The 72,089-nt window shown below is 37.9% G+C and overlaps 5 protein-coding genes across 7 annotated transcripts; 4 read left to right on the top strand and 1 right to left on the bottom strand.

The window, feature by feature from the left end:
- Nucleotides 1-18,887: 18,887 nt before the first annotated feature.
- LOC142519368 (uncharacterized) lies at nt 18,888-21,522 on the top strand. The gene has a single exon (XM_075622364.1). The coding sequence runs from the start codon at nt 18,970-18,972 to the stop codon at nt 21,013-21,015; it is 2,046 nt and encodes a 681-aa protein (XP_075478479.1). The 5' UTR covers nt 18,888-18,969; the 3' UTR covers nt 21,016-21,522.
- A 14,665-nt stretch (nt 21,523-36,187) lies between these two features.
- Nucleotides 36,188-37,315, top strand: LOC142519895 (uncharacterized). The gene has a single exon (XM_075622907.1). The coding sequence runs from the start codon at nt 36,188-36,190 to the stop codon at nt 37,313-37,315; it is 1,128 nt and encodes a 375-aa protein (XP_075479022.1).
- Nucleotides 37,316-38,268: 953 nt separating this feature from the next.
- On the top strand, nt 38,269-41,037 carry LOC142519781 (replication factor C subunit 3-like). Its single transcript, XM_075622809.1, has 9 exons — nt 38,269-38,310; nt 38,433-38,604; nt 38,688-38,866; nt 38,963-39,099; nt 39,214-39,315; nt 39,401-39,470; nt 39,540-39,617; nt 39,726-39,834; nt 40,931-41,037. Exons 1-9 carry the CDS (start codon nt 38,269-38,271, stop codon nt 41,035-41,037), a joined length of 996 nt encoding a protein of 331 aa, XP_075478924.1.
- A 3,949-nt stretch (nt 41,038-44,986) lies between these two features.
- On the bottom strand, nt 44,987-67,237 carry LOC142518103 (protein transport protein SEC23 C-like). Of its 2 annotated transcripts, none has more exons than XM_075620784.1 (13): nt 66,594-67,237; nt 65,935-66,213; nt 65,529-65,702; nt 64,477-64,638; nt 62,140-62,282; nt 61,816-61,891; nt 61,563-61,738; nt 61,399-61,480; nt 60,530-60,607; nt 58,381-58,623; nt 57,999-58,262; nt 46,915-47,019; nt 44,987-45,371 (listed from the first exon to the last, which is right to left on the bottom strand). In XM_075620784.1, exons 1-13 carry the CDS (start codon nt 67,056-67,058, stop codon nt 45,228-45,230), a joined length of 2,391 nt encoding a protein of 796 aa, XP_075476899.1. In that variant the 5' UTR covers nt 67,059-67,237; the 3' UTR covers nt 44,987-45,227. The 2 variants fall into 2 exon arrangements, with proteins under 2 accessions (XP_075476899.1, XP_075476900.1); XM_075620785.1 differs by having other exon boundaries at nt 58,462-58,623; nt 66,594-67,236.
- LOC142518104 (uncharacterized) lies at nt 51,929-54,475 on the top strand. Of its 2 annotated transcripts, XR_012813473.1 has the most exons (4): nt 51,929-52,889; nt 52,982-53,805; nt 53,886-54,004; nt 54,094-54,475. XR_012813473.1 is itself a non-coding variant. In XM_075620786.1 (2 exons), exons 1-2 carry the CDS (start codon nt 51,932-51,934, stop codon nt 53,281-53,283), a joined length of 1,260 nt encoding a protein of 419 aa, XP_075476901.1. In that variant the 5' UTR covers nt 51,929-51,931; the 3' UTR covers nt 53,284-53,866. The 2 variants fall into 2 exon arrangements, 1 of the variants encoding a protein (XP_075476901.1); XM_075620786.1 differs by lacking the exons at nt 53,886-54,004; nt 54,094-54,475 and having other exon boundaries at nt 52,982-53,866.
- Nucleotides 67,238-72,089: the final 4,852 nt, after the last annotated feature.

Below are 72,089 nucleotides of genomic sequence, written 5' to 3'. Positions count from 1 at the left end.
GTTCTTTTAATCTGGCCAATTAAATAGAATATTTGTTGGTTAATCTAAAACCGGAAGGCGATAGATTAATATTTGCTTCACACATCAATCAACACATGGTTAAATTGACTAGAAATAGTATTCGATTTCAGTGTGCGACTTTAGGTTGAAAAACTGGAATTTCACAGCAATCTAATGCGGTTGAATCTAATTAAATTCAGTTAGAAATAATTGGACTGTTAGATTTAATTAGGTTTATTAATTCGAGGAATCGTTTAATAAATAATTTTGGGAATTCCGTCGTGAATTAAATAATTAATTTATTGAATATGAATTTGACACGTAGATTATAAATTGTCTCGGTACCGTTGTGCGCCTTAGTCGTTTTTAAATAATTTGAATTTTCGTCTAAATTAATAGTTTGGATTAGTTTTGCTTTAGTTAATTTATTTAAATCGTGTTATTTAGTTTTAATTAATTTATCTCCCATCATTTGAATTTTATTAGCCTGAATTAGGAAAAATAATTCATATTCTAGTAATTAAACATCGATCTCTGTGGGTACGATACCTGGACTCATCTCCAAATACTATTACTTGACCTAATCCGCTTGCTAGATTTATTCCCAACCGAAATCGTCGGTCAATATGTTATTCCTGTCTAGAAGAAAAAATGATCAAATCCTCTTTCCTCGAAAAGTAGAGCGCACACATGATCAATTGGATTTGATCTCTATAGATGTGTGTGGCCGACCTGCTAAGTGTTAGCATGAGATTTGAGCAATCTTATTTCATTACCTTTAATGATGACTTCTCAAGGTACGTGTATTTAATAAAATAAAATTGTGAAGGTGTTGAAAAGTTCATAGAATTCATATCTGAAGTAGAGAAATAATTAGGAAATATCATTAAAACAACTCTGATCGAGATGGATAACACGTAAGTACTGAATTTCAAGATTACCTTAAGAAGTATGAGATTCTCTCACCGTGGGCCTCACCTGCCACATCGTAGTTGAATGGTGTGTCAGAACGTCTTAATTATACAACGATGGATGTTGTTCAATCTATGATGAGATTCATTGAATTGTCGCCATCTTTTTGGGATTTGCGCTTGAGAAGACAATGTTTTTGAACCAAGTCCATAGAAATGGCAGTGGATAAAACCCAATATGAAATATGTATGGAAAAGCCTCTCAAATATTCTTTCTTAAGAATATGGGGATGTCCTGCTTATGTGAAGTAGGTAGTGGGAGACTAATTGGATAATAGAGTCAATTTGTGCTTCTTTATGAGATATTCAAATAATTCTGTTGGATATTATTTCTATTATCCCAATGAAAAAAATGTGTTTATTTCAAGAAATGTCACATTCTTGGAGAAGGAGTTTCTATTCAATAGAAAAAATGGTATGATAGAACTCGAGGAGATACGAGAAACACTCACTTCTGAAATAGTAGAACCTACAACCTAACAACATTTGAAAAGATACTAGATCCTAGGAGATCGGAAAGGGTCTCAAGAGCACATAAAAGGATGAGAATTTTTCTTGAAAAGGACCAAGATAAGCTCATTCTTTGATGTGATTCAAGAAATTTCAAAGAAGCATAATAAGATGCCGATTCATCCAAATGGATTGAAGCCATGCAGTCGGAGATGAACTCCATGTATTCAAATCAAGTATGATCCTTAGTAGATCCACTTGAGAAAATTGTTCTTATAGAAGCAAATGGATTTACAAAATAAAAATGGGGCTGATGGGAAGGTAATAACCTTCAAAGCAAGATTGATAGTAAAAAGATACATTCAAAGGTAAGGTATTTACTATGAAGAAACCTTTTCGTCAATCTCGATGTTCAAGTCCATTAAGATACTGCTAGCCATAATATCATGGTATGATTATGGAAAATAGATGTGAACACACCATTTCTTAATGATGAGATTAAGGAAGAGATTTATATGTCTCAATCTGGAGGATTTACGTCAGAAGTGATAATAAAGTATGTAAACTTCAAATATTCATCTATGGACTCAAACAGACATCGAAGAGTTGGAACATCAAATTTGACAACATTATCAATGATTTTGACTTTGATAAAAATCCTTTAGAACTTTATATATACAAGAAAGTTAGCAGAAGTGCAATGACCAAAGAGTGTGTTAGGGTTCACCCAACCCAACTATATCAATACCATACTGAGGAGATTCTCTATGGAGAAATCTAAGATATGATATCTTCCAATGTGTTATGGTGTGAATCTATATTTATGTGTCCTAAGACTTATGAGGAGATATAAACCATGACTAACATTCCATATGCATCTGTCATTGGTAGTATTATGTACGATATGATATCTACTCGACCTGATATTTCTTTTTCACTGAGTGTTGCAATAGATATCAGTGAAAGCCATTAGTGAAGGATATTTTTAAGTACTTAAGCAGAACTAAGATTTGCTCATGGTTTAAGGGAGTGAAAAATTAAAATTGGAAGGCTACAGTTATTCTAGCTTCCAATCTGGTGTGAATGATTCAAAATCAATCTCTGGATTTGTTTTCAAGCTTAATGGTGGTGATGTCTTTTGGAAGAGCTTCAAGAAAAACACCACCGCGGATTCAACCACTGAGGTCGAATACATAGTTGCATCAGTTACAACAAATGAGACTGTTTGGATGAGAAATTTCGTTCAAAATTTGAGTGTCATTCCTCAAGGAGTTGATCCAAACTCAGTCTACTGTGACAATACATATTAATAGAGAGTGTCACCACTGTAGTTGCTGATCTACTGACGAAGACCCTGCTAGGACCATTGTTTGAGAAGTATCGTGAAGCAATAAGTTTGAAATATATGGGTAGTTGGCTATAGGGCTAGTGAGAGATTGTTAGAGTAGATGGCCAGTGAACCAACTTATGCCTTGAGCTTTATTGACTTTTATGTAAAAACAATATTTATTTTAATAATTTTATGGTTTTATCCAATTATGACATTACTTTATATGTATACTCATACAAGCTGCATAAATAAAGTACTTGAATATAAAATAGGTACAATGAGATCTACCTCCCGACGTAAGATAATGAAACTTGTTAGGAAGCGTACTATATATTCTAAACTAGTTCCTTTTCGATTAAATTGACTAAAATAAGGATAAAGGTCGTTCGAGCTTAAGACTAGTATTTGTGACGTAAACGACATGTTTCATTGGTAAGAGTATAGAGATGCCCATTCATACATATATGTGATCATTTGATGATGCATTGAACAATACTCCCTCGAACTTTCCAAATGGTTATCACTTATTAAGTGGATTAGTCTACGGTTAAGGTTGTACAATATTTGTCCTTTGACCCAAAACAATATGGAGACTCTACGTACAAGCAGACATTTTAATCTGTTTACCAACTCCATTGAGGGTCATCATATGACAAGGTTGGGTATAGTTTCAATATACGAGTCAATGTATTGTAGTCGGGGATCCACCGCTCACCTATGGATGAAGATATCCTATAGATATTATGGGTTAATAGTGCAAAAACTCTTTGGACAGAGTAAGAAATGTGCATTTTGGAAAGATGTTTCCTCAATTGCACATATCATGTCGCTATTATTACTCAAAGATATATCACATCGTTATGAAATTTATTTGCAACTCTCGATATACCAATGGTTGTCTATTCGATCAGTACATATGAGTTGAAAGGACCGTATTATACGCTAATCTTATCTTAAAGTTCTTGTAGTCACTATCAATGATATCTAGGAGATCATGAAGCGATGCTATTAGACGCTCTTACCATGATCCGATGACTGTAATCAGATTGAGTTCTGATGTTCTTGATCAAGGGTTTGATTAAAAGAATGTGTCTAATTAAGGTATGCTCGAATAAGAACAATTGTTGTTCTGAATCACATGAATTTGTGAACTCACGGCTAGTTGTATCCCTAAACCATTGAGGGTCACACAAGTATTAGATTATGTGTTCTCGTTGAGATATTCTAATTCAAGAAGTTAAGTTTGGCAATTGTAGTTTGATGGAAATCAAATAAATTGTTTATAAAGTATTTTATAAATGGATTCCATTACAGGAAGTTGTGGAAGTTAGCTTAACTGTTAATTAAGTGAGCGTCAACAATCTACGCTCAAAGAGTCGTGCCGATGGACTAAGGTTCAAAACTTTATTTGCTACCTTAAAACAAAATACGGTCGTTGATGGTGATTTTCTCATGAGATTATCTATTGGCACGCCGCTTTTTGAGATCATCGGCCTTGCTGATATAGGTGGAAGTCTTTCGTGGACAGAATGCAAGCCATGTGCCACATGTTATCCGCAAAAGCAACCTCTCTTCGATCCAAAAAACTCTTCAACATACAAAGAACTACCTAGCAATACGAGGTTATGTGTATCCCTTGGAGAGAGGACTTCCCTTTTTGGAGATAAGCCATGTTGGTACAATTTGTCATACTCGGATAATTCCTATTCGTACGGAGTCGTCTCATCAGACACGTTCACCGTAAATTCTGGCTCAAGTTTATCAGTGTCGAAACAAAATATCTTTTTTTGATGTGGTTCTGACAATCAAGGCCATTTTAACGAGGAATCGTATGGGGTTATCGGGTTAGGGGGTGGATGGGGTTCCCTTATCACACAAATGAAAGATGTGATAGGTGGAAAGTTCTCTTATTGCTTAGTTCCTCACACAAAAAAACAACTCTAGGCCAAGCAAAATGCAATTTGGCAGCAAAGCTTCTGTTTCTGGTTCCGGGACAATTTCTACGGGCTTACACATATTCAGGGATACTTTGTATGCTGCGAGATTCAAGAGCTTAATTGTTGATAACAAGAAGCTAGCCATGACCAACAATTATTCGAAGGTTCTCCATTTCTTCAATGATAGGATCCTGATCCAATCCGGAATCATCCTAACTCATCTTCCAAGAAAGTACTACAATTCTTTGGAATTAGCAATTAGAATTGGAATGAGACTTCAATATTATCCAGGTGCTGATTCGAAAGGAAAGTTGAAGGTTTGTTATGTTGGTACCACGTACGGAATTTGAGATAATAAACCCAAAAATAAAGAATAAACCGGACACCGAGATTTACATGGAAAACCCCTAAAAATTATTAGGGTAAAAACCACGGGCAAGATGAAAAGAATTCAACTATAATATTTTGTGGGGTACAACTCACTCACTGTGTTTCCAAAGAGAGCATACACTCTCTTAATACAGGAGAACAAACACCTCACAAATATTATAGAACTAAGCACTCAAATGCTTATAAAATGAGAGAAAACTTGAAGAAGGGATGATTTCAGAATGAAAGAGGGAGCTCTATTTATAGAGCCCCTTGTCCGTGTGAAAACGCGTTAAAAATGCGTTCTTTGAATTTCCTACGTAATTTTCTTCACCAACCGTATTAAATGATTGCCGACCATCACGTTTAAAATTCAGCCAATATTCTTTCTTTGACTTTTCTCTACCGAAATTTCTCCCACTTGGAGATTTGATTGAGAATCAAACACATCTCCACACATCCTTTCAATCTTGCCATTCCCTGCTGCTTACGTTTCTGCTAGACCACTTGAGAATCTACACCACTCAAACTTATCAGTGTTCACTGGCTTGGTCAGATAATCAGCTATGTTATCCTTTGTATAGATCTTCTGCATATCCACACTTCCTTCTTCTATTAATTTCCGCACAAAGTGAAATTGTACTTCAATGTGTTTCGTCCTTGAATGAAAGGCTGGATTCCTTGCGATGTGCAAGGCATTCTGACTGTCACAAAACAAATGAACATTCTCTTGTTTGTGCCTAATCTCCTCCAATAACCTTTTAATCCATATTGCCTCCTTGCAAGCTTGAGTAGCTGCCATGTATTCTGCCTCTGTTGTAGATAATGCCACAACTGTCTGCAGTTTTGAAACCCAGCTTATTGCTCCCCCTGCAAGTGTAAACACATAACCAATAGTAAATTTCCTCTTATCAGGATCACCTGCATAATCTGAACCGACATAGCCCCTGAGTGTAAAATCTGATCCTCCATAACATAATGCAACATACGAGGTACCCTTAATGTATCTAAGGATCCTCTTGACAGTGCTCCAATGCTCTCGTCCAGGATTCGCCATATACCGACTAACTGCTCCCACTGCTTGAGCAATGTCCGGTCTTGTACATATCATGACGAACATCAAACTTCCCACTGCTGATGCATATGGTACTCGAGACATCTCCTTCCTCTCTGCTTCACTGCTAGGACATATCTAGGAGAATAACTTGAAGTTAACAGGAAGAGGGGTCGAAATTGGCTTACTATCTTGCATGTTGAAGCATTGCAAGACTTTCTTCAAATAATTTTTCTGGGAAAGCCAAATCTTTCTGTTACTTCTGTCTCGGTAAACTTGCATCCCTAGAATCTTGTTTGCTAGTCCCAAGTCCTTCATATCAAATTCCCTAGCCAACTGTGCCTTCAATCCTTGGACCTGATATTTGTCGGGGCCTGCTACCAACATGTCGTCCACATACAATAACAAAATGATATAATCATCACCAGTCCTCTTGAAATACGTACAAGGGTCTGCACTCAATCTGTTGTATCCAAGGCTCATGATATAGGAATCAAATCTCTTGTACCAACACCTCGGCGCCTGTTTGAGACCATACAAAGATTTGTTCAACCTGCAAACCAAGTTCTCTTTGTCTTTTTTCGCAAAACCTTCTGGCTGGAGCATATAGATTTCTTCTTCAAGATCTCCATGAAGAAATGCTGTTTTCACATCTAGATGTTCTAGATGTAGGTTGTGGGGCCTTTAGCTCCTAATCGTTTTCACAACACAATCTGATTAGGGTTAAATAATTTATTTCAGCGGAAAACGAGTTTAAATTTTCTTTACAATGAGCTCAAAATATTTCTTCTATAATTTGAATACTAAAAATAGTATTTTATCTCATATCATAAAACTCGCCCACACATGATCAAAACCAATCATATACAAATAACTCATATCCTCGGGACATGCCCCGGTATATAAATACATATATATATATATATAATGGGAACAAAACATAAAACCTCAGCCCAAACTGTGACTCCCTCCAGAAGTACCCTCTCCGGCCTCCTGATATCCTGGAGTACCTGCCATTGTCCACATACAAAGACAACAACAGCCCCCCTTGGGGGTGAGCAAAGCTCCGTATGGAACAACCATCATATATACCACAAGTATCTAAACAATGATATATGGTATGCAATGCATGTATGTCGTGGAGATATCAGGTCAAATGCCCATCCACTGAGCACATGTCAGAATCAAACGAATCGCTATCAAATCAATGCTCGAGCTGGCACACCGGCCTCAATCAGGGATACTCGTATGATAGCGTCGACAAAGCGCCATCAAATCCCTAATCTCAATCAATCGTCGGGGCCACAAATGTCTATGTTTTAAGGGTCATGTAATACCAAACATAGCATTGTGTTCACAAACCCCAGAATCCAATCAAATCATATCAGGGTATCCAAGGATCATAGCTCAACGTGCATGTCATGTATCGATGTATGCATCAAACGATGTGTGTTAACAAAACATTTATTTTATACATCGATATTCAAATCACAATGTCATGTATGCCACATAAACTCAACAAATAAGGCATATAGACATGTATTCTCATTCCAATCAATCAAACCAATCCAACATATATCATATAATACAGATACATGTCGTATGTTACCCGGTCGCAACATACCTCAATTCTTCGTTCCAGTTGATGTAGCTTGAAGATATCAGTATAATAATCTATCTATATCAATAACATATTCATTTCAATCAACAACATGATTCAAAATCAATAATATAAGTTCCAAATATCTTTTGAAAATTTGAAAATTTATATCAAATCCAATTCATAACATAATTCAATTCCGACATCAAAACTTAGTTTCTTGTCGGTTATTCTACCACATATAGAAATCTCGACTTCAAATACATGCTATTTCAACACTTTCATATTTAGAGCTGCTGAAACTAGAAGAAATTTAGCTCAAAAGGAAGCTATCGACGCGAAGATTCCGAATCTATAATTTGTTTCGCGTTTGGACAACGTTTCAAAGTCGATTCGGACGAAAGAAATCGATTTTCCTTTCTTTCCCTCGAAGTTAGTTGAAAAGGAATGAATAAGAAATGAATCAAAAGACTCATTCTTATCTCCACCGCACTCGCGCTCGGGCGGTAGAATTCTCGCGCCCGAGCGCGAGACATTCTGTCCCCGAGTTTACTTACACCGCGCTCGGGCGGTCACAAACTACCGCTCGGGCGCAGAATGTTCTGTCCAAGCACGTTCTTATTCTATATTGGCGCTCGGGCGGTCATTTTCTACGGCTCGGACGCCACACGTTTTGTCCAAATAATTTGGTTTTGTATTATATTGGCGTCCGGCTTCTCCACTCGAGTTTTTACAACTACAATTCTGTTAATTAATCAATATCTAGTACGATATTTCATTATTAACACTTATTTTCTCATTTTCCATTGTCATGAAATACCTCATATACATAATCACATGACAATTTCATTAATTATCGATAATCAACATAGGATTTACGATAATACGATACACGGTCCCTACATTTCTCCCCCACTTAAAAGATTTCGTCCTCGAAATCTCAAACATCTCTATATACATAACATTGGCAAACATATATATGTCACCAGTTATAGTACATATCAAAACTAAAATCAGTAAACAGATCAGTATACATTGAATACAATGGAACATGTGGAATAGTATCAAACAAATGCGGATATGAATCTCGCATCTTGCTTTCCAATTCCCACGTTGATTCCTCCACACCATGTCGTGTCCATTGTACTCGAACTAAAGAAATCGATTTATTTCGCAATCTCTTCTCCTTTCGATCCATAATGCGAACAGGTTGTTCAACATAGGAAAGAGAATGATCAAGTTCAACCTCATCAGGTGCAAGTACATGTGATGGATCTGGTTCATATTTTCTCAGCATAGAAACATGAAATACATCGTGAATGACAGATAAAGATGGTGGCAATGCCAATCGATAAGCAAGATCCCCAACTCGATCAAGAATCCAGTATGGACCAATATATCGAGGAGATAATTTACCTCGCATGCCAAATCGAACAGTGCCTCTAAAGGGAGATATTTTCAAAAAAACTTTATCACCTTTCTGGAATTCTAAGGGTCGTCTTTGTTTATTCGCATAACTCGTTTGACAATCCTGAGCAGCTTTCATTCGCTATCGAATCAACTGAACCTTATCATTCATTTCCTGTATCATTTCAGGTCCAGTCAATTGTCTCTCACCAATTTCATCCCAGAATAACGGTGATCTACGACATCTCCCATATAGAGCTTCAAACAGTGCCATACCAATAGTTGTTTGAAAACTATTATTATAAGAAAATTCAACCAATGGTAAGGCATCTTGCCATCCTATTCTGAAATCCATCACAATCGCATGCAACATATCTTCCAATGTTTGAATTGTACGCTCAGTCTGGCCCGGTTTGAGGATGATAAGCAGTACTCATAGGAAAACGCGTACCCATCGCTTCCTGGAAACTACCCCAGAATTTAGAAGTAAACCTGGGATCACGATCAGATACAATTGAGACTGGCACACCGTGCAGTCTCACAATATTCTCGATGTATAAACGGGCCATTCTCTTATAAGGATAAGTCTGCTCATACGGAATAAAATGTACAGATTTCGAAAGCCGATCAATAATAACCCAAATAGCATCACCGCCTTTGGGCGAACGAGGTAAATGAGTCACAAAATCCATAGGAATATGTTCCCAATTCCATTTCGGGATTTCGAGACTATGAAGCAATCCTCCAGGTTTCATTCTCTCGGCTTTCACTTGCTGGCAGACAAAATATTTCGAAATAAACTCAGCAATGTCCTTCTTCATACGTTTCCACCAGAATTGAGGTCTCAATGTCAAATACATTTTTCGACCTCCAGGGTGAATACTGTATTTGCTACAATGTGCTTCTCGAAGAAGGGCAGATTTCAAATCAGAATCATTAGGGACTACCAGCCGACCATTAAGTCGTAAAGAACCATCAGAAGAAATCTGGAATCCAGAATGATGTCCTGCAGATACAAGTTCTTTCGACTTTTGGATCTGAGCATCGCTTCGTTGGGCCTTTCGTGTTTTCAATATCAAGTTCGGCTCAATTTGCAATGCTGAGACAGTGACAAAATTCCAATTCGAGTGAAAAGACCAGCCAGAAGTACATATATCCTCATGTACCTTGGCGACACAAACAGAAGCTAGAACAGAATCATAAACTTTCTGACTAAGGGCATCCGCAGTAACATTCACCGATCCAGGGTGATATTGAATCTCACAATCAAAATCCTTCAGGAGATCCATCCACCTGCGTTGCCTCATATTCAAAACAGATTGAGAAAAGAGATATTTCAGACTCTTATGATCTGAATAGATAAAAAACTTTTCTCCGTACAAATAATGGCGCCAACTCTTCAAAGCAATTACAATGGCGGCCAATTCAAGATCATGAACATGATAACGAGTTTCATGAGATTTCAATTGACGAGACGCATAAGCAATCACTTTGCCGTGTTGCATCAGAACACAGCCCAAACCTTTACCAGACGCATCTGTACACACTACAAATCCTCTGGTACCTGAGGGAATAGTAAGCACAGGTGTTGTGGTCAATCTCGTCTTCAATTCAAGAAAACTAGCTTCACATTCATCTGACCAAATGAATCGCTGATTCTTCTGTGTCAGTTGAGTAATAGGTTTAGCTATTTTCAAAAATCCTTCAATAAAACGACGATAATATCCAGCTAAACCCATGAAGCTACGGATCTCAGGAACATTCGTAGGTCTTGGCCAATCCAATACAGCTTCGACCTTAGCAGGATCAACAGATATGCCATGTCTCGAAATGACGTGGCCCAAAAATATCACTTTGTCCATCCAGAATTCACATTTGGACAATTTAGCATATAAATGACTAGTACGAAGAGTTTGAAGTATCAGTCTCAGATGTTCAGCATGCTCCTTTTTTGATTTCGAATATACAAAAATATCATCAATAAAGACGATAACGAATCGGTCAAGATAATCTCGAAAGACACGATTCATTAGATCCATAAAGACAGCAGGAGCATTCGTGAGACCAAAAGGCATAACCAAAAACTCATAGTGGCCAAACCTCATACGAAAAGCAGTTTTAGGCACATCTTCGTCTCTAACTCGTACTTGATGATATCCAAAACGAATATCAATCTTAGAGTAAACAGAAGTACCCTGAAGCTGATCAAATAAATCATCAATACGAGGAAGTGAGTACTTTTTTTTAACAGTAGCCCGATTCAGTTGTCTATAGTCGATACACATTCGCATAGTACCATCTTTCTTTCGAACAAATAAAACTGGAGCTCCCCAAGTTGATACACTCGGTCGAATATATCCCTTATCGAGAAGATCCTGTAATTATTCTTTCAATTCCAATGGTGCCATGCGATAGGGAGCTTTAGATATGGGAGCAGTCGCCGGCACAAGATCAATACTAAACTCAACTTCTCGGTGAGGAGAAAAATCAGGAATCTCATCGGGAAATACATCTGGAAACACTTTTGCAACAGGAATCTCAGATAAAGAAGGCTCCTTCTTAAAGACATCAATAGCGTAGATAAGATAACCCTCATCTCCGCTAGTCAAAAATCGAGACATTTCCAAAGATGATACCAATGGAATTTTGGCTTGAGAACCCTTGCCATAAAAATTCCACTTGGGTCCATCAACAGGACGAAATCGAACCACTCCATGAAAACAATCCACAGTAGCTCGATTTGTCGTCAAGATATCCATGCCAACAATACAATCAAAGTCGTGCATTGGAAGGACAATCAAATTCAAGAACATCACATTATCCTCGTATATCAGTACACAATTATGCACAACTTGCTCAGACAAAATAATCTTTCCTGCTGGCATGGCTATCGATAATGTATCATACAATGGGGTACACTCGATACCGTGAGATGCAACAAATGCATGAGATATGAATGAGTGAGATGCTCATGTATCAAATAAAACACTTGCAGGATAATCGCAAAGCATGCAAATACCTGCAATCACACCACCAGGAGCTTCTTTCGCCTGATCCTCAGTCATAGCATACACTCGAACTTGAGGAGGGACTTGGGCACTCAGACCACTAGGTCCTCGATATCGTGGAACATTTGACTGCTGAAAAGAAGGAATAGGAACAACATGTCTCATCATATTGGGGCCACCTCTAAATCCTGGCTGGGGTTGAGAAGAAGTCGTACCCCTGTTCGAACATACTCGAGAGAAATGGCCTTCCTGCCCACACTGATAACAAGTACCAAACATACCTCGACACTGCTCGATAGTATGTTTGCCTCCACAATGACTACAATAAGGAGCAATCACAGAACTCCCTCTATGGGATCCACTGAAACTCGAATAAGATGAAGAAACAGTAGAACCAGTCTTCTAAAACTTCTTAACTCTCGGACGCAAGGTAGGCTGCTGAGCTGACACTGGAGGTGAAGGAGTATACTGTGGACCTCCTCGCCTTAGTCCCGCTTCGACTGCCTTTGCTCGTTCAACTGCCTCTGCGTAGCTCGTAGGCAATCCTGAAATGACAAAAGTATATATAGCAGGATGCAATCCATTCACAAACCTGTTATATTTTGCTTTTGCATTCGCAGCTACGTGAGGTGCATACTTCAACAAAGTCGAAAACTTCGAAGCATATTCTGCAACAGTCATCGTTCCCTGTTGTAGACTATTAAATTCATTCTCTTGGGCAGTATAATAAGAAGGAGAGGAATACTGCTCCAAAAACAGTCCCTTGAAGACATCTCATGTGACTTCAATCCAGGCTTCTTTCAATCCAATCTCAGCGGCTTCCCACCAAGATTTTGCTCGGTCTTTCAACTGATAGAGAGCAAGTTTCAGTCTACGAGCCTTGGAATATTCAAAAATATTAAACAAATGCTCGATATCCTTTAACCAAGTCTCTGCTCTTTCTGCACTCTCAGTGCCAAAGAATCTCGGTGGTTTCAGATCCTGGAATCGAGCCATCACTATATCCATGGACAATCCTTCAAATTGCCCAACTATCCTCTCAGTACTTCTACTCGCAGTACTTCCACACACAAAGACAACAACAGCCCCCCTTGGGGGTGAGCAAAGCTCCGTATGGAACAACCATCATATATACCACAAGTATCTAAACAATGATATATGGTATGCAATTCATGTATGTCGTGGAGGTATCAAGTCAAATTCCTATCCACTGAGCACATGTCAGAATCAAACGAATCGCTATCAAATCAATGCTCGAGCTGGCACACCGGCCTCAATCAGGGATACTAGTATGATAGCGTCGACAAAGCGCCATCAAATCCCTAATCTCAATCAATCGTCGGGGCCACAACTGTCTATGTTTTAAGGGTCATGTAGTACCAAACATAGCATTGTGTTCACAAATCCCAGAATCCACTCAAATCATATCAGGGTATCCAAGGATCATAGCTCAACGTGCATGTCATGTATCGATGTATGCATCAAACGATGTGTGTTAACAAAACATTTATTTTATACATCGATATTCAAATCACAATGTCATGTATACCACATAAACTCAACAAATAAGGCATATAGACATGTATTCTCATTCCAATCAATCAAACCAATCCAACATATATCATATAATACAGATACATGTCGTATGTTACCCGGTCGCAACATACCTCAATTCTTCGTTCCAGTTGATGTAGCTTGAAGATATTAGTATAATAATCTATCTACATCAATAACATATTCATTTCAATCAACAACATGATTCAAAATCAATAATATAAGTTCCAAATATCTTTTGAAACTTTGAAAATTTATATCAAATCCAATTCATAACATAATTCAATTCCGACATCAAAACTTAGTTTCTTGTCGGTTATTCTACCACATATAGGAATCTAGACTTCAAATACATGTTATTTCAACACTTTCATATTTAGATCTGCTGAAACTAGAAAAAATTTACCTCAAAAGGAAGCTCTCGACGCGAAGATTCCGAAGCTATAATTTGTTTCACGTTTGGACAATGTTTCGAAGTCGATTCGGACGAAAGAAATCGATTTTCCTTTCTTTCCCTCGAAGTTTGCTGAAAAGGAATGAATAAGAAATGAATCAAAAGACTCATTCTTATCTCCACCGCACTTGCGCTCGGGCGGTAGAATTCTCGCGCCCGAGGCGAGACATTCTGTCCCCGAGTTTACTTACACCGCGCTCGGGCGGTCACAAACTACCGCTCGGGCGCGAAATGTTCTGTCCAAGCACGTTCTTATTCTATATTGGCGCTCGGGCGGTCATTTTCTACCGCTCGGGCGCCACACGTTCTGTCCAAATAATTTGGTTTTGTATTATATTGGCGTCCGGCTTCTCCACTCGAGTTTTTACAACTACAATTCTGTTAATTAATCAATATCTAGTACGATATTTCATTATTAACACTTATTTTCTCATTTTCCATTGTCATGAAATACTTCATATACATAATCACATGACAATTTCATAAATTATCGATAACCAACATAGGATTTACGATAATACGATACACGGTCCTTACATAGGTCATACATCGCACACAATGCCAACACCACTCTGACTGTTGTAAGCCAAATCATAGGAGAAAATATCTCATTGAAGTCAATGTCTTCTTTCTGAGCATATCCTTTTACCACCAACCTAGCACGATACCGCTCCACTTGGTTATTGCCATCACACTTGATCTTATAGACCCATCTGTTTCCAATGGCTTTCCTTCCTTATGGTAGTGTAACAAGATCCCAAGTTTTATTCATGTCTAATGCCTCTAATTCTTCTTGCATTGTTATCATCTACAAGGATACATCCGAGCTTTGAGTAGCCTCGTGGAAACTCGATGGCTCACCATCTTCTGATAATAGACAATATGCAATATTGCTTTCAGTGACATAATCTGAAAGCAATATTGCATATTGTCTATTATCAGAAGATGGTGAGCCATCGAGTTTCCACGAGGCTACTCAAAGTGGTCTTCTGTCTCGAGTTGACTGCCTCACATTAGAAACCTCATACTCAACATGTTCTTGTTTTTCGTGCTCTCGTACTGCTTCACAAGAATTTTGACCTTCGTCTGTCTTATTTTCCACCTGAAATATAGTAGTTTCTGAATTCGACGTGCCTTTTTCTCCCTTTACTTTATCTTCCTAGAAAATAACATCCCTGCTGATGACAAGCTTGTGAACAGTAGGATCCCACAAGCGAAACCCCTTTACTCCATCAGCATAACCCAAGAAGATACATTTTCTGGATTTCGAATCCAACTTCGATCTTTCTTGCTCATTGTACAGAACGTACACAGGACTTCCAAATGTATGCAAATGAGAATAATCTGTCGGCTTTCCAGTCCATATCTCCATCGGAGTCTTCAGATCAATTGCCATGAAGGAGAACGATTGATAATATAACAAGCGATTTTGACTGCCTCTGCCCAAAATGACTTTTCTAGACCTGCAGTCATCAACATAGCTCTTGTTCTGTCCAACAAGGTCCTGTCCATCCGCTCCGCCATTCCATTCTGTTGAGGTGTGTAAGCCATCGTGAACTGTCTCTTGATGCCCTCATGTTGACAATATGCATCAAATTCATCACTGGTATATTCTCCTCCATTGTCAGTCCTCAAACACTTGATTTTCTTTTCAGAATCAAGTTCAACCCGCGCTTTGAAATCTTTGAATATCTGGAAAACATCTGATTTTTTCTTGATTGGATACACCGAACATCTCCTAGAGAAATCATCAATGAACGAGACAAAGTATCTCGCTCCTCCCAGGGATACAACCGGTGCTTGCCAAACATCCGAATGAATCAGCTCCAATATGCTTTGGCTCATGGCAGTAGAAGTGCCAAACTTTAATCTGTGTTGTTTACTGATAACACAATGTTCACAAAAGGGTAATGACACTTTTATAAGTCCCGGCAGCAGCTTCCGTTCTGAGAGAATTTTCAACCCTCGTTCTGACATATGCCCGAGCTTTCTATGCCATAACACCATTAATTCTTCTCCTGAACCAATTGATGCAATAGCTAGTTCTGCCTCTTTGTGTGTTTCTCCCAAAAGTACATACAGATTTGCAGCAACCTTTTCCGCCTTCATAACCACAAGCGCGCCCTTCACAATTTTAATGATCCCGTTCTCGATACGAGTTTTGCACCCGATGTCATCCAATTGCCCCAAGGACAAAACATTTTTCGTCAGTCCCTTCACATGTCGTACCTTCTGTATGGTGCGAATGGTGCCATCAAACATTTTAATTTTGATAGTACCGACCCCAGCGATTTCCAAGGCATGATCATTTTCCATAAATACAGATCCTCTTGAGATTGGTTCATAATGATCAAACCATTCTCTTCGAGACGTCATGTGCCACGTCGCTCCTGAATCCATAATCCATGTATCACAAAATTTGTGTCTGCCTTCTGCAACTGTTGCTGCTTCGCTGAATAATATTTCACCACTGCCTGAAGTACTAGCCACATTTCCTTGAGAACTTTTATCGATACTCGTACACTCTTTCTTGAAGTGCCCTTTACCGCCACATTTAAAGCAGTAAATATTTTTCTTCTTACTTCTTGACTTTGATCTACCTCGCCTTTGGCTCCCACTGGAGTCACAGTTCATGAATCTTCCTCTTATCATCGGTAACGCCTCTGCCTGCTTTGATGTTACCAACCTATCTTCCTTATTCTTGCGCCGGCTTTCTTCTCCGAGAACCGCAGTTAAGACATCGTCGAATCTTAGAAAGCCCATAAGAATATTGTTGGTAATGTTGATGATAAGTTGATCATATGAATCTGGTAGACTTTGAAGTAGAAGCTCCGCACGTTCATTTTCCCATATTTTATGCCCCATGGAAGTGAGTAGGGCAAATAGAGTATTTAGTGTGTTGATATGGTCGGTAATCGATGAAGATTCCGTCATCCGAAGAGTATAAAGCCTTCTCTTTAGGAAAATAATGTTGTGTAGTAACTTGACCTCGTACATCTTTGTCAGAGTATCCCAGATAACTTTGGCTGTTTTTATCTCAGAGATACTTGACAAAACTTCGTCTGCTATAGCCAAGTGTAAATTGGCAACAGCATTATCATTCATCTAATTCCACTTTCCATCATCCGTAATCTCCACCGGTCTATCTCCAATAGCCGCCAAGCAATTTTTCTTTCTTAAAACTGCTTGTATCTTTATTTTCCACATCATAAAATTGCTTCCATTGAACTTTGCTATCTCGTACCTTCTCGCCATTATGTCTACAACAATTTTAGTATACCGGACAAAATAATCCCGCCTTAAATAAAAAATCTCAAAAAATCTTTTCTGATGTGGAAGATCAGTCTAGGCTGCAACCACAGAGCATACTCAGAAGTTTAAGAAATTTTAAACCAATGCTCTGATATCACTTGTTGGTCCCACGTGCGGAATTTGAGATAATAAATCCGAAAATAAAGAATAAACTGGACACCGAGATTTACGTGGAAAACCCCTAAAAATTATTAGGGTAAAAACCATGGGCAAGATGAAAAGAATTTCACTATAATATTTTGTGGTGTACAACTCACTCACTGTGTTTCCAAAGAGAACACACTCTCTTAATACAGGAGAACAAACACCTCACAAATATTATAGAATTAAGCACTCAAATGCTTATAAGACGAGAGAAAACTCGAAGAATGGATGATTTCAGAATAAAAGAGGGAGCTCTATTTATAGATCCCCTTGTCCGTGTGAAAACGCGTTAAAAACGCGTTCTTTAAATTTCCTACGTAATTTCCGTCACCAACCCTATTAAATGATTGCCGACCATCACGTTTAAAATTCAGCCAATATTCTTTCTTCGACTTTTCTCTACCGACATGTTACAGGTCAAAAAACGATGATTTCAAAGCTCCTACGGTTACACTGCATTTTGTTGGTGCAGATTTGAAGTTGAATTCGGCCAACACTTTTTGTTAAGGTTGCCGAGGATGTCCACTGCTTAGGAATTTTGCCACATGATGGTGTAGCAATCTTAGGTAATTTGGCGCAGATAAATTTCTTGGTGGTCTTTGATTTGAATAAAAAGGCCATCTCTTTTCAATCAACCGATTGCAGCAAAATGTAGATGGCTTAATCTGAATTCATAGTTTATGGTGGTTCATTTGTTGTGAGAGCAAAGATAATTTCGCTTAGTCCAAAGCTGGCAAATTAACCAGTTATACATACATATATTTCAATTAATTCATAGTCCAAACTTCAACCATGGAGAACTTAAATATTTAACTTGACATTGGACTTGGTATACTTAACATATGTTTTTTTATATAGATATAATTTATCTCGCCCCGTCTTATGTTATTATGCAAAGTATCCATCCCATATCAGCTCAAAACGTAAGGCTAATTTTTCATATAAGACCGCGATTAATTTTTCAAAATATTAACCGACCGCATATGGCAATTCGGTTTGAATTTTTTTAAAAAAACCGCAAAACTGCACCGTGATCACCCCTAACTGTCATTGTTGTCTGATTAACTTTTGAGATATTATCCTAAGTGTAATGTTGAGCTAATCATGTCCTAGTTATTTGAATCCATGACATAAGATCTTCTACAATCTTCTCCCATATTAGATAGAAATTGCTAGGATATAAACTCGTTATCACCATATGTATATTGTTTACCACTTAAATAGAGAATGTCAACATAAAAACATTTAACTAATAGAAACATCCAAAATTTGTTCACAAAAGTTACTATAAATTCAAATACAAAATCATATTAAGTTAATTGCTTAGAAATAAAAGAAAAACCTTAAAATATTTTCTAGTGTAATTTTGTTTTATTTATATGTTTTTAATGATGATTTTTATTATTAGAACTTTTTTTTTTTTTAAAAAAAAAGTTATTCTTTCTAACATTTATGGTGAGCCTATGATTGCAAACTACAGATTCAGGCTATCCACTGGCAAAATCTTAGGTAATGCGTGGGCTGTGTTTCGTTGTTTAAGCGTCGAAGGCAGCCCAGTATTCCGCTGGAACTCAGAAATCACGGGTTGTTTCAAGAAACGTGATGTTATTAGCGCGCGCAAGTTGTTTGATAGAATGCCCCGTAAGAATGTCGTCACGTGGAACTGCATGATTTCGGGGTACATTAAAAACGGGATGCTTAATGAAGCTCGTGAGGTTTTTGATTCGATGCCGGATAAGAATGTAGTTTCTTCGACTTCCATGTTGAATGGGTATGCTAAAAACGGAAGGTTGGAAGAGGCCAGAAGATTGTTTGATGCAGTCGAAAGAAAGAATGCCGTTTGCTGGAATTGTATGATTTCTGGGTATGTGAGCAACGGCAGAATGGATGAGGCTAGAATGCTCTTTGGCGCAATGCAGTTGAAGAATGATGTTTCTTGTTCTATAATGGTAGAAGGGTACTTTAGATATGAGTTTGTGAGTGAAGCTGAGCGTTTGTTTGCAGAAGCTTCAAGTAAAAGTGTGTTGCTTTGCAATGCTATGCTGGCTGGGTATACTGAAACAGGGAACATTGACAAGTCATATAAATTGTTTATGAAAATGGCCAAACGTGATGTTGCATCTTGGACTTGTATGATAAAAGGATTCATGAGAGTGGGGGAGGTGGAAAGAGCTAGGAGATTGTTTGAGGAAATGCCTGAAAAGGACGTTGTGTCTTGGACTGTAATGATTCAGGGTTATTTGGATCACAAAAGAATTCACTTGGCTCAAGAGTTATTTGACAAAATGCCATATCGGGATATTGTAGCATGGAACTTGATGCTTACTGGTTATGTCCAAAATGCAAAAGTTGAAGATGCCCTTGATTTCTTCATGAGAATGCCTGAGCGAAATGTAGTTTCCTGGAATCTGATGCTACGAGGATATCTTCAGCAAGATGATATGACTGGTGCACACAAATTTTTTCACGGGATACCTCAGAAAGATGGGACCTCATGGAACACTCTTATATCTGGGTATCAAAGTGAGAAGGCATTAATTTTATACATACAGATGTTGTACACAGGATTCAAACCTGATCAGGGTACTTTATCCAGTGTCATATCCGTTTGTGGCTTTCTTGCAATACAAGGATGGGGAAAAGCAATGCATGTTTTTGTTTTCAAGATTGGATATGAAAATGATTGCATTGTAATGAGTTCATTAATATCAATGTATTCTCGATGCGGCTTCATAGGTGATGCCACTCTTGTCTTCCAAACAATGCAAAGACGAGATACAGTAGCATGGAATGCCATCATCATGGCAATAGCACATCATTATTCTGCAATGAACGCCCTTGATATTTTCCCCTGTATGATTCATGCTGGATTTCATCCTGATCATGCCACATTCTTAATCCTCTTGACTACGTGTGCCCATTCTGGACTTGTCAACGAAGGTTGGAACTATTTAAAATCAATGGAGGGATGGAATCTGTCTCCCAAGCCGGAACACTATGCATCCATGGTTGATCTCCTTGGAAGATCGGGTTTACTTGCTGAAGCATTTGATTTAGTAGATCAATTACCTATTGATCTTCCTGCGTATGCTTGGGAGACATTGCTTTGTGCCTGTAGAATCCATGAAAATTATGAATTTAGTGATTTGATTGCTAACGAAATTTTGAACTGTCAACCTCATGATGTCGGAATATGTGTCCTTCAGTCAAATATATATTCTGCACGAGGATTATGGAAGGATGCCGCACTAGTTAGAGCCAAAGTGAAAGTCAATAAATTGAAAAAAGAGCTGGGATGTAGCTGGATCGATATAAATGGCAGCGTGTCTTGCTTCTCATGTAATGATAAGTCTCACGTTCAAACCAAGGACATCTACAAAGAATTGAAGGGTCTTACTGTACTTATCGACGAGGTTGGGGCGTAGACGAATTGAGTCTTTATTTTCAACATCGCTTCATAAGTAAAAGTTGTCCACAAAACGCGACTACGAAAAACAGAAACATAGCAGCAAGCAGGATGGAATTCCCGCATGCTTTCGTGCAACATCAGATTAGTTTCGAAAATAGCTTGCTTGAATACGGACGGAGAAGCTAAATCCATCGCAGACCTGTTGAAACACAAGACATATAAGATCATAAGTGTGAAGGCTCTAATCCAATGGATTGAAGAACTCATAATCACGGAAAACAAATCTGCAGGAATGTCCAAACCCGGAATGCGAGATTCTACTCTTGGAGCACCTTCAGCTCATGGTTGACAGAATGAAAGCTTGTGTAGAGACTTGAAATACTCTGATAATATAAATGATCGACCTGGCAACGTTTTATTTCAGCTGCCTATTTTTTATTTCCTTTTTCTTAGACTTCTCTACAACTTTTCTTTAGGTTTCCCTGTCGGCTATCATAGAAACAAATCAGTGCTGTCATAGAAACAAATCAGTGCTTATTCAATTTCTGCAATGTAAACAATTTAATCCAACTGATTCGATAATTTCATAAATAATTAAAAATTACTAGCAACTACTGTAACATGATGACACGATCGATTAGGGGGGGTAATCGTTGAGCTACAATAGCTCGGTTCTTGAAATATTGAACACCGATGAATTAAATCGAGTTTGGTGTTCAAACCAAGCGGAAGATACTCGAAATAATCCTTCATAGAAACCGATTAAATATTTTGTAAACCATTTAAAATATATGCAAGTTGAATGAGTAAAAATAGTTTGGTTGAAGCATTTTATCAAACACTTGGTATGCAATATTTTGGTATTTGAAAAACATATAAAATGATTCAACAATGCATCTTTAAAACTATGAAAATGATAAGTAAATGCAATAAACAAAAAGAGACAAATTTGTTTATGGATGTTCGGAGACTTCAAATGCTCCTACGTCACCCCTTCTTCCCCTTGGGAAGGATTCACTAGAATACTTTGATTTATACAACACCTTGTACAAACCCATTCAGCTAGGACTTACACCACTGCCTAAACTGAACTCCTAGCACTCAAGATTGTAGACAGCACCTCACAATCAGCATAATGTTTAACGTATCTTATGCAAAGACTACATACACAAGTTTATTGTCTTTGTGCAAGACTCACTCAACTAATATTTGAAGTTCAACTCTCTTGTATATGTGTGAGTGATTGTGTGTGAGGAATTTATCCTTTACAGTGTGCATCTCAAATGTATCCTCACACAAGGGCTTATGCTCTCAACTAGCAGGTTTCTTCATGCTAACTGCTCATGCTTTGAATCCACTTCAAAAGCTCTTGTTTGATCTTCAAGATGTTGTATTTATAAGCCCCAACAATGATATATACGTTAGACACAAAAATATGACCGTTTAGAAAGTTTCTGTACTGTTTCTACAATTGCAACGGTCAAATTCGCCTTGCTGGACATTTTCCCGACTAGTCAACTCTAGTCAACTCAACTGGTCGTTCAGTTCAACTGGTCAGCGGCTGGTTCAGTTCAGTTCAGTTGGTCAGCTGCTGATTCGGTTCAGTTCAGCTGGTTCAGTTCAACTGGTTCGGTTCAGTTCAATTGGTCTGGTTCAACTGGTCCTTAGCTGGTCTGGTTCAGTTCAGTTGGTTCAGTTCAACTGGTCTTCAGCTGGTCTGATTCAGTTCAACTGGTTTAGTTCAGTTTCAGCTGGTGTGCTGAAATCAGCCTAGTTCAGTAACTTCATCGTTATTTATCAGCATCTTAAGCTTCGATTCAGACTTTGACTTCTGAAGATAATTTGTAGATCATCGTCTTATTTTTCCAACGCATACTGAATCGTTTCATTTCGATAACCGAGCTGAGAGATATGACCAAAATACCGCAACTGCTCAAACCCAACTGATTGTTGTTTTCGTGTGATCAGTTGGGTAATTCACCGATTAGTTATACCATGATAACATCCGATTTTTCCCAACTGACGTGATATGTAACTTGTTCCAAATTGAGTTTTCTGATCATTCAAGTTGGCGGATTGTCATTTGGATCGTCCAGCTGAGAGATATCTTCAAAACACCGAAGCTCGCCAGAAATTCAGTTTGTGCAAAATTCATTTCCAGTTTGCTTCTTGTGTTAATAACTTCACACTTGAGTAAATATGTTAGAAACACAATAACAAGTTTTGTTCACACAAAATCAAGATTACGAACTTGAAAAGTTCCAACACATGATTATATGAATATTATATATTTGTGTTCTTTTGTTCTTAGAGTTCTTGGTTTAATTATAATATTTTATAAATTAAATTAAATATAATATGAGATTTATTAAAATTATTTTTTATAATTATAAAATATGAAAAATTCAAGCACTCTATTGCATTAAATAAAGGTACAAATCAATAATAATTCAAGAATTTTAAAAACAGATAGTAATTGTTATAAAAATTAAAATACATGAGACAATTTTGGAATTTTAAAAAATGTTTCACTAAAAAATAGTTATTGATGCCCTGGAATGCCCCGGGTCAGGGATAGGCCCTGGGACTTCCCGGGCCATGGAGCATATCCATGGTTGGTGCCCGGACCAGGATGGGATGCTCTCAGGCCAATAGCATGACAAAATGGATTAATGTCCCGAGCCATTGGACCACCCGGGACATGATTTCTCCAAGATGTGGAATACCCGAGCTCTTCTGTAATTAACCTGAGAGGCATTCTGCTCGGTCACCTCGATATGAGTGAAGTATTTAATGCCGCCGATAAACAGTGTGTATAGCCGACCTATCTCCGACACTAATGCAAGTGGTCAATGAATCAAGTAGTCTGGATGTGACAAGTGTGTGATTTGACATGTCAGAACAATAGGGTATAATCAGTCATCCTGTTATAATTAATGTTCACACACAAAAAACGAGGTCATCATTGCATCCTCTACTATAAATACCAGGTTCTTTACTTGCATTTACTCGGAATTCAGAAATTGAATTAAATACTCTCATTTATTGTTCCACACAAATTTCACAGCCATCACTTGGCTACATTGGTTTTATTGCTTGAGTACCCTACTGACTTAAGCATCGGAGTGGTCACGTCGGACACCCCTCCGGCGCCCATTCACGTGGTCACTTTCTGTTTGCAGATCTCACAAATCGGACCGAGGAGTTGCGAGATTCAAGCCAGGCGTCCAACTCATATTTCCTTTGATATTTTGATAGTTTACACGGCAGAGTTCCCGACCCGACTCGTCCATTTCGCCCGGGTTGCATCATTGGTGCCGTCTGTGGGAAATTCTGAGTTCTAAGTCGTTGATATGACCCCTACTAGAAGAGCAAACCAAGACACTTCTCGAGTCCAGGAGAAGAACAATACTCGCCTTTCTGGTGCAGGTGGCCCTCCCCCTAATGGTCCTCAACCCACCATTCATTTAACTCCTGAGGAGTTAAAAAAGATTATAACTGATGCTGTTAAGATGGCTACGGCAAAGAAGGCCCACCACTCGTCATTCCAATCATCCTGAGCAGCAACGTGAGCAGCCGCAAGAGGAGGAGAGAAGGGAGGAGGAAAGGGAATCAAGCGCGGATTCTAAGTCCCCTACCATTGCGGAAGAATTAGGGGAATTGAGGAAGAAAGTCAAGATATTGGAGGGACAAGTTGGTTCTAAGGGCAATGCTCCAGTTGTAAAAGGTTGCCCGTTCTCAGATATCATTGTCCGGGAACCACTACCCGGGCATTTCAAGTCAGCCAAAATCAAGGACTATGATGGGAGTTCCGATCCCGATGAGCACCTCGCTCGTTTCGAAAACATGGCCATGTTGCATTGCTATGGAGACCAAATTAAATGTAAAATTTTCATCACCACCTTAGTGGACTCCGCACAAAGATGGTTTGAAGGGTTGACGCAACAAAGCATCAATTGCTTTGAAGATTTCCAAAAGGTATTCTTGCATCAATTTAGCAGCGGCAAGAAGTACAAGAAGACTGATTTCAGTTTATTTGAGGTAAAGCAGAGGCAAGATGAAACCCTAAGGGCGTATCTCAAAAGATTTAACCGAGTGGCCCTAGATGTGCCGACCTGTGCACCCGAGACGAAGACTACAGCGTTCATGCAAGGGCTGTGGGAAGGGGATTTTTTCCGATCCTTAACTAAGAAATTGCCCGGGAACTTCGAAGATCTCTTATCCCGAGCAGAAAAATACATTAATATGGAAGAAGCGTAAAATCAGAAAAGAGAGGCCTTGAAGAGATCAAGAGGAGACCGGGCTGTCAAACCCGAAGAAAGAGCTCCCAAGAAAAATGGCCCGGGACATTTCTCTCATGTACCTTTGAGAATTGCCCGGGACCGAGAGGTTCAAGAATGCAGCTCGGATGTAGCCCCGCTTCTCAGTCCTGTGGCAAGAGCGTCAAGGCCAGAGAAGAAAGGGTACTGCACCCTCCATAAAGATTGTTCCCATAACACCAATGAATGCCGGATCCTAAGGAATAAATCCATTATGCACCCTATGCTAGCATCCCATCCTCCTCGAGATAAGTCTAGACAGCCACCTTGGTTGTCTAGACGTCCCGGACCGAATGTTCCTCCAAAGTCAACAAACATCCCGAGCGGAAGTAGAAGGGGAGAAGTAAGTTCTCGGGAAGAAAGGGGCCGACCAGTAGAGAAGAAGGACCCTTCCCCAAGCCGAGGAGTAATAAAAATGATCTCAGGAGGGTCAACAGATGGTGATTCCAATCGAGCCCGGAAAGCAAGGAGTAGGAGGGAGTGTTTGGAGGTCGATGGAGGGAGGAAAGACGAGCCAGTCATAAGCTTTGGACCAGAGGACCTCAGAGGAGTTAGTCTACCTCACAATGACGCTCTTGTCATTCAGGCCCGAGTGGCTAACTATGATGTGTTGAGAGTATTTGTTGACAATGGCAGCTCGGTCATTGTCATTTTTAAGGAGGCGCTGGTCCAAATGGATTTACAAGAATATCAATTAGAGGCAGTTGAGACTGCCTTGTTTGGTTTCTCTGGACATGCTGTGTACCCTGAGGGGGAAATCACTCTACCCCTAACCCTGGGCACAGGAGACCTGAGGAAGACAATGATGACTATTTTTACAGTGGTGGATGCCCCATCCTCGTACAATATCATATTGGGAAGGCCGGCCATGAATGAGATGAGAGCCATGGCCTCCACTTATCACCATAAAATCAAGTTCCCGGTGCGAGGACAGGTTGGAGAAGTTAAGGGAGATCAGCCTTCTTCTCGGAGGTGTTATGGGGAGACAGTCCGGGTAGATCAAAAGAAGGAAAAGAGGGAAGGGAAGGAGAAAAAATGTCAAGAAGGGGCCAAGGAGAGAGAAGTGCACTTTGTCGCTGAGGAAGAACAATAAGTGGTGGAAATCGAGCCAGGAAAGCACATCCGGGTGGCCCGAGACATCAGCACATCCACCCGGATAAGTCTCTTACAATGTTTGAAAACTAACATCAGTGTTTTTGCCTGGTCTCAACAGGAATTGGCCGGGATCTCGCCCCAACTGGCCGAACATCAATTAAATATCCTCCCAGGATCCCGGCCCGTGAAGCTAAAGAAGAGGCATTTTGGCCCTGAAAAAGATAAAGTAATTGAAGAGCAAGTAGGAGAGTTGTTAAGGGTCGGGCATATCAGCGAAGTCCAATTCCCTACCTAGCTATCAAATATGGTTCTCGTCCCAAAATCTACTGGGAAATGGAGAATGTGTGTGGATTTCAGGGACTTGAATAAAGCATGCCCAAAAGATTGTTATCCACTCCCCCGAATTGATCAGCTGGTAGATTCCACTTCTGGATGCGAGTTATTAAGCTTTCTGGATGCATATCAGGGGTATCACCAAATCCCCTTAGCTCTGAAAGACCAGGATAAAGCCAGCTTTATTACCTCCGGGGGCACCTTTTGCTATGTCGTTATGCGTTTTGGATTAAAAAATACGGGGGCTACGTACCAACGCTTGATGAATCTTGTCTTCCAAAAGCAAATAGGTCGGAATATTGAGGTGTATGTGGACGACATTCTAATCAAAACCCGGGAAGTCTCCCACTTCATTGATGATTTAGCTGAAACTTTCACCACTTCAAAATAATATGGAATAAAGCTAAACCCGGGCAAGTGTGTGTTCGGGGTCAGGAGTGGTAAATTTTTGGGTTTCTTGGTAACTGACAGGGGAATTGAAGTTAACCCTGAGAAAATCAGAGCAATAATGGACATGCCTTCTCCTCAGTTTGTCCGAGATGTGCAGAAATTAACCGGGAGGATTGCTGCTCTGTCGCGCTTCATTTCCCGATCTGCCCATCAGAGTTATCCATTCTTCCAAGTCCTAAGGAAAGCGCAGAAATTTGGCTGGGACAACAAATGTGAACAAGCTTTTCAGGACTTGAAGAAGCACCTGGCCGATTTGCCTATTTTAGCCAAGCCCGAGCCCGGGGAAAAATTATGGGTCTATCTCTCCGCCACTGAATTTGCTGTTAGTTCTGTGCTCATCAAGGAAGAAAGAGCCGATCAGAAACCAATATATTATGTCAGTCATGCCCTTCAAGGGGCAGAATTAAAATACAGTGAATTGGAGAAGGTAGCATTAGCCCTGGTCATGACTGCTCGAAAGTTGAGGCCATATTTTCTCTCACATCCCATTGTGGTCCTCACCAATTCTCCCCTTGGAAGGATCATGACTCATGCCGAAGTCTCCGGAAGAATGGTCAAATGGACTGTGGAACTCGGGGAGTATGACATTGAATACAAACCCCGAGCTGCTATAAAAGCCCAGGCATTAACGGATTTCTTAACAGAAATGATTCAACCAGTCGAAAAAGAGGTATGGAGGGTGTTTGTTGATGGCGCATCAAACCTATCAGGGTGTGGAGTGGGGGTTGTCCTAATCGCCCCATCAGAAGAGAAAATCAAGTTGGCTCTGAGGATTGATTCTAGGGTCACAAATAACGAAGCAGAGTACGAAGCTGTTTTGGCAGGGTTACAGGCTGCCCGGGAAGTTGGTGCTTCCCGAGTCATTGTTTATTCCGACTCTCAGTTGGTCACACAGCAGGTCAAGGGAACATATGAGGCCAAGAACGAAAAAATACTTAAATATTTAGGGCTCATCACGGCCCGGGCAACGTATCTGACCGACTGGAGTATCGAACAAAATCCCCGGGAGGAGAATGCAGAGGCCGATACCTTAGCCAAATTGGCTGCTTCCATGACCGATATAGCTACTCGGGAGATTCTCTGCTTTACCCGGTTGGTGCTTTCTATTTGATGAAGAAATACCCCCGGTCCAGAAAAGTTCATGGATGACTCTTATCGTGGAATACATAGTACATGAAAAGCTCCCAGAGGACCGAGCCCAGGCTGCGAAAATCAAAAAACAAGCGCCCAAGTTCGTCTTTTTGAATAATGTTTTGTACATGCGATCCTATCAGGGCCCATTACTCAAGTGCTTGACAGAAGACGAGATAGAGTATGTCCTCCGGGAAATACACGAAGGATGCTGTGGTGAACACCTCGGTGGAACAACTCTGTCTCAGAAAACTATATTGGCCGGGTTCTGGTGGCCTCAGATGAATCAAGATGCTGCCCGACTTGTCCAAAAATGTCAGGGTTGCCAACACCATTCTAATTTTCACCACCGCCCAGCTGCAAGTATGCAACCAATCTCCGCATCATGCCCTTTTGACCAGTGGGGTTTGGATATTGTGGGTCATTTTCCCATAGCCCGAGCACAGAAAAAGTTCCTTCTGGTGGCTGTTGATTATTTCTCCAAGTGGGTAGAGGCCGAGCCATTAGCCAACATCACCGAGGATGAAGTCATGAAATTTCTTTGGAAGAACATTGTTTGCAGATATGGCATCCCGAGTAAACTAATTTCAGATAATGGAAGGCAATTCCAGGGAAAGAAGATCACCTCCTGGTGTCAAGAAATGAAGATTATTCAATCCTTCACCTCAGTAGCATACCCTCAGGCTAATGGCCAGACTGAAGTGACTAACAGGATCATTGTGCAAGCATTGAAAGCCCGGTTCCATGGGAAAGGAAAAGATTGGGTGGAAGAATTACCGAGTGTCTTATGGGCATACCGAACTACGCCTCGATCATCCACTCGGGAAACACCCTACAGCCTTGTCTATGGTTCAGAAGCAGTCCTGCCGGTGGAAATTGGTCAATCTTCTACTCGGGTAGAATCTTACCCGAGCAACAATGATCAATCTCGGGCCATTGAACTTGATCTGGTTGAAGAAAGGAGAGACAGAGCTGCCATTCGAATGGAAGCTTATCGCAGCCGGGTAATGAAATCTTATAATAAGCATGTTCAGGCACGAGACTTTCAGATAGGGGACTTGGTCATGAAAAAGGTCAAACCGGTGGGTGATGTAGGGAAATTAGAAGCCCGGTGGGAAGGACCCTTCAAAATAATTCGAAGAATCAGCTCAGGTGCAGCTTACTATTTTGAAGATTCTCAGGGACACTCTCTCAAGAGGCCATGGAATGGTTTTCATTTAAAGAAATATTATGTTTAAAAGCACGTGTATCTATTATTTCTTCATCAAATAAAGAAATGGTTCAGGGAAATGTCTACAAAGTCCACGGACCCGTACCCTGGCCCAGGGACCCGCACCCTGGTTATCTACTAAATCCAGGGACCCGTAACACCCTGGTTATCTACTAAGTCCAGGGACCCGTACCCCGGTCCATAGACCCGTACCCTGGTCCAGGGACCCGCACCCTGGTTATCTACTAAGTTCAGGGACCCGCACCCTGGTTATCTACTAAGTCCAGGGACCCGTACCCTGGCCCAGGGATCCGCACCCTGGTTATCTACTAAGTCTAGGGACCCGTACCCTGGCCCAAGGACCCGAACCCTGGCTATCTACCAAGCCCGGGAGACACGAGGCCCCGGCACTTTATTAATATGCCCGGGAGACACGAGGCCCCGACACTATCTATAAGCCCGAGAGATATGATGCCCCGGCACCTTATTTTATGCTCATAAGGCGTTAAGTCTTAGCATTTCAATTTCACTTTTCAGTTATATGCTATTCAATTTATATTGATTTATTCATGGAAAAGACAGTACGATAATTAAAATTTTATTGCAAGAACAGTCGGCGGACTGTTATATTATCCATTATCGAAGATACAGAGTCTTGCCACTCAGATATTCAATTAGTCAATTCATGAATCCAAAGATTGATGAAGGACTCGGAAGTTGCGATCTTGTTCAGCTGATGCCATTCCTTCCACGGAATCGCATGCAGCAGAACTTGGTCGGTGGATAGATCTGTAACCCGGTCTACTTCGAACTCTTGCTTATACTTCCTCGCTCTTGCTCTTTGTGCGCGACTAGGAGCCAAACCATTCTGGTATGTGTTATTGAGATCTTGAATCTTATACCAGGTAGACATGACCTTTACCCAGATATACTCTTCAATGGTTCTCTTCAGATCCTCCAGATGAGGACGCATTTCGCTTGTTACCTGCACGTGCGTACTACTGCAGGCAGTGGAATCACTTGAACTCGACATATTGAATTGATGACCATCTTTCATCTCTACCATCTTATTTATAAGTAGAGGGCATTTAATATTGAAGAATTTGGAAGGTCTTAAACCAATCAAAACGTTTTCCCATTTATTCCGGAGGAGAGTTAATCACAACCGTTGAATGAATACATGAACGATCAGGATGAGTCTTGGAAATAGAGCTGAGCAGACGAAAAGACGGGCACGAATATCAATGTCTTATAATTATCAGATCATCGGAATATGAAACGATTTTCGGCGGTATCAATATTAAGAGCCCGGCATTTTATTTTGAGCCCGAGAATATGAGGTCCCGGCACCTTATTCTAAAACCGAGATATGTGAGGTCCCGGCATTTCGGTTTGTCAATTATCCGTTATTTATCTTCGACTAAGGTCGCTCAATTTTGTCGGTTACTCTATACATGATATATATATATATATATATATATATATATATATATATATATATATATATATATATATCAACTGATGACAATCAAAGATGCTAGGAAAATAATAGAGATATAAAACAAAAATAGTTTTTATTTATCTGACGAAATTCTTGCGGATTACATCATAATATTCCTCCTCTACAAAAGTCATCCACAGGGTCATCCAGCCCTTTATTTCTCCAGTGGACGTCTTGAGGAAGCTATCGGAGTTGGCAATGTCCGTCAGAATCTTCCTGTAGAGCATCAGCTCGTAGACATAATCATCCTCGAAGAGATCCGCTGTCTCAGAAACGTGCAGGTATTCCCGGTACTTCTTCAGCTTTACCACCAGTCTAGAAGCATTAGCTTCCCCAGTCTCGTAGAGAAACTTCAATCTCTGAAACTCTTCCCAGTAGTGGATAATTTTGTGAAAAACTTCATCTTCTATAGCAGCCTTTCGAGTTTCCAAGACAGACTTCTTAAAAGCTACAGCCATATCCGGGGACTTTGAGCCGCTTGCACCTGCCATTGTATTCCCTGAATAATAAGTTTGCTGATGTCGTTGAACAAAAGGTGGTTTCTATCTATAGGAGAGGAAAGCCAATCCACACCATTGATCCATAATGAATCAAACGGCTCAGATTTACATAGGAAATTGCGAAAAGATATTTGAAAAGACAGATCCAGGAATCAATGCGTCATAATGATTTATTTTCTTGGGAAACAAAGAGTCTCTAACAAATCTTATGGCCTACGTCAGCAATACCCACGTGTCAACACGCTACAACTATCCCGAAAAAGACCAAGTGGCAAGGAGATTTTCCTGCCCGGGCACCCAAGACCAATTGGGACAGCGAGTGAACTCTAGCCCGACTAATTAAGGAGGGAGTGATGATGCCCTGGAATGCCCCGGGTCAGGGATAGGCCCTGGGACTTCCCGGGCCATGGAGCATATCCATGGTTGGTGCCCGGGCCAGGATGGAATGCTCTCAGGCCAATAGCATGACAAAATGGATTAATGTCTCGAGCCATTGGACCACCCGGGACATGATTTCTCCAAGATGTGGAATACCCGAGCTCTTCTGTAATTAACCTGAGAGGCATTCTGCTTGGTCACCTCGATATGAGTGAAGTATTTAATGCGCCGATAAACAGTGTGTATAGCCGACCTATCTCCGACACTAATGCAAGTGGTCAATGAATCAAGTAGTTTGGATGTGACAAGTGTGCGATTTGACATGTCAGAACAATAGGGTATAATCAGCCACCCTATTATAATTAATGCTCACACACAAAAAACGAGGTCATCATTGCATCTTCTACTATAAATATCAGATTCTGTACTTGCATTTACTCGGAATTCAGAAATTGAATACACATTAAATACTCTCATTTATTGTTCCACACAAATTTCACAGCCATCACTTGGCCACATTGGTTTTATTGCTTGAGTACCCTACTGACTTAAGCATCGGAGTGGTCACGCCGGACACCCCTCCGGCGCCCATTCACGTGGTCACTTTCTATTTGCAGATCTCACAAATCGGACCGAGGAGTTGCGAGATTCAAGCCAGGCGTCCAACTCATATTTCCTTTGATATTTTTATAGTTTACCCGGCAGAGTTCCCAACCCGACTCGTCTATTTCGCCCGGGTTGCATCAGTTATTGTTACATGTTCTTGCTTTATTAATAGTATATATTATTACTATTATTATTCATATTATATTATTCCCGTTTATATATATAATTAATTATCCAAATGAAACAAAAATTGTATCTAACACAAACTTGAATGTAATTTGTAGAAAGATGTAATCTGTGTTTGGAAGAAAAATCAGATTATTCATGCTATTAAACGTACAATATATTTGAGATATATATAACAAAATAAATAATTGACTAACCCTTAATTCTAAATATTTAATCCTTAATTAAATTTTAAATAAAATCTTATCTATCTTATCTAATTATTTCTTATCAAAGATCTTCAACACTCCCCTCAAACTTGACGGTATATGTTTATCACGAAAATTTGCGACGTACCTGGCTCAAAATCGTGCCAAAGTTTTGAATAATATGACTACTATGCTAAAGCGACATGGATCTCAATTCGGTTGTTAATTTTAACACACTCAGTAAGCCACAAAACAAAGAAATTAAATGATGAATTTGACGAATATTGCAGAAGAGAAATTTATGAACAACAACAAAATTAATTGCGCTATTATGAATTGGGTTCACCATATATTACAACTAAAAATGAAAATAAATGACGAAGGAATATGCTAAAAACTAAGGGAATTATTCTACTAATAATTAGAAATAAACGAACTAAGATGAATTTGAATTAATGAAATTTTACTAAAATTGCTGATGATAATTCCCTGATGAGTATCCAACCTCGGAATTTTGTTTGTGCTCGCTATTCTGGTCTTCTACACTATTCTTGATGTTTTTGTCATGGCCAAAATTCTGCTGAATTTCCTCTGCTTCTTTCAACCCACTTACTGTGATAGATTCATATCATGTTTGTGAGTAAGCATAAATGCATATCATGTTTGGAAACTAGCTCATATTATGTTTGTTGCATTGCATAAAATTTGACATAGATTCATATCTTTCATTTTTGTTTCTGATATTAAAATCTTTTCAAGTGCTTTTAATTTAACAGGAGTCATGAGTTTCACTCTCTTATTTTAATAAGAAATTTATAACTATATTTTTCTTAAGGTACTTTCTATATTCGGTAACTGTAGCTTAAATGTTGAGTATTTCTAATGCAAATAACTTAATCCTTCAACTCAAGCATTTCATGAAACAAATCTTACAGCAACTCCCAACTGCTTTACTTTTCTTTGGCATGATGATATATATGTTCAGCTCTTGTTCGTTGAACAATCAATCTGATCTTTAATTTGTAATAGGGCTGTCTATGTTTCATTTGGAGGCCTTCAGTTGTTGCTGAGAGGTGATTCCATGAAGAGACACAAGTTTAAAGTCGACCAGAAGCTGTTTCTTCGGTTGCGAAAGATATGAAGCACAACATAACATCTTGGTTTCAGGTCTATATTGTTTACGTAACTTCTAGTTTTGCTGTCCGGTTCACTGCATGAAAATGTTGGAACAAAGTACAATGAGCCATTTCACTTAGTTTTATGCTTAGACGAAAATGAGGTACTTTAGGATGATCTGGAAAACTTGTGAGTCCCATAATTTATGTCTGCCGATGTATTTTGTGCAGAAGAGTATGGATCAGTTGCTGTGGAAAATCAAGATCCTTTGAACACTCTCTGTAACATAGTCGAATGACTTCAAACGACAATTAAATTATGGTTTCACAAAAATTTAGTTCCTATGTTCCTTTTGATGTTACATTTGACATACTAAATGGTCCAACTCTATGAAGATTTTTACTAAGCTGAATTTCGAATCTTCTTTATGGTATATAATTTAATATTATCAAAAATTAATATTATCAAATCGATTATATAAAATTACATCTAAAAAATTTGTTTAATTCGATTTCTTCATCATAATTATCTGACTTAAAGTTGTGATGTAGAAGATATAATTGTATTTTTTTAGTACACTAAATAATGATATATTTAAAGGAGCTCCCAAATTGAGAAAAACTGAAGTGAAACAGCATTTCATATGTTGAAACATAGATAGAAGAATCTGAAATGTATTTAGTTACAGGCTGATTTATTCTATGCAATTTATATTTTTAGAAAATAAGGTATTTTTTTATCAAAAGGATTATTGTCGTCATACGACTATTTTGTGATAAAAAATATATATTCTGGCACTTAAATAATATCTGATCTAATCATTATTTTTAAAATAATGAAAATAAAAAAAAATCAAGTGGGGCAAGAATATTTCAAACTTTTTAAAAATCATTTCATCAGCTAAATTATTTTATTTCTCGAATTTAATCAGTTTATGACAGCTACTAGGATATCATTATTTACGAGGATTTAGTTTTCCTTTTTGTAAAAATTCTTTGGTCACGTCGAAGCCCGACATTTAATAATAGCTAGTTGTGTGTGTGATCTTTTTTATAATTATCAATTGACAAAAATAAAATTTGACAAATTATTGAGAGTCTACGGTGTTATTTGAATTGTTGAAATTAAAAAAAAAAATAAAAAAACAAAAGTGTGTTGAAATTAAAAATATAAAAACAAAAGTGTAATAATGGTATCACGTAAGAGCAAAATTGGGGGAAAAAAAGTTGGTGTCCATTTTTGTCTTTAGTAGACCCAACCTTCAACTTTCTTATATACTAGTTAATTTGCACACGCAATGCGTGTGTGTACAGTCTTTTTTATAATTTTCAAGAGACTAAAGTGAAATTTGACAAATTATCGAGGGACTGAAATGCTATTTGAATTGTTGAAATTAAAAAAACAAACAAACAAAAACAAAAATATAATATTCATATCACATAACGTCAAAATTGGGGAAAAGAAAAAGTCGGTATTCATTTTGTTCTTTATTAGACCTAACCTTTATATATAGTATAGATAAAATAATGTGTGTGTGCGCGATTTGATCATTCAACACCCAACATAACATATTTAAAAACAATAGACTTAGGAAAGGAAATGAAACCAATGAGCTACAAATTTGTAAAATATGACTTGAACTCGGACGAATTTTGGATTACAAATGATTATCGATCCAAAATACATTGAAGTGGTACTGTCCTATACTTGGAGCTAACAGAAAACGAATATGGCATAAATCCCAACATCGGACTGCTAAAATTCGAAAAAATCGGCCAACCGAATATTGTCGTATCATAACTTATAACGAATATAACCTACGAGGGTAATCTGGAGAAGTACTAAAGAAGTGAAGGATCGCTTTCAACGGACGGGAGAAAAAAAAATCATTCAAAACTGGCAAGTACAATGTTTCCCTTGTATGTGAGTTGATGCCAGCACCCGTGGGAACAATATTTGTTCTTTCTTCCAATCATTTGAACTGGCTAACAAAAGTTTTCCTAGAGGCATAGAATTTGACGTCAAATTCTTGACTTTCATCCTAAAATCTAACGCCAAGAAATATAAAATTCTCGCTTAGAATGGAAATTTACCTTAGCATTCAGATACGACACATCATGCTACAAATTTTTCTGCTCCAAATCCCAGAAGAGAAGGAATCCTTTCAACCTTTCGATGCCAAGTCCCCCGATTCCACGTTCCAAATCTGCACCATATATTGGCAGCCCAAAATCTCCTTCTAACGCGAGTAATTCAGTTCGAACAACTCGTTCGACAGGCTCACCGATAATCGTCTGGCCAAAGAAATTGAGCGACCTCATCACAAGGAAAGCCGAGAATCCTCACCTAACAGAGGAGAGTCTCCAGGAGTTTAATAGGAGTAATGCAGAAGCAAGGCAAAGTACCAGCAGTCCGTATTATAAAGGCTTGACAGACTTTTCACTTGTTATAAATAGAGAAAAATTGTCGGGGTCGAGCCCCGGGAGAGAAAGCCATGCTGGCAGTTCCATCAGCTCTGGTTCCAAGTCGAGTTTTGTTGTGAAAGTGCAAGAATGGAGTTCGTCTTGCTTTACCTCGAAAAAGCATGAGAAGAACTCTTCGTCATTGAGTTCTTCTACATGGACCAAAAGCTCTCAGGATGCTCGTACCAGGACTTCATCTTCATCATCATACACGAAAATCAAAGAAACAGGAGAGACAGTAGCAAAAATAAAGACCAAGGTTTTTACGAATCATAGGAATAAAGTCAGGTTCGGAACCTGGGAGAGTGAAGAGAACCTAAGTTTACCAACAACAGAGAAGCCATTGAGGGAGAGAGATCCTGAACCGTCCATGCTGCCATGGCCACCACCCACTGCACAACCGGAAGAATCATTGCCGTATCCACAACCACAAATAATACTACAAACTGCACAACCATTGCCCTCAACACCACCACCACCACCACCAAAAGTATCATTACAACCAATGGTAGATGCATCACTGTCTCGGACCCCAGTTGGTGAAGGACTGACGAATGAGATAGAAAAAACAGAAAATGAAAGAAAATATGTGTGGGCAGACAGATATAGGCCATTATGGTTGCAAGATTTTCTATGCAATAGAGAGACAGCACGTAGCCTTCAGGCCACCGTGAGGAACTGGGGCAATAAAACAGAAGAATGTAGCCATTTCATATTCGAGGGAAACCCAGGCGTGGGAAAGAGAACAATGATTTGGGCCTTTCTCAGAGAAGCTTTTGGAGAAGAAAAAGTACAGGTACAAATATTTCCAATAAAAAACAAAAAGTACAAGTATAATTGAAAAATCAACATAATATCTTATACTATATATAATACTTGCTGACTAACACATACAAACAATTATATTACTTGTCTATCCCCACCGTGCTATATATTTTTTTATTATTTTTTATGATTAATTTTTTATATTCAACTTTAGTTTTTCACATTTTTCATATTTTTTTATGATTAAGCAATCTAACAAAGTTCATATAATAACAGAACCAATAATGTTCCATATAACGAGGCCTAAAACTCATCAAGTCAATCATTTCAAGTCCAAATAAAACCTGCACATTCTTGCTTGAGGATTTTATTTAAATTTGTTATCTTCTGTATTTATAACCCACAGGCAAGAGAAGAATGCAAGGTATTTCATTTGAAGGTAAATTTCAATCCCAATTTTCGCAACTCGCAGCTTGTTCATATAATTCCAAAGGCAACATATTACTGTGCAGCTACTTCAGCACCAGCATCTGCATACCAATTCCTCAATGGAGAAATATGATTCTTCTCATATGAGGGATTTATTACTTCAATTAATTGCAGTTATAAATTACACCAACATTGAAACCAATAATCGCATGTGGAAATCCCTATAGGGCAACTAATTAAACAGGTGACGGTTCCACACAAAACACTAAGGTAGAAAAAGCATGAAACTATCAGTCAGAAGAGAAACAACTGTAGGATTTTAAGGATATGAGTAGATATTTTTTCTTTTGTATTGCTGATCATTACAAGTCAAGTAAATAAGTATATCAGAACATGACAGCAGCATATATTCTTAAATAGGACAGTTCGTGTACAAAATTCACATTCATAACAAATGAGTATGAACTAAAAAAACTAACTGCAACAGTAACTAGTATTGCAACTCCTATGATCCTTAGCATGATAAATCATTGGTCATTCTATAGAAGTTATTCCATAGAGTAAGCTATACCTGAGAACTAAAGAAAGATTATGTTGCTCATGCATTTTACATGCACTGCACAAGCATCTCGTTGTACAAAGGTGTGGACCGGAATCACCAGATACCTGTTGTCCTCCCATTAACTTAACCAGCATGTATTGATGAATGAAAGAAAGTAGTGCTTATCAAATCACCCCTTCTCCCTCTGTTACTAATTTCACAGGGAGAAGCAGTGAGCAGTATCCTCGTTAATTTAAAGGTATCACCTCAACATATTGAAGTCAACCTTTCTGAGCTTAAAGGTTATGAAAAGCATGTCATTGCTGAACTTATCCAAGAAAAAAACCAGAAGCTGCCTATCACAACTTTGCAACACGGTCGTGAGAACTGTAAAGGTATTGAATTATTTTATGTCAATATAATCATATTCTCTCAAAGATTAATCCAACATATCATATTGTGCATATAACTGTTGCAGCAATAATTATAAATGACGCAGACAAGTTATCTACTGATGCCTCGTCATATATCAAGTGGATGTTAGAGAAGTTCAAAGGATGCAACAAGGTATTCTTTTGCTGCCGAGATTCTGCAAAGCTCTATCCCCTAAAGCCAAACTGCACATTGGTTCAACTCCTCGAACCTTCTAATGAAGAGGTAGCTTCTTGTTCTTTAAAAATCCCAGATTCCCCATTAGACTCATAAATTAGAGGGTTCGAAGTCTTTCATCTTACAATTCCCTGTCTATTCCAGATTCTTGCAGTTCTGGCATTTATAGCGAAACAAGAAGGGATACAGTTACCTCAAAAGTTAGCGAACCAGATGGCTAAAAATTCCAAGAACAACCTAAGACAAGCTATACGCTCATTTGAAGCTACTTGTCAATTCAAGTATGTCAGCGATGTGCACAACACATTTCAATCACAGTTTTCTCCATTTGACATCGCACAAATTAATCTAGAATCTAGTTGCACATTCCATACCTTATGCCTTCGATGATATAGTCGCAGTTCTTCCTTGAAGGAAGATCAAGATATTAAAACTGGTTGGGAAGATAAAATCGCTGATATTGCTCAAAATGTTATAGAAGAGCAAAGTCCAAAGCAGTAAGTATCATTACATATATTAAACAACTGATCCAATCTGAGGATTCCTAAATCTAACAGTAAGAGTCGATCTGTTTCTCCGTAGGCTCTATAATATCCGAGGAGAACTTCAAAATCTGATAGAGCATAACGTAGATCCTGAGTACTTGTTCCAAGTAAGGAGAATATATGTTTTATTTACCATAAATAATTTAAATAATATTAACTTATCTCTTGTTATGCAGAATATAGTGGAAGAACTTAAAAAGAATCTTCCTGATCAGTTAGAGGAACAATTTGACAATCTATACAATGATTATCAGGTAAATCCTTGCTGAATCAATTAGTTTTCTCTTCGCACGATCCTATATCTTGCGTGTCATAATATAGATATCATAGAATGACTGGCTAACCAGATTTCTAATTGCCAGAAAAATCAAGCTGTTAAAAAGTACCTGACCCCACAAAACCTTCAAGAAGTGGAAGGTAAGAGGCATAATGATCCAAGAAAGAATGTCCAACAGTTCATGAGAATTGAAGGTAAGAAAATGAACATCACATGAAACATGTGATGGAATTTTAAAGGACTAATTCCATCAATAGCATAAGAGTTTTTTTGCAAAAAAGCAAACAAGAAAATAATAAGAGTTTAATGATGGACAAAAATTTCTATATAATTGATTACAAGATGCAAAAACCTAGAAATTTATTGAGTTCAATATGACAAATGTTTTTTCACGCTAATCTCCACTTCCACAGAATATATCAGGCCTCGTTTGGACAAGTACTTTAAAAACGTTTTTAGTGAAAAACTTATGTGTTTGCATGAGATTTTTGTAAAAAAAATCAAAAATATTTTTAAAAAATATTATTCAAGTATAGTTTTTAAATAACGATTGAGATTTGTTTTTAGATGTTTTAGAAACGAAGGCAACGATGTAAATCAAAACATATTAATTTATAACTGAATAACATTTTTATGAAATAGTTGTTTGTACATATTTGTTCTTAGAACAACTTTTAAAACATTTTATAATTTTTTTGTAACAAACACTTTTATAAAAATGTTTTATAAGTACTTGTCCAATCGGAGCCTTAATTACCCAAGATTAAGAAAGATGAGACCATAACTGAAAACCCTTGCTGGATTCTATTGCTTCCCATTTTGCAGATCTCACCACCAAAGTGAAGTCAGAAAGTTCATGAGAACTGACATAAATTCCAACATAAATATGGAAGGTCTCATTATCATTTCTTTCAAGTATCCTAGAGTTTCATTGATACCGCCACATCTTAATTTAGATATATTGGTCGCACTAATAGAATAAAACAGCAATAAAATAGGAGATAGTCTTATTTTAGTTATATAATATGTTCCTAAATTATGAATCTCAGTTTATGCAACTGAAAATGAGAAATAACAGACAAACAAATTTACAGAAAACACCAAACTAAAAAACTACATAAACCGTATCTATAAGGAACTATAAAATCCTTGCAATCATTCTTCTGGAAGGATAATGCTGAAAGGAAGATGCTGAACAAAAAAGAAGTGTTATAAAAAAGATGTGTCAAATCTTGTTCAATAAGTTTCAGAATCATGTTAGATGCCTAATAAAGAGTATTCCCATTCCAGGAATAAAGGAAACCATCACTTTGATCGTGATAGATGAAAATCAGAGGGGTGGGGGGGAAGAAGGAACTGTAAAAAGAAAATTAGAACTCGATTGCCCTTTGACGTAGCATCATCCATTGGTGATGCTTTTGTCCTAAGAGTTTGATTATATTAGTATTTTACAATAGAATCAACTGATTGTTTTTCATATGCTTAATCTGATATTTATTTCATCAAGTCTACATAGAAATGAGGAGTCATACACTTCACTTGTTTATGTGTACACATTCTAGTCATGCTGTGACCTTAGGCAATGTGAACAATTAATTTTCTCCAGAGCCACTCAAGCTTATCATTCCATTATTGCATATAAACCAATCAAAATTGATTTTAAGAAACCAAATTGTCCGGTCACAAGCTTTACTTGGTCATAAATGCTCTACTCTGACTTTCAACTGGAAATTATAATTGCCGATACTCCTGTATGTAGGCAAGGCTCACTCACACTGGTCACTCTTTTTCTCATCTTCAGAGTTTATAGCAAGATTCATGAGTTGGTACAAGGGCTTGGGTATAAAGAACAAGGAAGTTTGACCAAATGTAATACAGGGGAGCTTATTATATGGTTTCGCGAACCACCTGCAACAAAATATCATTCAAAGTTTCATACAACGATTTGTTGTCTGTAAGTGTATTGATACCTCATTTCTAGCACAGAATAAAGCCAATCCCAACTGCATTGAAAGTAAAATCTTTGATGATGATGATAATTTTAAGTATATGATAAAACAGATAATCAACATTACTTTAGTTTCATATCGTATAAAGCTGGATGCATTGAAGAAGAATGCACCAAGTGTCCACCCATTCAGGACTGTTCTCATTTGATAAGCACAGATTTCCTTCAAATTCTTTCTTGTAAATGGAATTTTTTCAGCATGCAAGCTCTCTTTTATTTCTTTTAAGGAGACTGCACGTGCTTTCTAGAACTAAATGTTTCTTTTGTAGCCCAGCTTGAATAGCATGAAATGTGAAATCTCCATTGCTTGACAAGGTATAGTGCTATCATGGTTTGTTAAATGAATTTCAAAGGTAAGAGAAGTAAAGATATCATGAACGCACACACAAAAATACACATTCATAACAATTAGAAGAAATTAATAGATCCTTCATCTCTCCAAGATCTCTCTCAGAGAGGCCAAAGTAGAGACGTGTAAGTCGTAACATGAGAAATATAAGAAATTAATAGAGCCTTCATCTATTCAAGATCTCTCTCAGAGAGGCCAAAGTAGAGACGTGTAAGTTGTAACATGAGGAATATAGCAAAGGCGCTCTATTAGACACTAAACATCACCAGGAACAGCCGCCAGCCGATATTATTAAACACAAGTGGCAAGTCCATCTCAAGAGATCCAGTAGCATATTTTTGATGGCAAAGCAATAATTCTTCAATGCTTGATATTTTTAGTTTTGATGTGCAAAAAGCGATAACGCCCTTCGCCAAATCAACCTTCCTCACCTAATCTCAGGCGCACTGGGGGAAAAAGCCAATTCAAGAAATTTTTTATAGCTTATTTTTCACCTTTTTTTTGTTTTATAAGAAACGATATTTTATTAAGATGAATTTAGGATGAAATTTACAAAAAGGCAGACAAGGTATCCACTATTATGTAAGAGATAAAAAACCGTTCTGATCACAATCATCAGATAAAGCTCCAATCCTTAACTAAATCTGAATCGATAAATGCTTAAAATCTGAGAGCTTCCTGGTCCAAATTGCAGCCCTAAATCTGATATTCTCACAACAATCATCTACAACGTCGAAAATCCTTGTGTCTCACTCCAACCAGATCGGCCAAAAGATACAATGGACTGTCACACCCCCAAAAAGTACTACATCTTTTGCCGAGATCACTATCAATATTTAAAACAAACATATCACGCACTGATCTCGGAGCAACACACACAAAACCCAATTCGTTTATAGCTTTAGACCAAATACTAGCCGAGAAGGAACAATGCTGAAACAAATGATCTTGAGTCTCCTCCTCATACCGACAAAGGACACACCAATTCGGACAGAGAGCACACTGAGACCATCTTTTTTGCAACATATCATAAGTTGGCAATTTTCTCAGAACCACAGTCTATGAGAATACTTGAACCTTATGTGGGATCGGTACTTTCCAAATAGATTGAAAGCGAGAGAAAGTAGGAAAGCTATTGATTAGAAAGATCCTCAAGAATCCCCTTCCCAAACCCCGAGCTCCGCAACACCCAAATCCATCCTAACATTGTTTAAGCACCCTAACAAAGAACTCAACTCAATCACTTCGTCGTCGCTCAAATCCCTTCTGAAGTGCAGATCCCATGATAGAGAAGAATTAAGAAGATGTCCATCTTCGTGAATAAACCGAATAATGGGCTGGTTATGAAATGAAGAAATCTAAAACAAAGCTAGGTAAAAGACTTTAAACAATGAATCTCCCCACCACTTATCCTTCCAAAATGTAATGATATCCCACCTTTAACCACGGTCCTCACTAAAAGACCGGGTGAGTTCGAGAAATCAATTTCCAGAGGCTTCTGAAGGTAACATTACTTGCTAAGCCCACATTTCATCCATTATCTTGCATCTCATATTTGCTCTTAATAACCTTTTTCCACAACGGCTCCATCTCCACAGAGCATCTCCACCACCATTTCCCCAAAAGTGCTTTATTCCTCGAACAGATATTTCCCATACCCAAGCCTCCTTTATCTTTCGGTTTGCAGACATGTTCCCACACGACCACATGGCAATGTGAATCTCCATCATTACCGTCACATAAAAATCTCTCATTATCTTCTCCATAACCATCGCCACACCTTATGGTACTTTATAATGGGACATGTAGTACATTGGAAGAGCACTCAACACTGCTGAAATCAAAAGTCGAAGAAGAGAAAGGAAATCAACAGATCTAACATCTGCAACAGGGAAGAGTAAGAACTGGAGACCAATATAAGAGATGTGAAAATCAACTTATTCATCTCAACTACCTAGCATACAGCAATTATCAAATCAAATGTCAAACGATAAAAAAACACCATAAGATAAAAGTTATCTGAGCAACTATGACAGACTTTATCCAACAGGGAGTACGGTTGATATCAGAGGCATACTGAAATCATCTAAGAATTCAGGCATCTAGAAGTACGTCACAATACATGTAGGCACCAAGTAGTTCCCAAATTACAATACTAATATACTATTGAATCTAAATTTTCACACTCTAGCTAATATCCAACAAGATAGGATTTATTAGCGAACCAATGCTCAAAGAAGATCCAAGCCTCCCAAACAAACCTTGATTTTAAGAGCAATGAACCAATTGCAACCATAGCATAAGAATGCAGTAGCTAATTCATTAATTAGAAATGTAAATAAGTGGTCATAGCAGGAGCGATTTCTCATATAAGTACGCAGGAGCAAATGCCCCAGAATTTGTACTGGTTAGATGTCACTGCGTAGGAAAAAAAACAATATTTGACTCATCTCTTGGGCAACATATGTTATTGTCTGCATAGTAAATCTAATGAGCATATAAAGCTTTATTTGAAAGAAAAACAAAATAAATTTATGAGAATATAAACAACATACACTATCATGTCATTAAGATGATCTTACATGTTCTTGGAGTTCAATGTCCTTGCTCTCTTGTTTCAAAGAAGTTCAGTTTGACATTAATTGATAGATGCACATGCAACAATGAAACAACCAAACAAATTAAATTTGAGTACTCGTTAACGCAATGACAATGTTAGCTACTAGATATATGTGCTTCCATTCAAGTTTTTTTTTTATATAGATTTATACTTTATAAAAACAAAAGCAGCAAGCAGATGCACCAAATTACAGGACAAAACAATTTTTATGCCTGCCATTATGATTTATATCCACCAACATTGAATTTAGTAGTTCAAATTTATGGATGTAATGTGACATCAATCTCAGTTTGAAATATATAATATTAGCATCATCAAAAATAACAAAATGACGCAAGTGATATTTTCATATAAGAAGAAATTAGAACAAAAAAGAACTAGATACATATTGTCAGATTCATAATTCATTAATCAAATTATTCCATGAACGTCTAAATTATTCTCATTTAAGAAAAAACTTACATGACTCTTTTAATATCTAAGATGATAGGAGATAACCTTAGGACCAAATCCTTTGTCATATACTTTACTGTACAATATTCAGGAAAATGTATTACAAAATCTTTTGTATGTCACCTAACTACAGGTCTCAGATGGCACAATAGTAGCTTTACTGAACAGCCAACCGCTGGAGGTGATCTAAGAAAACCTCAAAGCTGACATCATCTGTGAAAAGGATATCACCTCCAGGAGCAGCTGGAGCATCCGAATTATATGTTGTAGAAGGATTCAATTTTGCTAGCAAGAATCGAGCCTGCAAATTACTATCATGGTTATGGCATGCTCTATTTTTATGGTGATAAAGATTTAAAATCAAGTCACTATGAAGATGGTCTAAAGTAGTCTTGTTCCACATATATTCAAACAACGGAAAATAAATATTTCACTTGTTCGGCCTGCCCTACCCAAGCACAACAAAAGAAACTCATGCAGTTGTCGCAAGCATGATACTTTTCTCTTTTAATTGCGATAATTCAATCCAGTTCCTCTTCCTAAGCACTTGAACTTAATTTGCCAATTCTAACTTCAAGTAAAAATAAAATAACTGACCGTGACTTTGTAGCTCATCTGACACTAAGGTTCCAAATTTGGAACGAGGTTTTGGTCTCGAGTTCGAAATTGTAACAAAATATTCCCTCCCCCAACTCAAAAAATAAAATAATTCAAAATAGAGTCTTTGCCGACATACCGTTCAAAACAAAGTTTTTCTTCCTAAATAATCATCCAAATGCAACTGAGCAAAGGCCTACAAGATCATAAAATTTTGTTTCTCTTCTGGTCCGTTGAACCCATTTGGATAATTATCCAAATGCAACTGAGCAAAGGCCTACAAGATCATAAAATTTTGTTTCTCTTTTGGTTAAACCCATTTGGATAATTATTTAGAAACTGACTAGAGAATTCCTCAAACTCCTTTCCCCATTTCTACTGGGATCATTTTCTTTCCAAACATGCCAGGGAGGGGAAGCATATTAAGCCTGTGCTTCTTTTCTAGTCAAAAACAGCTGTTATTAAGCCAACTTAAGCCATCTATTTTTTCGAAACTAATACCCAACTTGGTTGATAATTTGGGTGGGATATGAGCATCATAAAAGATAAAGGCATCAGAGAGTAAACCGGGGCATAAATGAAAAGTGTAGAAGAGACATCAGCCTGAAGATAGAGAATGTTGATTTACCCACAAGCACATCTGATTAAATTGTGCGAATCCAGTTCAGTAAGGCATTTAAATAAATATTTTGCTGCGTTCGGATTAAGGATTTTATTTGTCCGTACGGATTTGATTTGAAAAAAGGATTTGAAATTTGGATTTTAGATGGCAGCAATATCGAATGCATTTGAAACCCATTGTTGCTCATGCATGAGCTCAAATTCAGAGAGCATGACTTTTAAAACCATCAAATCAACTAGAATTAATTTAAAATCAATTATTTAAATCCTTGGTTTTAAAATACCCATTTCAAATGCAACCTTTATAAAATCCATCAACATATTCCACTTAGACCCCCAATCAAACTCCACTATCTGCCGTTCAGTTACGGAGAAGCTCTAGAAACAACACTAGGCAAGCAGCTCAAAAAGCCAAAAGCGGATAAAATTATAGAGGTTCAAACCGCGGACCGCCAGATCTGATATGTACCTCCAGATATTTCTAGTTCTATAAGAAAAGATACACACACTCTCCAATACATTGAGCTTAAAGTACTTGATTTGATTATGAAAATATATTACTAACTAATAAGATGCCAAAAGATGAAGATGATACTTAAAAATTCACTTAAGATAAAATCAAACACCTGAGATCCATGCTGATCACAAATTACTAAGCGAGGCACTGGAAATCTCTCTCTTATTATGGCATCCGCATCATCGCGTGGAGCTTGCAGCAAGTGAGCAAAGGCCTACAAGATCATAAAAATTGAGTGTGCAGTATCAGGTTGAGGATATATGCAACTGACTAAATGTCATGACTTCAGCTGACAAAAACTAAGTCTAGTTCATCAACATCCATAGCCAATTGTTGCTGTGATGTAATACAGTTCTAAGATTGAATAGAGGATGTAAGACTGCATGAATAAACGACTTAATGTTGCATGACCAAAGGTCTTAATATGATCAACAAGGTCCACTTTCTTGTAGTTAACGTAATTTAATCCAAATTCTTCCTCGCCTAGATTCTGAATTAAATAATTGGGGGAGAGAGCGAATGAGTAACTGGGTTTTGGCTAGAGAATACCGAATGTTAGTTATTCAGATACAGAGGCTTCGCTCAACTGGTCCTCTGGCTTGATACCAGCTTTCCTTACCAAAACAACAGTAGAATATCTCACAGAACACCATAGATTAGACCTATAATACAAACTCAAAGTTTGACACAGGCAATATTACAAGAGTGCCGAAAGAAATTGTGGAAGGTTTTGGAAAAGAAAAGTATAAGAGAAGCATATATTGAAGTAATCAAGGACATGTACAAGGACATAATGACAAGAGTGAGGATCTCAGGAGGATTAACCGAAGAGTTTCCTATAAAGAAGAGCTACACCAAGATCAGCTTCAGCCCTTATCTTTTTGCACTTGTCATGGATGAACTCGCCAGACATATTCAGGACATGGAACCTTGGTGCATGTTTGCAAATGACATTGTCTTGGTGGATGAGACTCGTGAAAGAATAAATGCCAAGCTTGAAATCAAACTTGGCAAGAAACGTTGGAAGAGAAATGTTTTAGACTTAGGAGCGAGGACAAAAACAAAGAGTAGAAAGAATAGAATTTATTATTATTTTTACAACTGATTACAATGGTACATATAAATAAGAGCATATATTATCTACTGAATCTGACACTCCCCCTCAAGCTGGTGAATGGATATCGCCCATTCCAAGCTTTCTAACAATATTTGTGAACAAACTACGGGATAACGCCTTGGTGAATATATTTGTCAACTAATCCTTGGAAAAGACAAATAGAGTTCATATTAATCCACTTTCCAATTTCTCTTTGATGAAGTGTCTATCGACGACACGACTTCAAAGTGTTTCGTACGATCATGTTGCACCGGATTGTGAGCTATACTAATCGCTGATTTATTGTCACAATATAATTTCATGGGCGTCTTCCACTTAATTCTCAAGTCATCAAGAATTATCTGCAACCATAGTAATTCACATATTCCCAAAGCCATAGCTCGAAATTCTGATTCTGCGCTTGATCTTGCAACCACATTTTGCTTTTTACTTCTTCACGTCACTAGGTTTCCCCCCAAGAATGTGCAATAGCCGGAAGTGGACCTTCGATCGTCCAAGGAGCCCGCATAGTCGGCGTCTGTATAGGCTTCAAGAGTCATAGCATCCTTTTTTGTGAATAATATGCCTTTTCCTGGACTGCCTTTAAGATAATGTAAGATCCTATGGGCTGCCTTGAGGTGTTTTTCCTTTGGATTTTGCATATATCTGCTAACTACACTTACAGCATACGAAATGTCTGGTCTAGAGTGAGTTAAATACAGTAACCTCCCAACCAGCCTCTGATAAGAACCTCTATCTACCACTGGGTCATTTAATGCATCACATAGTCCGTGATTGACTTCAATAGGGGTGTCCACTGGCTTGCATCCCATCTTTCCTGAGTCTTTCAACAAATCCAGCACATATTTTTGTTGGGAAATGAATATCCCATGCCCAATTCCTAGAGTATTTTAACTTCCCAAGTTCTTTGATATCAAACTCTTTGAGTAGGCACTGCTTCAGGTCCTGTATTCCTGCTATATCATTCCCGGATACTATCATATCATCAACATACACCAGCATAATAGTCACTCCCCCTGAAGCCGAGTGCTTCACAAACAAAGAATGATCCCCTTGGTTTTGTCTGTATCCCAAGCTAGTCATTGCTTTACTGAGTCTTCCAAACCAAGCACGTGGTGATTGTTTGAGACCATAAAGTGCCTTTTTCAGCCTACACACCATCTTTTTTTTAGATTCAAAACCCGGTGGGATATCCATATACACTTCTTCGGCGAGATCACCATGAAGAAATGCATTCTTAACATCAAATTGGAACAGATTCCATCCAAAATTTGCTGCTAATGACATAAGGATCCGTACTGTGTTCATCTTTGCAACAGGTGCAAAGGTTTCCCAATAGTCAAGTCCATATGTTTGGGTGTATCCTTTTGCAACTAGCCTCGCCTTATAACGTTCAACTGTCCCATCTAATTTATATTTGATAGTGAATACCCATCGACAACCAACCGGTTTAACATCGTGTGGCAATCTAACCAGTTACCACGTTTTGTTTCTTTCAAGAGCTTCCATTTCTATTTACATGGCATCTTCCCACTTCTTGTCTCTTAATGCCTCTGATAGATTTCTTGGAATGGATTATTGTGAAGATTGGTCAACAAGGCTTTATGGCTGTGGGACAGGTTCTGATAGGTCATAAAATTATGTAAGGGATGTTTAGTACAGGTTCTAACTCCTTTTCTTAATGTGATTGGCAAGTTCATGTCCTGATCAACATCATCTAAGGGCTTAGAATCTGTTAAGATTTTGGGTTCAGCGAGTATTTCACTCTCGGCTATGGCTTGGCCTATTTCAGGAACTCGTGCAACATTCAGAGGTGGTGATGCTACTGTAGAGGCTGGAATTTTTTTTCTGGAATAAGTTTTGAGTGGCTATGTTGGGGTTTCTTTTTCCTTATCCACGATCAGATCACTTTGTAGGGCTGATTTGGCTATTTGATCAGGAAGTATAGATGGTGAGTTGTGTAGTAGTGGCAATGTGCTAGACTCGAAGGGAAGATCAAGTGAAAGACTTATATCCCCTCCATCCCTATCAGTTTTGTTTTCTGGAGATTTTGAGGGAAAATAAGACTCATTTTCAACAAAGGTGACATCAGCAGAAACAAATGTTTTTCGAGTGGAAGGATGAAAGCTCTTATATCCCTTTTGAGTAGAGGAATACCCGATAAACATACATCGAAGAGCTCGAGGGTCGAGTTTTCCTCTATTTTGGGAATGTATGTGAACGAAGACGACACTTCCAAAAATTCTAGGAACAAGATTATTAGACGCAATAAAATTAGGAAAAAATTTTGTGAGAATTTCTATTGGAGTTTTAAAATCAAGAATACTAGTGGGAAGTATATTAATAAGGTGTGCAGCGGTAAGGACAGCTTCTCCCCAATAGTGTTTAGGAACATTTTTGTGAAACAATAATGCTCTTGTGATATTTAGGAGGTGGCTGTTCTTTCGTTCAGCCACGCCGTTTTGCTGTGGTGTATTGACACAAGAGGATTCATGCAAAATTCCTTCCTTTTGAAAGAAAGAGGAAAGCGACAAATTGAAGTAATCTTTGGCATTGTCTGACCTAAATCTTTTAATTCTCACATCAAATTGCGTCTTAATCATGTTATAGAATTTTGGAAAAATAGTGCTAACTTGGATTTATTTTTCAAAAGGTAAATCCATGTCGCGCGAGGGCAGTCATCGATAAAAGACACAAACCATTTGGCACCAAAAATACTTTGAACACTAGAGGGACCCCATATATCGGTATGGATCAAAGAGAATGGAATACTAGTTCTTTTATTGCTTGCTGGAAATGAAACACGTTTGTGTTTCGCAAATTCACAGTCATTACAATGAAAAGACTATAATTTATTTTCTTTAAACCATAAAGAAAACATTAACTTAAGGACCCTAAAGTAGGGATAGCATAAACGACGATGAAAAAGCCAAATTTTATTCTTTGTTGACAAAACAGACTCAGAAAAGAATGATGTGGATCTATCCATCCTAGTTCCTCCATTTTGACTTTTCAGATAGAAAAGACCATTCCTCTCATTAGCACGTCCAATCATCCTCTTCATTTTCAGTTCCTGAAACTCACAATGGGAAGAGAAGAAGGTCACACAACAGTTGGAATCCATGGTTAGTTTCTTAATGGAGATTAGGTTTGCAAATAATTTTGGAACATGGAGGACATTTTTAGGAACAAGGGATGGGCTTATATAGATATCAACTTGACCAGCAATGGTGGTGAAAGATCCATCAGCTAAGGTGATTTTCTTGTGGCTAGAGCATGGTGTGTAGGTAGAGAATGATTTGGAATTATAAGTCACGTGATCGGTGGCTCCGGAATCAATTATCCATAACTTTGGAGAAATCTTTTCAGAGATATTAACAGAGCAAGAAGTAGGAGTGATACCTGAAAAAGCCAAGGAGCTAGTACCTGACGAGGAGGGTTTCTCAAGGGACACTAAGAAATTTTTCAACGCCTTGATCCTGCTCACTTAAACCTGCACCAAGGTTTTGTTCGCTTCATTCATTGTTCGATGGTGCACTTACCATATGGGCCTTGCCTCCTTCACAGTGTTGTCAAAGGCGTGCCTCAGCGCCTCAGGCGCTAGGCGGAGCTGCAGCGCCTTATGGACAACCAGGCGACGTGTATGGCTGGGCGAGCGCCTTTATCGCCTTGAAGCCGTTTTTCTCCAGGTGATGGGCGTTCCAGGCGTTCCGCCTCTGTGCAGCGCGTTCCGCCTCTTTGCCGCAGGCTTCTCCTTTATTTTTTAATGACCCAAAGCCCAACTAAATAAGCCCATAACTAATTTCAGCCCATAAGTAATTTATTTTTAAACAAAAGCCTAGTTTTGCATGTCGATTTGTCGATACGTATTCTCCTCCCCTGCCGATTGAAGCTTCTGCCTTATCTGCGCACACCACTCTCCCCTACCGATTGAAGATTTCTTCTCTGCCGCAGGCTTCTTCTCTTTTGCCTAATCTGTTTTGCATTTATTTTAAAAAAATAGCCTAGTATGGCTTCTCATCCTCAATCAGAAAACACACAACCAGATGGGGATAATAAGAAAGACCCCGGTTGGAAGCATTGTTATTTGAAAAATCCAAATGATACTAATAGTGTGACGTGTAGGTTTTGTGGCTTCACGTCCAATGGAGGAATTTTTCGAGCCAAACAACATATTGCTGAGAATTCAAAAAATGTCAGAAAATGCAAAGAGTGTCCTCAAAGTGTCCGTGATGAGCTGTTGAATTATATGAATGAAAAGAAGAAGCGAACATTGAGAGCTTGCGGTGGAATGAAGCAAGATTTTTGCTTTCTTGATATCGATGAAGATGAAGACGATGAAGAAGATGTACAACCAAGCAAAAAGAGAAGTTTGACTTCCATACACGAGACTGGAACTGGAAGTGGAAGTGGCAGTGTTAAAGGGCCGATGGATCTCTTTATCACGAAAAAGAAAACCAAAGGGGGGAAATTGAGGCAAACAAACATAAACGATGCTTGTGATAAAGAGCTTAGAGATCGAACAGTTCAAAAGATAGCTCGTTTCATGTATCAAGCTGCGATTTCTTTCAATGCTGCCCATTTAGATAGCTTCAAGGAAATGATTGAAGCCATAGGTCAGTACGGGCCGAATTTGAAACCACCAAGTTATCATGAATTGAGGGTACCACTTTTACAGAAAGAAATTGCCTACACAAATGAGTTGTTGAAAGAAAACAGAGATGAATGTGAGAAATATGGTTGCTCAATTATGTCTGATGGGTGGACTGATAGGAAGCATAGAACATTGATCAACTTTTTGGTCAATTCACCCAAAGGAACAATGTTCTTGGAATCTGTGGATGCATCCGCCCATGTCAAGACTGGAACCCTGTTATATGAGTTGCTTGATAGATTTGTAGAGCGTGAGGGAGAGAAAAATGTCGTGCAAGTGATTACAGACAATGGCAGCAATTATGTTTTAGCTGGTAAGTGAAGTATTGAAATTTTATTTCCTTGCATATTATATTACATATAACATAAATTGATTCTTTTTTGTTTTGTACTCTTTTTTTTGTAGGTAAACTTCTACAAGCAAAAAGACCGAATTTGTTTTGGACTCCATGTGCTGCTCATTGCATTGATTTGATGCTAGAGGATATTGGCAAAATTGAGGTGGTTCGGAAGACTATTTCGAGAGCAATTGCTCTTGTTGGTTACATTTACAATCATGGAGGTGTTTTGCACATGATGAGAGAATTTACTGGAAACAAAGAGCTGGCAAGACATGGAGTCACCCGTTTTGCTACTACATTTCTCACTTTGCAAAGCCTCCACAAACGACAAAAGGCTTTGAAGAGAATGTTCATATCAACACAGTGATAGAAAGTATATGGTCAAATGATATAAAGGGTAAGAAGGCAAATGATACTGTTTTCAAGCCTTCATTTTGGAATAATGTGACATACACCCTTAAAGTGATGTGTCCTCTAGTGATGGTTCTTCGCATTGCCGATAATGAAACAAGGCCAGCGATGGGTTATATCTATGAAGCTATGGACAGAGCAAAAGAAACAATTCTCAAGTCCTTTGATAACAACAGAGAGAAATGTAAAAAAGTGTTAGAATTTATTGATGCTAGATGGGATAATCAGCTTCATCATCCTTTGCACGCGGCAGGATACTACTTAAACCCATATTTTTACTATCACAATCCGAAAGTTGAGACGGATGCAGAAGTCACAAATGGGTTGTTTGCATGCATACAAAGATTGATTCCAAGCCATGACGTGAGGGATAAGATTATTATGGAGGAGTTGCCGGTATATAAGAACTCGGAGTCATTGTTCGGCAACGAATTTGCCATTAGAGCAAGGAATAATAAAGACCAACCAATGGCGCCTGGTATGTGTTTTTTTTGCAAGAAGTTAAATAGTTAAATACTTAAATATCAAATGAAAATGATGAGATACATTTTTTTTCAGCGGATTGGTGGAAAATGTTTGGCAATGGTACTCCAAATTTGAAAGAATTTGCTATCAAAGTTCTTAGCCTCACATGTAGTGCTTCGGGTTGTGAAAGGAATTGGAGCATATTTGAGCATGTGAGTAAATACTATTACGGTATTACATGACTTATTTCACTTTTCTTTTCAATTTATAGTTTATGATGGTTACGTCATTCGTGTCACAGATACATTCAAAGAAAAGGAATAGACTAGATCACAAGAAACTAAGAGATTTGGTATATGTGAAGTACAATCAAACACTCAAGGCTCGTGCGGCTAAGAAGGATAAAAGATATCATATAGTTTTGAGGAATATTGATGATTGTAATAATGAGTGGTTGATTGGAATGATGGAAGCTGGAGAGGAACCTGTTTTTGATGATGATGATGATACTTTGACATGGAACGTTGTAGCAGAGGCTGCTGGAGTAGAAGAAGAAACCAGACATACTAGACAACAACGGACCTCGAACCCTATTTATAGGGGAGCTTCAACTTCTAGAGGCAAAGGTAGGGGAGGACGAAGAGGTCGGGTGACAAGCCAAACTACTCATGCTCTACAATCACCAATGGATGTAGATGAAGAATCTACTGACTAGGGAGAGTTTGATGATGATGTGTTGAAAGATGATTATTCAGACATTGATGAAAATGTGGAGGATGGTGATGTGGATGAAATGATTGAATTAGAAAGTGATTGATCTGAGTCTAGATTGTTTTGGAAAAATTAAATTGTCTAGCATAAGATTTGAATGTGTTGATTTATCGACAATATTGAGATATTTTTGTTTTTTGTTACTTGAAGCTTTATATATTTAGGTTTTCATATAGTTCATTATTATTAATAGTTGATTTTTAGTAGAAGATAAATATATAATACATTCTCTCTATATTATCGCCTCGTGGCTAGGCGATCGCCTTTTGTCGCCTAGGCGTTCGGGCGCTAGGCAGTGGCTCGTCGCCTTGACGTCGCCTAGCGCCTTGACAACTATGCTCCTTCATCAAAGTTTCGATTAGGCCTACCATGCAGCTTCCAACACTGATCTTTGGTGTGACCATTCTTTCTGCAGTAAGTGCAATATAGAGATTCACGACTGTTTAATCTTGATTTTTTGTGTTGATTGTTGAACTTGGATTCTTTTATCCCAGCCGTTTTAGCAACAAGTGAAGATCCTTCCTCTCCGCGTGTCTCGAGCATCACCCTTCTACGGCCTTCTTCTGCCCGAATGGTAGAGATTGTTTCATTTAAGGAAGGCAGATCTGCTCTTCCTAAAATTTGCACTTTGACTGCATCGAACTCCATGTTGAGGCCAACCAGAAATTCATACGTCCGTTCCCTTTCAATAAACTGCTTTAAGACTGTAGCATCTGATGTACAAGTCATCTTAATGCACTGGTATTGGTCCAGCTCTTGCCACAGTCCTTGTAAGAGATTAGCGTACTCTGTTGTGGTCTGATTTCCTTGCTTTGTTGTTGCGATCTTTGACTTAACTTCGTAAATCTGGGCTGCGTCATTAGCCCTGGAGTAAGTATGTCGCATGGCCTCCCAAATTTCTTTGGCTGATCCAAGGAACATGCACGTATCGCTAATCTCTGGCAGCATCGAATTCCATAACCATGACATTACCATGGAATCTTATTCATCCCAAGATGCAAATTTGGGATCTTTCTCCGAAGGTCCAGTACCTGTTAAATGATCCAGCCGTCCTCGACCTTTCAGAAAGTTCTTGACAAGTTGGGACCATTTCAAGTAATTTTTCCGTTCAAACTATGAGCAGAATGAAGATTTTGTAATTCCCCTTTTGCTGCAGTATGTTCGACAGTGGCAGCATCAGATATAGGGCTGATTATAGTACTATCGGACATTTTGCTGGAGATTGATGAACTTCGCTCTGATACCAAAACAAAGAGTAGAAAGAATAGAATTTATTATTATTTTTACAACTAATTACAATTGTACATATAAATAAGAGCATAATCTTCTAAATCTAGTAATAAGATCCCTACAAAACTGGGAGAGAATATTCACAATATAACTAACATAATCTGCATGATATATCTACTATAATAAAATATTGATTCTAATCATATATTATCTACAGAATCTGACAGACAAAATACATGGAATTTAAGCTTAGCATACTGGAGCAATTAGACAATAGTTAGAATAGGATGTGTTGAATTGCCAACGGATTGAGACTTTAAGTATCTAGGATCGTTTTTACATAAAGATGAGGGGATTGATAGAGATTTATCACATAGAATACAAGTAGGATGGTCGAAGTGGAGAAATACATCTAGTATTCTATGTAATCGTAAGGTATCCTTTTCAAAGGGAAGTTCTGCATGATAGCGGTTAGAATTGCTATTTTATATGGATCTGAATGTTGGGCGGTAAAGCAAGCATATGAACAAAAGATTAGAGTCACAGAAATGTGGATTATAAGGTGGACGTGCGGACACAAATATGGATGGGCTAAGAAGAGTATATCAGAGAAAAAGTTGGGGTTGCGACTATTGAAGAGAAATTGTGGGAGACACACCTGAGATGGTATGGACTCCAGTTAGGAGATGTGAGACCGTGACTAGTACCCTCATTGAAAACGAAAAGGGATGGATAATAACGACTAAGCATGATATGCATTATCTAAATATAGATAAAGATATAATAGGATACAGAGCACAATGGCGTAGGATGATCCATATAGCTGACCCCACTTAGTGAGAGAAAGGCTTGTGTGTTGCTGTGTGCATTACAGGTGTTGCTGGTGTTTCTTAGTCAAATGCTTAAGAGGAGACATCAAGAGGTGGTAGCAGGGCTCCATGAGAGTGGACTCAAGTTTTATTTTGCTATGGTGTGTTCCCAATTGGTGTACGTGTCCCAGTACAATATGAGTCAGGATATGTCCCGAATAGCTATATTTTGAGTATTTCTTTTATATTTTTGAAATGTGGTCGAACATTTGAGATGTGTGTGTATGGATGCGAAATTGATGCTTTATTTTCAATATTTTTATTATCGATCATATAAATTTATGTGTATAAAAGGTGTGCGCGTTAAAAAAACTACCCCATTAAACATATTCCAATCTAAATTTGAAAAGGAGCGTATGCACCAAATGGCTTGGAAACTGTTAATCACCAAAAAACATGAAAACCCGCCATATTAATCCCAATATATTTTCATACAAATAAAAGATGTGATAATTATAATTAAAATTAAAAATGATTAATGAGTTTTAGCGCTCTTGGCAATGTATCGGGGATACAATAAAGTCCTTCATGGTTAAACCACATTATCACAGCACAAATTCTGACATAGGTATTTGACCATATTTCCCACCCGGGCCTTCTCTAAAATCTATCCAATTAAAAAAAATAACATCTTGGCCATCATTCAAGACTTCAAGTAAACAGTTCCCACAATTATTCTAGCTTATTACTCACGAGAATAATAACCCACACTTCTGGCTATCTATAATGGCTGCCTAATTGTCAGTCATAGTTGAACACCCTGTGATTTGGTCTTATAGTTTTTTATGCGACATTGTGTAAGGTTTCTAACTAGAAATTTTTTTGCTTCAAGTAGAATGCTTTGGTTTTGATTTCCACACTCGTGTGTGTGTGTGTAATTACAATATATCATTGATATGATTTAAATATGATTTAGTTATAGAAAGATTTCCTACGGCCTACCACATTTATATTGATTTAGTTATAGAAAGATTTCCTACGGCCAACCACATTTATATCCTTTTATTTTCAACTAAACGAGGCAATCATAGCAATAGCAATCTAAATAAAGAAAGGTTAGTGACTCTTCTAGCCTTCTAGGTATTATATCGTTCATGCAGGTTTTTACAGCCAAAACACATAAGCTATGCTTTGTGTTTTATAATCTCTACATTGTATTCCAACAACAAAATTCAACAACATTTCTTTTAATGGCAAATCAAAAACGTTCAAGCATTAAACGACTATATTCTATACAAAACAAATAATTGGGTCATTAGCTTTTTCGGCAATTTCTTGTTTGACCATTACAACACGTTCACTTTCACATTTTCAATAATGTTAGCCAACAACTTACCTGATGCTCAGGCTGTTCATGATAGCCAGCTTTCCGCCACTGAGCAATAGTTGATCCATGAAATACCACAATTGTGAAATATGAATCCAAAAGGAGGATTTTATCAGCAACAATGGATGTCACATCAAGAAGAGCGGGTTCAGGTCCAGAATGAAAAGAGTATGAGATCAAGGAAGGTTGAATCATGACCACTGAATTAGCTACATTTTCCCTGTTCAGAATCATCCTAAAGTAAGCAGTCTCGTCTGGGCTGTTGTTAAAAACCTGTACAAAATAATATGAACAACATTCAGATTTTATTTCCTCGATCACACAAGTCACTTGTTGCATACAATCTGTTTCAAAAGTTATTTTTGTGATAGGGAGCAAAAAATATCTATACTTCTCTACGTCTCTGTTGATGACAAAGCTCTTTTTCAAAGACAGAAGCAGCAAAAGGGAAACAAAGGCAATAATTGCAGACCTGGACAAATTGTGAGCGTCGTAAATGAAACACGAACTGTGGAAATATTGATAATCTAGGAGATAAACTGAAAGAAGAAGGGCTATCCTTCTGGTACTCCCCGAATCGGGAACATATATGAATCAATGATTTATCCAACCATCTGATGGGGTCAAATTCAGCCTGAAAAAAAATACCTATTACAAAGAGTTTATGTCATAACAACAAAATAATGCAAATGTCAAACTCCTAGATGAACAAAAAATGTACTTGCTCATGTGCGAGGCATAAAGACTTTTGTTTTCAAGAACAGAAAAAATCCAAATAATGATGGAAACAGCTGTCCATACAATGTTAAATATATCCAATGCCCCTTGCAACCATTGACATGAAAATACGGAATGTGGAAAAAAGTCAGATAACATGTTCCTTATCTTCTGACATCAATAAAGAGTGTAAATGTCAGGGCCCAAATTTTTTGATGCAAGTGAAGCAAACTGGAAGAAGCAAAGTCAACAGAGAACAGCAAGTCAACCAGAATACAAAGTATCAACCCAGACAGAATACAAAGTATCAACCCAGAATAGATCAATGGCCGAAGGTATGAGCAATTGAGCAATGCCCGGACAGATGGAAAATGAATAATCGGTAATGTAGAGTCCTGAGAATCTAAGTGTTGAAAAGTTGGGTGCTTAGCTACGGAGCTAGTAGTCGAGCAGTAAGCAACTGAAAATGTGAAATATGCTAGACTAGGTATTGAGCAGTTGGGGTAATAACAGTTTACAGCAGAGCAATCCCCTTGCGACATTTTAAGTCTTGAGAAGTTATGCAGAGCAATCCAACACTAAACAATTCCACCATGCCAGGATAAATGTTGAGTAATTGGGAAGATTATTCAAGAGCTAGCAATCAACACGGTCTAAAGTACAGCACAATCTATAAGCAATGGGAGCTTGACCATTATAAGTAAAGTAGCCCACAAGCAATTGGTCTGAGCTCAACAATCTCAACAGGGAAAAATCGATTGTGAAGCAGATGGAAGTTGGCACGAGAAATGGACTGCCATACAATGAGGAAAAAGTTTGATCATCACCTCAACCTGTGAAGGTTGTCTTAGACAAGCAGGTAGTGCAAACCACGAAGACATATAAGTTTGAGAAGATATTCTAGAATAAGAATAAACCCAAAGGTGCAAGGCGCAAGAAAGTAGCTCGAGGTGGCAAAAGCACTTTGAAGAGTGAAGACATCCCGAAATGTAAAGTAATGTAAAAAATATAACCGTTTTTTATATTCTTTGCTCAGCAAAGAATATACTTTAGTTCTGTTTACTTTCAAGTGTCGGTCATTTCCAATTAAGACGGTCATTTCCAATTAAGAGAATAATCAATTCCCTTATGATTTCAATTCAGCTAAGTATGTGCTTAGATTATGTGCACGCAAGTTATGAGACATGATCAGTGATGGCTTTTTTGAGGACAGTGATAGATAAATTTTGAGACATTAGAATCGTGAAATCCTCATTTTAAATCATTGATTCTGCACACTAAGTAAATTAAAAAAGAACCTCATGAGCAGCAATGGCCACGCAAGCGAACATATTCCACAGTTTTGGGATAGATTCTGGGAGGTCAAGACGTCACAGAAAAAAGAAACAAAACAGAAGGAAAAAATGGAATTAGTTCCAAAGAGCAATAATCTAGCTAGAAACCGTCGTAGAAATTTTTCAGAAATAAGTTTTCCTTCTCACAAGCCAGCATTTGTGGCCTGATGGTCAACTGTCTATTCAAGATCAAGAAGTAATTACTGTTCAAGTATCTAAGAAAGTATTTAGCTTGGAAAACTAATTGATAGTACTTTAAATTAAAATCCAATCTAATTATGTAAACGCAAACATGGTAATCAATGCAAAGACACATACGTGTGCAATCATAAACTGCGGCCAGGCTGACTTGATAAACAAATAGCTTCAATATGTCATCGCAATCTAAGTAAAATTCAAGTAATAAACCACAGCCTACTATTTTTCTACCCATCAACCATCTAATGTATTTAACAAACAGCTCAAACACAAAAGGTTCAAGTATAGGACCTCGGTTTCCATTTTGAAAGAAACTTGACGAGCCATTACAACCGCTGCTGCTTCTTGATCAAATCCAGATATTATGTCCTGCAGAATAAAGCAAACCAAATAACCCATGCGTTTCAAAATTGGCTTTTGATGGTGTCATTCGATAGAGATTTGGAGATGAACTCTTGTAAGTGTAATATCTGTGCACATAGCTCACAATCCCTGATTTATAATCCTTTGTCATGCCAATGTATGTGTCAATTGAAAAACTTTGGAACATATTACCGAGAAATGGCACCAACATACTTGAAAAGGGGGAAAAATAAATGATTAAAAGACTAAGAAGTTTGAAATTAGGGAAATTGGATCATACAACATATCTAACTAGCTTATACTAAATTTTGTGTACACTTACTGATAGAATCATGTTGTACTACTCGGAAGTAACATATTATATCTAAAGAGCGAATGGAGACTCAGTTTTTTAGGTCATAAGACAACATTATGAAAATACACAAATATCTCCAATTGGATTAGTGGAACAAGTACAGATTTCTTTTCCAATTAGAAGATTACATTTTTTATTCTCCCGATTCATCGTGAGAAATAAATTAAGATAAAGGTCAGTAATAGGACAAAAAGATACAGAATAGCTTGCACAAACTGCTTTTTAAGCTGGTAAAATGAGCTTGCCACAACATAGTTTGCTAGACACCATTGGACAAACTTGTTTTCCTAATTTTTTAGATACTTGTACGTCTTCAGCGCAATTTTTTGTTCACTTCTACAGCAGAAAATAACAGTTTCACCAAGAAAGAGACACCCACCAGTTTGTAATCACATGAAAGTTTGTCAAGAATAAACAGAGAAAAACAAGATAATATGCTTACCTCTTTGCTTCCAGGCCCGGCAACCCATCTTCTCGAGATGGTAGTGGCACGAAGTCTCATTTGTCCACTACCATGCTGGTAACTGGGGAAGAAAGAATATTTTTAAAAAGTCAAATATCTGCCTCGCTCACAACATATCAAATATAACTAGTTCAGATGCCTACTAAGTCAGGAACTGAAAATAGAACTGGTTGTTTGCTGCTTGAGCAATAACATCTGGGCTCTCTTTCTTGATAATATCAAATATTAGACACAGGGAAGTTGTTTTGTCAAGGCCACATAACTTCCATGCAGTTGTATTTCCCTGGCCAATGACAGTTTCCGAGGACAGAGGACCTTTCTGCACAAAGCCAGAAACTGTTAATATCAACCTGATGCAGATTGGAGAAAGTTCTTCCGTATGTAAAAATTTCATACCTTTTCAAGTGATGCACAAGGGCCAATAATTCCCTGAATTTTTATATCTTTTGAGCAATTGATCTCAAATATACCACTGCACAAGAAAATGTTGATGGTGGATCATCCAACACACTTTAAAAACAAAAAATAATTTGGAAAAGCTCCAGGCCCCCATTAAAATATTCACAATATTGCAAGTCACAATATAAGTAAATAACATGGATTAAAATTATTCCTTTAAGCATGCTAAATGATGTAGTTATAAGCTCAATGTCAGAATACTGATAGAAGCAAAAACCATCATGGAAACGATCTTTCCAAAAACGTACATCCAGATCTTACTTTGATGATAGCCTAAGATCATGGTCATCAGACAGAAAAACCCGCTTTAGAGACTCCTTGAAAACTGAATGGCCAAAACTTTCAGCAAGAACAACAAGTCCACCAGTTTTTTCAACAGCTACTTTAAGCTCAGCCACCCCAACCTGGTAAAGAGGTGTGTCAAACAAGAACGAAGAGTATTGGTTCCATCATAACACATATATGCAAGGCTAAACACAAAATCAATGAGTTTCCTCCACTGGGATCACAGGGGAACCAAGTCTTTAAAAAGTTAAGGTATGGGTCTCAACCCTCAAGTGAAACAAAAAGACATTTATACTTTCAAAAACTAGAGAACACATTGAAATGACAACAGCTAACACAACAATCAACATCCACCAGATAAAACCTCTCTTCATGGGTTGATGAACCATTTTTTTAACACTGGCATTCTGAAGCCCTAAAATTAATTTGGGAAAACTGGGCCAGTGATATCAAGCGGTAGAAAAAGATCCACGTGTCATGCACACTAAACTTTTTGATGTGTTTCTGTCTTTATATTTTTTTTCCATTCATCATTATGCACCAATTATAGGCAGTTACACCCCAAACCAAGGAATTTTCACTGGTTACCATCTCAAATCTCCCCCTCTAAAAATTTGTCATCATAAGTATAAATACCATCAATCAATCGTAATCGCCCATAGCAAACGTCATTGCTTGTCCAAACAAATTGAAACCAGAAACAAGGAAATTCTACAGGATATAAAGGTCTCAATGATCGACCGGAATTATGAGAGAACATTCAAACATGAAATAACAAGAGCACTAGATATGATATATTAAGATCAAAAGTTATGAGAATTAATTTGTATCCAATAGAGAACCCAAACAGCCTGTTTAAATGAGAATTTAAAAGAGCCGAGGAGACATCCACCAAGGGCATACCAAAAAGAAAAAACCAAAACAGCAGGCAGTTCTGGAAAACTTCTGTCAAGCTACAGTTTTTTAAAGACTTGTTCAGCTGTTGGAAATAACTTCAGGCTTGCTTCAAATTGAGTATAAAAAAATTGATCACGTACTTGTTTTCTTCAAATTGACACCAGAAGGCCAAGGACATACCATATGTTCCAAGCAATTTTATGCATAAACCAACAGCTTTTTCAGATTAACTCATTCAATCGTCCAGTAAATCTAATTCTAGCATAAGATCTACCCAATAAAGAAAAGCAGCTGAAAAATGAAAGGCTAAAAACAAGGTAAACAGCAAAGGATGGAGTAACACAGAGTTTTGCAAAGGTCAAACAGAAAGGGATACCAGTTGTTCAGCAAAAGTATAGCACTTGTTCATTTTATTTCTAAATTGCATTTGTTAAACAGCCAAGTATAGCATATGACAACGGTGTGAACAAAAGAAAACCTAGAGTCATTTCTACTAGATATCTAACTAAGTAACCACACAAAATGAAAAGCAACTAAAGTATTGTCAGGAGGAGACCTCCAGAAGCAGTCTAAAGAGGAGCTCATGCCAATTTTATCTTGTCCAGTGTAGGGCCAAAGTAAAAAAAAATCAGAGAAAAAGGTTCTTACATATGAAGCCACTAAACAAGAGGATTTCAAATTTTACAGGCTTTCTAACACTATCAAAGGCGAACATTTCACTTTTCAGAAAACACTACTAACTAGTTGTCAAAAATCATGCTGCATGTTCTCAAAAAATTGCAATGGTGTTTCTTGAGATAGAAACTAGTCATGAGACCACCAAATACATTGGCATTTTTGTATCATATTCACGTATTCGGTAAAAAAAACATGTTACCAAGAAGACAGTTCATAGAATAACAAAACAGTGAATTTACCCCAGAAAATAATAAGTAAAATTACTCCACCAAAGGAGAAAATGACCACTAGTTGTTTGTTCATAAGTATTTTGTCTCATGTTTATGGTTTATTCCAAGTTTCAGAAGTAGATATGCAATTGCAACAACAAAGCAAGAACCTCAATGTGAAATTATGTACATGTTTGACTCTAGCTAGATCGTAAGTTTATGGGATGGAGTATAAACATCTTTGTATATTGGATTTAGTTAGGGATTGGAAATATGTTTGGTCGTGAAGACGGCCATGTAATCTTGTTTTATTCCCTTCTAATGTGCGGATTGCCTATCCGCTTGTTGTAGACTTTATTATCATTATAATAAATAAATGTTTCCTATAAAAAAAAAAGAAACCTCTCACTTCACATCTTACTGTTTTTGGAAAACATATTTAATGAGAGTTGTTCAAGAATAATACATATAAAAATGAGAATGGACTTGGGTTGCTGATCTAACATGTAATCACCAAGGCCAGTAATACCTGATCAAGAGCACAGGCAAAAACATCAATCACGTGTCCTTGATGAACAAGTTGCTTCGAAAGTCCTTCATAGAACTTCACTGATTTGTGATACTGAGGAGCAGAATCTTTGTCCAGGTCCTTGTGAGAACGTAAAGGTTCGGAAAGATTTTTTGACACAATCTACAAATAAATATATTGTTATGTCACAACAAATCCGGTTGAATCCCTTGAGAATCCAAAGAATGACTTCTGAATCTCATCCAGAATTCAGTTTTTCATATTAAGATACCGATATTTTTGCAGTAGTGGAACAAAAACTTACTTTACGATTTCCTGCATTTCTTTTTTTTTTATAAGAAACGATATTTTATTAATAATTAAGTGTCAATTACATTAGTGGACTAGTGATCCACTAAATGAGAATCTACACAAAACTTTAATACTTAATGATAAACAAGAGCCCAATGACTATCAAATTTTAACCTCTTTCACTGGGCAATGTGATCCTTAAATATAGAACGATGTAAGATTTACGAATAAACCACAGCATTTTGAGTCTGATGGAGCATGAGCCAAAAGTAGAATCCAATTTGGTTAAGAGGCAATAACCTTTAAACATTTCGTACCATTGTGACTTCAGTTACAAATGAGATATTAAAAGGTCCAGCATGAAGGAACACGGGCAAATTCTTTGGTAAACAAGAAATTTTACACATCATCCGATACTTATTCCTAAGAAGACACCCTGACATAAACAGGTCATTTTTTAAATTTGTAAAATACTTTTGAGTGTTACAACAATGTTCATGAGAAATAATTGCAAAATTCCCCATAAGGAACAAAACATGAACTTAGCTCTATAGATACATTATACAAATTAAAGCTTTACATTAACAATTTTCGAGAACAAAGTCACAAAATAAACTTTACTCAAGTAAGACAGCCACAGACTACTCATGTACGTATTTTCATTGTTTGTCCCATATATATTCATTATTATCCATTATGTACTTTGGCTAAGCAAAAAAATTAGGAGAATATGTATGGCAATTATATGGAGAAAGACTTACAGCTCCTGATCCTTCTGTTGATGGACCACCCAAAAATGCCATAATTCTAGCACCAGAACCAGGGACACATACTCCTAACAAATGAGCAGCCAAACTCAAAGCTGTCCCAGTGCACCTAGCAGCTCGTTGATCTGACGGAACTGGCCAAGGATCTTTCTGGAGCTCCTCCAATATCTTGCAAACAAATCATCTTCGTTGAATAAAAAAGGCAATGAGAGCATAAATCAAAAAGGAAACAATTAATATGTTCATTAACACACGTATACTTGATTATAAACCCACAATTTTCCCAATTCTAGCATTGATTTACAGATGAGAAGATGATATAATCATTTCAGCGAACTCGTAACATTGTTCTTCAAGAAGAGAGATTAATTTAAAGAAATTTCATGCTTAAGAACCATACCGAATTAAGAACAAACTCGCAATCAGACGCAGGCAATAAGAACCTGGAAATGCTCTCCTGGGACAGCCCATCTCTTACTCCTGCAATAACCCCGGTACTCGGCCTCGGCCTCTTTGCAAAGAAACCCATCTGCTCCAATAATTGGTCCTTAGTTACCTCCTTTGTACCCTTGAACACGTGAACCTTTGAAATCTGCCCAAATCCCAGCTCATGAACATGCACATATGTTCCAAAAGTAATCAGCCCAACCAAACAATTCTCTGCGACCATTCCCAACACCTGCATTTCATGCATGACGTCCAACAGGAAGTGATTTCCCAAGACGCAAACAGGTTTAAATTGATAGAAAGAGAATATACTTCCACTGAATAACTTATAAGAAAACTGATTGGAGAAAAGCTAGCTAAAAACTTAAATGACTTATATTCAGATCAAAGTATTTGAATTCGCTAATAGGCATCAAATGCAGGTGACCAATTATATTGTGCACCCCAAGAAGAAACTAATCTCCACTCTGGACAAATTACAGCTCAAATAATAATCGGACAGAAGTTGATTAATGTATCAATTACAACTTACGTACTAATAATTAAACAATCAAGAATCCATAAGATTCACCAAACATATATACTAAGTAAAGTAGAAGAATGATTTCAAACCTGTAACAGAGCGGATTTCAAGAATCCTAGCTCCTCCTCAATAACACAAGTATCTACCACCAACAAAAATACGTTACCGCTACCGGACTGAACCTTCTCATTGGGAGCCGAAGTCTCGTACTCAATGGTAGTATACTGAGGGAAGAGCTCCGCAGGCAAACTGGTCTCCGAAATCGACTGGTAATGCGGCGGGAAGTGGTTACGGTTGAGACAGAAGCTGCAGATCCAGATCTTGTTGATGGAAGAGAAATCAACGATAGAGAACGGGTTGATAACCGATCGGCAATTGCGGCATCGGAGAGGGGAATATGGGAGGAGCGGGGTGGTGGAAGGGAGTGGTTTTAAGGGGGTGTAAATAGCGGAGATTGGAATTAGGCAGTTTGCTGCTTCGGCCTTTGTTCCCGGGAGGACGTTCCACGGCATGCGGACTGAGTCTTGGGATTCCAAATCCTGGAATTCCGACATCTCGCAGTGATAATGGTGAAAGTGGCGACGACGGAGACTGGCTGCGGTGGCTACCGGTGGTTTCGCTGCAGGGATGGATCTCTTCCGACAAAAATGTCTCCAGATTTGAGTTCCAAATATTCTTTTCTATTTTGAAATTGAAATTGGCGTGGAGTCGCCCATCATATTTTTCCTTCGTTGATATTATCTGTCCTCCATTTTAATTTAGACATTAAATATAAAACTGTAAGATTTAACTAATTAAAAACTTTCTCAGAGGTCATTGAATTTCAACAATTATTTATTTATTGGTTTCCCGTGGGCCCTCGTTCGCTCGTACTTGCCGTGGCCTTGTGGGCACAAAAAATTGAGAGCCGGATAATAATTAATCTGTTGGAACAATATGGAAGGATTTTTTATTTTTTTTCATGACGTTAGAATCGTATCAACTATGTTTTGTTGTATACATTAAATCTTTGAGTTAACACGATAGATTATAAAGCGTGTTAATAGGATAAATTATATTGGATAAGTTATGTGTGACATGTTCGTCGGAGAATATATTGATAAGGAGAATCAAACTCCTAATCATTGATCAAATGATCCACAACTTCACTAATTTGGACATCTTTGGAGACAATATCAAATAATCTTTGTCATGCAAGAATGGTATCTAAATACGAATCGTTAAATATTCATAAACGCATAGAATATAACGAAAACAACTTTACAAATAATTTAAGCTATTCGAGATTTAAAACACTCGAGCGCACATGCACGTCTTTAATCAACCAAATATGTTATGCTCGATTGTTTGGATATCAATAAATATCCAATAGCAGTTATACATAATCATTTATTATTAAATTAATATAGAGAAATGGAATATATGATTAAAATTACGATCAAATATGGCATATTGTGGAACACAAATAGAACGACCCGATCAATGGTGATCACAAACTACACAGGAAAAGAACTTAGCTGCAAATGATTTGGGCTTTCTTCGATGGCTCTTGACTTTTATCGGTGATATTTGTCCATTTCTCCTTGGTAATTGCTTTATCCTTGACAACTTTTGTGGATCCATCAGCCCAGTTTGATTATATTTCTCACATTCATCAACCACGTGATCAAGAATGTTAGAACTTAATTCTGATTACATCCATCGAATCATGACAAAAATGTCTGATAGCATCGTCTCACTATCTCCTAGGTATAACTAATAGTGCCTGAAAGAATTAGTATGTTATGGTTGCATACAGTACGCTCCCTTCAAATCATATATTCTGATCAAATCTGCAATCATTGGTACATCGAGAGTTGCAAATAAATTTGATAATGATATGATATATCTTTAAGCAATAATAGTGATATGCTATTTGCAAATAAAGAAACACATTTCATAATGCATATGTCTTACTCTGGTTAGATATTTCTTGTACTATTAACTCATCAGATTATATATGATATTGAGAACCATAGATGATCCCTGAATGCTCGAGTACAATACATTGACTTCTAAGTATTTCAAAACAACATCCAACCTCGCCACCTGATGTAAGGCCCGAGATTTTATCATTTTAATCCGAGATTATTTAATTTATGAATTTTGGAATGTAGAATTAGATTCCATGGTTTTAGTAATTAATTAGGATTGAAATGGAATTAAAAAGAGTTATTGAGGACTGAATTGCAAATAATGAAGAATTCAGGGGCTAAAGTGATAATATTGGAACTTGAGTGGGACACTTGTCATGCATTTGATATATAAAGTTATCATTTCCCCAAGACTTTTCAGGGAAGAAAACCGAAAGATTCACAGCAATTCCTCCAAGTTTAAATATTTAATTTTGCATGCACCGATAATCCGAAGTTTGATCCGAGCACGGTTCTGTACTCCTCTAGTCAACAGCTACAACTGGACGTAAGTTTTATTGAGTTCTGTTATCATTTGAAATTATGATATTGGAGGAATTATTATTTGATCATTATATGGTATTCTGGATATGTTAGACATCGTAGAATTGAAGTCAGATCGAAGAACAGATTGATTATGGAATTGTTATGATTTTCTGATTATATTAATTGGAAATTGAACAGATTTGGATTATTGACTGATTCTGGATTGTATCGGATATTGGTTATAATTTGTAATTGATATATGTTGATATTGTATTGACGGGGATATCGGGATTGTGCCGTTATGCTGTTAATTTTGAATTAGATTCAGATTGATCAGATTTAGTATGAAATTGGGAATGGAATGTTGATATTACTATTCTCGATATGTCATTTTAGATTGACAGAGACAGTCTTGAATACATAATTTCCAATTCTTCAGACCGAGACTACGAACGAAAGGTATAAGTCGATGTTAACCGGGAGATTAACTTGAGTCAGATTGGACTCTAGTTTCCCTAAAACCACATACTTTATTTTATTGCAATTGTTTGACATTGATATGATTAATCTATTGATTTATAGAAAGTAGAGAATAGCCGATAGCTATTGAGCGAGACTCATTGACAGAATGGCCAGACAGTGATAGAGTGGTCATTGGCCCATTGCACATTGTCATAGGATAGCTTTGGCGGATATGCCAAGTCTGTGGCGGATATGCCAAGACACTGGATTATTGACTTATATCGATATTGCTTAGGGGCGGATCGACTCCTATCGCTGAGATTCGATATATGTGTTAATGTCCAGGAACCGGGATCCCTAGATTAGAGATGAGTCGAGTCGGAGATGACGAGTTAGAGAGTTTTATCTATATTCACTAATGTGTCATAAATTATGATTCATGTTCTTAATACATGGTTTATGCTTTTGTATATGATTTTATGCATCGCATGTATACATTGCTTATACTGGGATTTTATTCTCACCGGAGTTGTCCGGCTGTTGTCGTGTTTGTATGTGTGCATGGCAACAAGTGGGACATGATTATGGTCGATGAGATGATGAGAGATCGTGATTAGAGTGGAGACTACGGACTTTGACGTTGCTGTAGATAGGATTCAGCACTTGACATTTAGTTGTTGAACCTTAGTTTGAGTTTGATGTTTGTTGTACAAGACTTGTACTTTTATACTGATATGTATATTAGATTAAATTACATTACGTTCCACAAATTTAAAAAAAAAAAAATTAGACCCAGATTAATTAATTGATCCATTTATCCCAATGACGATTAAGAAGATGATTAGCGTCCGGGTCCCCACAACAGGTGGTATCAGAGCGATAGATCCTTTAGATTGAGATAGAAGCTAGAGAGCAACTGTTACTGCTTTATATAATACATGTTTACTTGTTTATCTGATTTGATTTGTAACGTGTATTATTGAGAATGAATCGGGACCGATTCTTGATCAGCAGTAAGATGATCAGAGGAGGACTGAAACAGGTTTGTGGTATTTGGTTGCTAACCCTTTTGATAATCATATATGCCTCCCCGACGAATCCCAGAACAGGGCAGTACTTCGAATCCTCCAATGGATGTGACAGCAACACCAATGGAAACATTGCTGAAGAGAATTCAGTCGTTCCATCCACCGACTTTGAAGGGTAACTAGACTTCAGTTGATTGCGAGAGTTGGCTAGATGACATTGAGATGCTGTTTGACTCATTGGTTTATACAGATGAGCGGAGAGTGAAACTGATTGGGCACCAGTTGCATGACGTTGCAAAGAACTGGTGGATTACGACAAAGAGGGCTTTCGAGCATCGAGGTACGACTATTACCTGGAATGTCTTTAAAACTGAGTTTTATCAAAGATTCTTCCCAGTGTCGTATAGAAAGAACAAGGGAGCAGAGTTTGCAAATTTGAGACAGGGTCAGCTGAACATTGAAGAGTATGTGGCCAAGTTCTCTACCTTGTTGAGATTTACTCCACATGTGGCTGAAAACGACGAAGCTGTTGTGGATCAGTTCATTAATGGTCTGAATCCTGAAATATTTACAATGGTAAATACGGGGCGACCGAACAATTTTACTGATACCTTGAACAGAGGCAAGGGAGCCGAAGCTGGTCTGATGAGACAGAAGGGAGCTTCGTTTGTGCCTCTAGCACCGAGATCACAACAACCACCTCCCCGATTTGAGAGTGGTAGCAGCAGTGGTGGAAATAAAGATTTCCTGAAAGCCAAAGGGAAGCAGTTTAAGAGATCTTGAAGCAGTTCATCCAGTTCTAGTGGCTCGAAACAGATCGGTCAGGGCCATAGTTATACAGGAGCCTACTGCAGCACTTGTGGAGGGAAACATGCCACAGAGCAGTGCCGATGAGTGTTTAGGCAGTTGCCGTATCTGTAGATAGCAGGGACATTTTGCTAGAGTTTGTCCCCAGAGAGATTCTCAGAGATTACAGGGTGCCGAATCATCTGGATCAGCGGCACAAACTGATAGACGATCAGCTGCTGTTCATTCGTTCTAGCTAGCACCAGCTCAGTCACAGCAGAGGCCAGGAGGTAGCCAGACAGTGAGCCAGCCTCCTAAACAGCATGCTAGAGTATTTGCTTTGACAGAGGAGCAGGATCAGGAGGCACCTGACGATGTTGTTGCAGGTAACTGTTTTATTTCTGGTTATCCTTCATATGTATTGATAGATACTGGTGCATCGCATACATTCATATCTGAGCGATTTGCATTGATGCATTCTTTGCCTATTGAGTCATTATCTGCTGTAGTGTCTGTCTCTTCTCTTTTGGGGACAGGTTTGATATCAGTGAAGTCTCTGAAACATTGTATGCTACAGTATGATGGGCATGAGATTGAGTTAGACTGTGTTGTGCTTGGGTTGTCTGATTTTGACTGTATTATCGGTATCGATATGTTAACCAAGTACAGAGCCACTAGTTGATCTGTTGATTGTTTCCACAAGATTGTGAGATTCAGACCGGATATGGCTGATGAGTGGAAATTTTACGGTAAGGGTTCTCGATCTAGAATTCCTTTGATATCCGTATTGTCTATGACTCGATTGTTGCAGAAAGGAGCGGAGGGATTCCTTGTCTATTCAGTTGATCTACTGAAATCGAGTCTATCATTG

This window comes from Primulina tabacum, chromosome 11 (genome assembly GCF_025594145.1).
Source record: "Primulina tabacum isolate GXHZ01 chromosome 11, ASM2559414v2, whole genome shotgun sequence".
Classification (NCBI taxonomy): Eukaryota; Viridiplantae; Streptophyta; class Magnoliopsida; order Lamiales; family Gesneriaceae; genus Primulina; species Primulina tabacum.
The sequence above is the reverse complement of the archived record's forward strand: the minus strand, read 5'-3'. Positions and strand labels throughout refer to the sequence as shown.

Coding starts and splice junctions, on each gene's coding strand:
- LOC142519368 (XM_075622364.1), top strand. CDS start 18,970: ATGTTTTTAATGATGATTTTTATTATTAGAACTTTTTTTTTTTTTAAA.
- LOC142519895 (XM_075622907.1), top strand. CDS start 36,188: ATGCCAAGTCCCCCGATTCCACGTTCCAAATCTGCACCATATATTGGC.
- LOC142519781 (XM_075622809.1), top strand. CDS start 38,269: ATGCATTTTACATGCACTGCACAAGCATCTCGTTGTACAAAG. Junction 39,316..39,400: donor GAAGAGCAAAGTCCAAAGCA/GTAAGTATCATT, acceptor GTTTCTCCGTAG/GCTCTATAATATCCGAGGAG. Junction 39,471..39,539: donor ATCCTGAGTACTTGTTCCAA/GTAAGGAGAATA, acceptor CTTGTTATGCAG/AATATAGTGGAAGAACTTAA.
- LOC142518104 (XM_075620786.1), top strand. CDS start 51,932: ATGGCTTCTCATCCTCAATCAGAAAACACACAACCAGATGGGGATAAT. Junction 52,890..52,981: donor CAGCAATTATGTTTTAGCTG/GTAAGTGAAGTA, acceptor TTTTTTTTGTAG/GTAAACTTCTACAAGCAAAA.
- LOC142518103 (XM_075620784.1), bottom strand. CDS start 67,058: ATGTCGGAATTCCAGGATTTGGAATCCCAAGACTCAGTCCGCATGCCG. Junction 66,214..66,593: donor TGAAATCCGCTCTGTTACAG/GTTTGAAATCAT, acceptor CATGAAATGCAG/GTGTTGGGAATGGTCGCAGA. Junction 47,020..57,998: donor ATGAACAGCCTGAGCATCAG/GTAAGTTGTTGG, acceptor ATGATCTTGTAG/GCCTTTGCTCACTTGCTGCA.